The 72,089-nt window shown below is 37.2% G+C and overlaps 1 protein-coding gene and 1 non-coding gene across 4 annotated transcripts; both read right to left on the reverse strand.

Moving 5' to 3' along the window:
- Positions 1–10,135: 10,135 nt before the first annotated feature.
- On the reverse strand, positions 10,136–57,791 carry PHF6 (PHD finger protein 6). 3 transcript variants are annotated; one of them, XM_027962857.2, is made up of 11 exons: positions 57,665–57,791; positions 53,563–53,746; positions 53,220–53,321; positions 39,721–39,854; positions 39,410–39,453; positions 30,047–30,213; positions 29,754–29,897; positions 24,363–24,467; positions 21,781–21,914; positions 13,613–13,742; positions 10,136–13,280 (listed from the first exon to the last, which is right to left on the reverse strand). In XM_027962857.2, the coding sequence occupies exons 2-10, from the start codon at positions 53,698–53,700 to the stop codon at positions 13,613–13,615; spliced, it is 1,098 nt and encodes a 365-aa protein (XP_027818658.1). In that variant the 5' UTR covers positions 53,701–53,746; positions 57,665–57,791; the 3' UTR covers positions 10,136–13,280. The 3 variants fall into 3 exon arrangements, with proteins under 3 accessions (XP_027818658.1, XP_027818656.1, XP_042098430.1); XM_027962855.2 differs by having other exon boundaries at positions 30,047–30,216; XM_042242496.1 differs by having other exon boundaries at positions 10,136–13,742; positions 30,047–30,216.
- LOC114111891 (U6 spliceosomal RNA) lies at positions 39,169–39,275 on the reverse strand. Its single transcript, XR_003587620.1, has one exon. It is a non-coding gene; the product is annotated as a U6 spliceosomal RNA (small nuclear RNA).
- Positions 57,792–72,089: the final 14,298 nt, after the last annotated feature.

The following is a 72,089-nucleotide window of genomic DNA, read 5'->3' on the forward strand; positions in this document are numbered from 1 at the left end:
GCTGCTTGGACACATTGGGATAAGCTGAATCACTTAAGAACCATTCTTCCAAGGGAGGTCTGAGAAGACTATTGTGTTTGAGGATAATGCCAAAATTTCAGCTCTTTGATCTGCAAACTTTCAGACACTGCTTATCTTCTATGCTTGGTCTCTAACAGAGAACATGAGACCAGGGTCCGAAGAATTACTGCTTCCTGGTAATACTAAATCAATACTAAATATAGAACATAAGCCTATTTGGCTTAAGGATCAGGAACATTTGAAAATAAGCCTTTCTGTTAAGTTGTCTGGCTAAACTCTGAAATGAAAATAATACCAGTCTTCATTATCACTAAAGTTTCAAGTTATAAAAATGAACTCTCTAGTGTAGTTATTTAATACTAACATGATTAAAATCTTAAGTAAGTGGGTAACTGTTTCCAAGGTAGTATTAATATTTAGATTGTATTACTGATCTTTTTTTAAAAAAGCATGCAGCCATAATAGGGACTCCTAACATTTTTACCAATGGTATTGCATTTGAAATTTCTTTTAAAAAATATTTACTGTTATCACAATATGTTACAATGTTTCAGCAGTCTTTCAGTTACTTAAACTTGTATAACTGAACATATGTCTCGTTATTAGATTTAATACATATGGGGTCCATCAGAGGGTGTATTAACATATTATTGACTGGGGGATTTTCACAGAAAATAACGTGTATGGTTGGCAATGTGTTATGTAAGTGAATATTGAAACACTCTGGTCAATAACATTCAGGTAACAAAGACATCTCTGGTCAATAAGTTGCTAATGAACTCTGCCCATCATATGGTATTTTCACTGCATAACCCAGCTCAGTGGTTAAGCTGCTTTGGTAACAGTCTTTATTTCCCCTCGTCTATATCCCTTGGTTTCTTGGTCATTAGAGTTGCCTTTTGTAAACCAGTGCTTGGAGTCACCTGTTATATCACCAAGGCAGTCCTGTGAACCATGGCATGATGCTTTATAGGCCCTTGACTTGGCAACTACATGCAGGATCCCAGGCTCTGCAGGCATGATTTCTTAGTAGTAATAGGAGATTTTCACATTTCTAAGTCTCGATTGTACAAGTTGAGTTGTCACACAGTCTCTATGAGAATGTTTTCAGACTTTTACAGATTTGTAGGAAAAATGGGGTTACAGACTGAATGTGTAATCACTGCACCTGCATGTATCTTACTGATATTACAGAGCCAGGTGTGAAGTTTTGGTATTTCTACTTTAAACATGTTGAAACAGAAACCCCCCATGTCATTTCTTGAATGCTTATTCATAAAATTACTTTATTACAAATAATAAGATTCTCTGGCTAATTTTAAGAGTAATTCTATTTTGACTTAAGGAGTTCTGATCTTTGAAGGACATTAGTTGCTAAACTACAGACTTAAAGGCTCAGCTAAATGAACAACAACATTTCATTATATTCCCATTATTTTTGCATACCAGACTTAAGCTTTCATAATGAAAGTTTGAATGAGAATTTGAAAACTTGATGTGTTTTGTGCTCAGTCGCTTCAGTCGTGTCCGACTCTCTGCAGCCCCGTGGAGTGTAGCCTGCCAGGCTCCTCTGTCCGTGGAATTCTCCAGGCAGAGCTACTGGAGTGGACTGCCATGCCCTCTTCCTGACCCGGGGATTGAACCTACATCTGTGTCTCCTGCATTGCAGGCAGATTCTTTACCACTGAGCCACCAGAGAAGCCCAAAACTTGATTACTGCTAGATAATTTAGGAAATCTCAATCTGGTTTGTGCTTTAAAATAGAGTAGTTATGTTATGGCCATACCACCCTGAACACGCCTGATTGCAGCTATAATTGAGTCGTTGTTAATTGTTTTGTTTTTTAGTGACCTCTTTGAAGGGAAATTTTTTAAAAATCATTTTAATTATTTTTAAGTGTGCACTTCAGTGGCATTATTAAGTACATTCACATTGCTCTGCAATGACTAGTATCCCTCTCCGTAACCCTTTTATCGTCCCAAACTGAAATCTGTACCTATTAAATAATACCTCCCTAATCCTCCCTTCTGCTAACCTCTAGTAACCATGGTCCTATTTTCTGTCTTTAAATTTGACTATTCTCACTTTTTCTCCTGTATCGTGGAAAATAGCTGATTTTGATGACGTTTTTAAAGAGTTTTTAATTCTCTTTTTTCTACCTCAAATGTGAAACTGTCACAGTGGAACAGAAACAAATGAGGAAAATTATTGGCAACTCTAGAGGGTTTTATGTTTCTAATTACTGAAAGATGACAGTTCTTCTGAAGCAGTAAGGTAGCAAGATCTACATCCTGTATTAATTCCTGTTCTTTTTCTCATCCCACTCTGCTATTCACCCTGGGAAAACCAAAACTATAACAGCTTAGTAACTTCTTTACCTGCCTTAAGCTATTTATGTTGCCATGCCATGTGGACTTTAATTGTATTTGGAGGCTGAAGGCAAGTGGAATTTTAAGGTTTCCTGACCTTTTCATATGTCAAAGTGGGTGGATACTTAATCCTATAGTAAAAGTTAAACTTATCATTTAAGCACCTGTTTTTGAATATATCTTTTTTTAAGAGGTCATGAAAGTACTTTCTTCTCTAAAAACTAAAGACAAGCAAGAAAAACTTAATCTTTTTTTTGTTCAGTAAAACAGAATTGTGTTCTTGGGTTCATACTTCCATGCATGACTGGATTTCAGAAACTAGACCAAGCTCTTTTGCTAGTCAAATTTCAGAGGCCTGTGTCCTCTTACTACACACGTAAGTCTTGGTAGAAGGGGAACTTCATCTTGTCGGATTTCAGTGGTTCAGTAAGAGCCATTAATGTACTGTTTTTTTTCCCCCCTTAACTATTTCTCACTTTAAAAACCGTTGCCAGAAAGAAATCTGTTTATCAGGGGTGCTCTTACACGTGTTATTTTTTATTAAGTTTACTTTTGTATATGTTCTTTGGTGAGCTTGAGGCAAGAGGGCCAGAGGGATATTTTGGGGGAGGTGATGACAGGGTATTACTATTTGGAGAGTTGAATGAGTTACCTTGATGTTACATAAAATTAGGCTTGTAGACTCTCATGGTTACATTGAATGCTGCTAGGAAATGGGGTCAATCTTAGGAGGTCAGTTTGAGTTTTGATTGCCAGTCTGATATTACTAGATTCTGAACACAACATGAAATTGGGCATATCTTTTGCAATAAATGAGGGATGTTTTTTCCTTGTGTTGTGAGAGCTTATCTAATAGTTCCTCTATATATTAAATATCTTTTAACAGAGGAAATTGAAAATGTTACCACATTTAATGTGGTAAAAAATTACAGAATACAAAATTATAGCCTTCATTTTAGATCTTGAAAGAGTAGACTGATTACAGACAAAATAATTAGATGTAAAAAGCATTTACTTCTCTTGTATATGTTCACATTTTGTGAAAAACTGAAATAATTTTTTTCTAAGAGCTTAAAGGAACCCTGAGATCATCCATTCAACCCCTTCCTGACTTTGTTTTAGACTGTCTCTTATTTAATATAAAATCTTTTTGTATCATTTTACTACAGAAGGAATCTAATTATTTAGTCAAAGTAGGTTTTCTTTTACTCCCTTTGAGGATGTAAATTATATTGCTTACTGGCTCTATTTAGAGTATTACACTGATTTTACTTTACCAGTAGTAACAGAATTTTCCTTACATGTGCTTATTAGACTTTGTTAGGTTGCATTGTATTATTTTGCAGTGAGTCTTAAAATTTACTTCATTTTTTGATGGATTCATTTATGCACTTCATGTATATGTTGGTATTCAGGTGTAAGTGCATTTATGTTTACTGTCACACAGTCCATCATAGGGGTAGAACTTATGTTGTTTTTATTGTTTAGTCTCTCAGTTGTGTCTCTTTTGTGACCCCGTAGACTGTACGGGCTCCTCTGTCCGTGGGATTTCCCAGGCAAGAATACTGGAGTAAATTGCCATTTCCTTCTCCAGGGGATCATCCTGACCCTAGGGATTGAACTCAGGTCTCCTGCATTGCAGGAGATTCTTTACCGTCTTAGCTACCAGGGAAGCCCATGCATACATTCAGGTAAATACTCTAGTTAGGAAAATTGACCAAAGTAAGGAGACTAGGACTACCCTTGGTTTGTACAAGCTTCTACATTTTAGGCCTTTTGGAGGGGACCCCTGACGGTAAAGCTGACCTGTTCCGACAGTAATGGGCAAGGTTTTCTAGAGGAGTTCTTAACAGAGAGCCTGAACTTCCCTCTAACATTGAAATTTTAGACCTCTTCATCTTACAAGTTAGGTCATTGTAAATCTGAAGTTGGTAGTAGAAAAATGTTCTTTCAATGGCCGTGCACTGTTTTTTCCCTTGGACAGTCTGGCAGAAAAAAATGTGCAGCAGTTATTTTGAGAAGGTACCTCCAGTGTCTAATATAAACCCAAGTTTTCTGTTAACCTAGTCCTGAGAGAAAATATTATCTTGTATTTTCATTGTGTTCTGGACTTATAACAAGTGTGTGCTCATAGCATCTATTTGGTGACAAAGAAAATAGAGACTTAAATTAGTGGTTCTTTGAAGATTGTGTAGCTGCAAAATATGAAAGGGCTGGATAGAGTTGAGGTTGTTTACTTTTGTTCTGTTTGTTATCTCTAATACAACCTGTTTTAACTAAGCCAGTTTATCATGAAAGACTGGACTATGAACCTCAGTGTTCTAATTAACATAGTTAGATCTTAATTCATTTTAAGATAGTTTAGAGGAACCATGTCAGATTTAGAGGAACCATGTCAGACTTTCTTCTTGAATAATTCCATTCATATTGAGCTGTAATGTTTTCAGTGTTAATTTTTACAATGAGAAAGTTTCTAAAAATGGAGTAAATGTTTTTCATATGTTGTGCATACAGAAAGTCTCAGATCAAATACCCCCTTGTCAGATTTTGGACTGGACTTAAGGAAATTTAGCTTTTTAAAGATTTGTGGTTTTGGGGAATACTTGATAATGGATTTTTAGTGGCCATTTTGTGTATCAAGATTATCCTTATGCAAGTTTACGTCTCCGCTCTCCCCTCAGAGTAGTTTTCAGGTATTAATATTCCATATAGCTAAACATAGTTTGCTTTGATTTGTTTACACTTATCTCATTCCCTATAAAATTCACTAGGTTGAAGGTTATGGTTTTTCTTTGAACCTGAAGGTGTTGCTGCCCTAATAGTGTTATTAGCATTATTTCATCTAGAAGGATAGACCATACCTGTTCACACTAGAGGCTGTTATCTGATAGAATCACATGGCCAGTAATTGCCTCCTATTAGTGACTTCACTTTCACTTTTTACTTTCATGCCTTGGAGAAGGAAATGGCAACCCACTCCAGTATTCTTGCCTGGAGAATCCCAGGGACAGAGGTGCCTAGTGGGCTGCCATCTATGGGGTCACACTGAGTCGGACACGACTGAAGTGACTTAGCAATAGCAGCAGTGTAGTTATCCTGTTTGTGGCTACTCCTTAAAGACTTAACTATTTCATAAGCATATTAAAAAAGGGAAGGAAACATGACCAAAGGTCAAGTTATTGGTAATATTTAAAAAAAAATTTTGTAAAAAAAAAGATGAAAAATAAAAAAATAAAAGCTATCTGCAATATTATACGTCTGACTTAAATCTATTTAAGTAAAACAGTTGTTTGGCTAAAGTCATAAATACCCAATTAGCACAAAATGTTAAACTAATGGCATCAAGTCCTGGTTCCAAATCAGGAAAGGAGTACATCAAGGCTGTATATTGTCATACTGCTTATTTAACTTATATGCAGAGTACATCATGAGAAATGCTGGGCTGGATGAAGCACAAGCTATAATCAAGATTGCCAGGAGAAATATCAGTAACCTCAGATATGCAGATGACACCACCCTTATGCCAGAAAGCAAAGAACTAAAGAGCCTCTTGATGAAAGTCAAAGAGGAGAGAGAAAAAGTTGGCTTAAAGCTCAACACTCAGAAAACTAAGATCATGGCATCCAGTCCCATCACTTCATGGCAAATAGATGGGGAAGCAAGGAAATAGTGAGAGACTTTATTTTGGGGGGCTCCAAAATCACTGCAGATGGTGACTGCAGCCATGAAATTAAGATGCTTCTTGGAAGAAAATCTATGACCAACCTAGATAGCCTATTAAAAAGCAGAGACATTACTTTGCCAACTAAGGTCCATCTAGTCAAGGCTATGGTTTTTCCAGTAGTCATGTATGGATGTGAGAGTTGGACTATAAAGCTGAGCGCTGAAGAATTGATGCTTTTGAAATGTGGTGTTGGAGAAGACTCTTGAGAGTCCCTTGGACTGCAAGGAGATCTAACCAGTCCATCCTAAAGGAAATCAGTCCTGAATATTCATTGGAAGGACCGACGCTGAAGCTGAAACTCCAATACTTTGGCCACCTGATACAAAGAACTGACTCACTGGAAAAGACCCTGATGCTGGGAAAGATTGAAGGCGGGAGGAGAACGGGATGACAGAGGATGAGATGGTTGGATGGCATCACCAACTCAATGGACATGAGTTTGAGTAAACTCCAGGAGTTGGTGATGGACAGGAAGGCCTGGCATGCTGTAGTCCATGGGGTCGCAAAGAGTTGGACACGACTGAGTGACTGAACTGAACTGACGGAATGGCATCAATTCATTCTTGACTACATTCAATTTATTCTTTAGGAACTTTTTTGATAACCAAATATTCACGTATTTTCCCCCTAATTTATTTACTTATGGCTATGCTGGGTCTTCCTTGCTGCGCAGGTCTGTCTCTCGTTGTGGCGAGCAGGGACTCCTTTCTAGTTGTACTGTACAGGCTTCTCATCCTGTGGTTTCTCTTGTTGAAGCACAGGCTCTAGGGCACTTGGACTTTAGTAGCTGCAGCACCTGGGCTCAGTAGTTGTGGCTCCCGGGCTCTAGAGCACAAGCTCAATAGTTGTGGCTTATGAGCTTGGCTGCTCCATGGCATAGTGGGATCTTTCTGGACCAGGGATCAAACCCTTGTCTCCTGCATTCACAAGTAGATTCTCTACCACTGAGCTACCAGGGAGGCCCCTATTCACGTTATTTTTACCCTTATTTCTTATTTTATATTCAGACATGCAGGTGTTTGAAATTCTTAAGTGAAAAAAAATTCTAGCAGATAAGCTAAAAGCATGATATGTATATCAAGTCATTTTTTCTAGTTAGTCTTAGATTTTATTCATACAAGGACAAACCAACTAGTTGAAAAGGTCAAGTGATTCTACCTTATTTTTTACATAATTGAGCAGTTGTTAGACAGTGTTTGGGGAGTAGGAACCATCTCAACAGAAAAAGGTCATAGGAATTCTTCAACAAAACAGTACAAAAGCCCTTCAAGTACACTGAACTGAGTCACATCTGACCCTGGACACACAGAGAAGATCCATCTGGTGACAGTGAACAGCTATGAGCAAGCTGTTACTTTTCAGAAAGCAGAATGAAGGGAAACGATTCACCAATAATTAATATAAATAATAATACATATAAAACTGTTCATAATACATATGAAACAAAACCTTTTGATTTAATCTTTTCACAAATGAAATATAGTGTCCAGTTTTCCAAAATAATTCATATTCCACTCTGAGATATAGTCTCTTTGGTCTTTACAACAAAATCAAAACTCCACAGAATTCTCTATAGAGCATGTATGTTTTTTTAAAGGCTCCACACCTCTTTTTCATTAAAAAGCACTCCTTTGGAGTAGCAGAGCAGGGAAGCTTAGTCCCTATAGGTGGACTTTTAAATTGGTACAAATTTTTTGGATGGTGATTTTTTAAAATCAAAACTTTAAATGTACATACCCTTTACTTAGAAGTTCCACTTCTAAAATATAGCCTAAGAAATGAATTGCTTAAGAACATGAAGATATACATGAGACTGGACAGAACTCCAGTTCATCCATACACTCCAATGCCATGGCGCTGCTAAACAGAATGTGAGAAATCTAGTTGTGCTGACCCTTTATAGTGTTGTTCAAGTGAAAAAGACAAGGTGCAGAACTGGAAGTACAGCATGAGACTATTTATGCTAAGTTATATCTTAACATAAGCATTTGGCAGAATACACATCAAGTATAGGGGAATAGGCTGGTGGAAAAGGGGCATTTTAGCATTTTGCTTTATGCATCTGTATATTTTCATGTTGCACAATGACTACATTTTTTTAAACTGAGGTAAGGTTCACATAACATAAAATTCACCCTTTGAAGTATATAATTTGTGGTTTTTAGTATAGTCACAAAGTTGTATAACTATCACTACTATTTAATTTCACACATTTTCATCACCCCCAAAGAAACTCCATGCCAGTTATTTCTTACCCGCCCCCACCCCCCCACAGCTCCTGGCACCCACTGATCCGCATTCCGTCTCTATGAATTTGCCTCTTCTGGACATTTCATATAAACAGAATCCTACACTATGATGATCATAGTGTAGTAAGCTGGCTTCATCCATGTTTAGTATGAATCAGCACTTCATTTCTTTTTATGGCTATATATGACTTTAATAAATAAAAATCTGTAAATAGCTCTGATTTTAAAGCTACTCAAACAGAAAAACCCTTACCCTTTAGTATATATGACTTTATAGAAACTCAACAGCTCTAAATCCAGTGTCCATATTACAGTTTATTTCTACCTCCCTGCTCCTAACACTCCCTTGAACATTTTCTCTCTCAGGTCCCATTTAAAAGGTTGCCTCTTCAAACAGTACTTTTGTTTTCACATAAATCTATTAGACTATTATCATCACATAGCAGAATGCTTTTTGCCCAGTTGTACCTTCCCTAGCTCCCCACCACTGGTCCCACCCCCAACATAAAACACATTTGTAAGTCTATAGACGTGTATAGGCAAAGGTAGAATTTGGGAGTTTATGGATCCACTATCTTGACAAGGACCTGGGTCTGGTTGACTTCAGTACATTTACCACAGGCAGAAATGTCTGCTACAGTGTAACAAAGTAAAATGCTATCATTAACTTCCATAGTAACTTATGATTAACTTCCATAGGTATTTTATAGCTTTCATCTTCTGAATAAAAATCAAGACTATATTTTTGATTTGTCCTTCAAGTTTGGTTACCTCATTATCTGAACAAGGCAAAATTATGTAATACTGGTTGATACATAAAGCAGCACTGTCACAGGGACTGGGTTTTTCTCTTAAAAACATGGACTGGCCATAGAATTTTCCTAGGAAATTCTACCGCATTTATGCTTTGGAATGACCTCAGCAATGCTGAAAAAAGAAAACAAAAACACCCCAATCCCAAACCCCAGCTGTAAATAGTTTCAATTAGCTGAAGAAAAGCACCCAATTCTCTTCTCCATATTTTTATTGGGTAATTAAAATGAAGCTAAGTAATGGATTTTCAATGTGCGTGCACACACACACACACACACACACACTCACTCAAACATGACAGGTAACATCTGCAATAAAGCACACTATAGTTCTAGTTCCAGCATTAATCAGAAATCTCTTGCTTGATTTTTTTCCTCTTTGAGTAGGGATGCAGGCATGCAGGTTAGAAATTATATGTATGGAATGAGCATATTCTACCAACTAAAACTTTGATTTCTGCCCTCAATAGGACCACCCCAATATATGAGCACTACTGCTAGAAATAAGTTGTCCACAGTAAAGGGAGTACATTTAAATCTTTAAGGTGGAATTCCTTTATGACAAGGATATTAACCTTGCACCCTTATGAGCAAACTGATAAACTATACTAGGAGTTTGGGTTTATCTTTAAAATCACCTTCTAACTAGGTTTCAGAGGATCTGATGTAAGTCACAGGTATATGAATCCTGTAATGATAAAAGAAACAAGATGTAATGCAGTTCTATCATACTTTTGAAAGATTTGCTGTTTCTCTCGCTGATAAGGCCTTATGTGTGAAACGTCAAAATTAATTCAAATTCACATTTTTCTCTCTCTCATACTTATTTAACCACAAAGTTATTAAACAAGCTAGGCATTTCACCTTGAAATAATAGCAAGACTAAAAGGAACATAATACTATTGCAGTTACAGATAAGCTTCATCATACCCTTGCACAAAAAAGACATAAGTACAAACATGAAAGTCATAACTCATTTATTGAATGAATAGTATATGCAAGAATACCAATAAAAGGAAACTAATACTACAAACTACAATTTTGAAAATAAAGCCAATATAACAGGAACAAAATATACATAATATGAGAGGAATGTTTGATTTTGACCCATAATGCATTCCTTATCTTTACAATAACCTAAATGTCTGTTAGAACAAAACTGTATACCTTGGTCTAACTTTAGTGCTTCTTAAAAAAGCAACAACATTCTAGAACACTTTTCTTTTGCTTTGAGATATTTAAGATTCACACATTTGTTCAAGTACATAGATTCTGATTCAACAGTAGATCTACATATCTTGTTATTCTCTTAGTATCTTGAGTAACACGTACTCCTGAGCAAGTACTATCTGAAATTCTCAAACTGCTGATCCTTGAAATAAAATGTACTTCAGTTGTGGGTTTTTAATAAATTGAGATGAAAGTAAAACTCACCCTTCCCACCCCCCTCCCCCCAGGAACAAAGAGCTCATTAAAGTATAGAAACTCAAGTCTATCTTTCTACTCTAAAGAACATTTCTTACTAACATTTCTGGTAAGGCAATAAATGCTCCAGAATAATCTTCAATATATGCTTGCAAAGATTACACTGTTTAATATTGATAACAAAAACAAAACAAAAAAAAGGGAAAAAAGGAAAAAAGAAAAAATGCTTCAAAATTTTAAGCTAAAATATGCATAAAGGACAGTCATGGCAGTATTTTTGGAAATGATGTAAATGTTATATACTTATCAAATAATGTCATGCTTATTAAAACTACAGTTAAGGACTTAAGAGATGAACAGTAAATACACTGCTGAGGTCCATTTTTCTAAATATTCATACCACAATGTAATTACTACCCAAAAGATGATGATGCTACTTGGGAACATAAGTACTGTACAATTTTTACATTGTAAGGCACTTTTACTCAGCATGTGACGAAAACATGGATAGAGAATCAAAATATTGGAAGTTTACAACCAAAGGTGATTTTTCATGTGACTTCAATTTACATTTCAATTTTTAATGAAAGACTGTTTAGCCAATGACACCACAGTGAGAAAAATAGGTAGCCAGCCACTTATCTAGCCAACCAAATGGTAAAGTGCTATTCTGGTTGCTAGTGGCAGAGAAAGGGTTGAAGAAACCCATACAAAGTCATACACTTTATTACATAACAAATTTATTAACTGACAGCTATAGTATTTGAAGATCATTACATGATTATTGACTGGCCATTATTACCCCTTGGCACCTTCCATTTTTCCTAAAAATATCATTACAGTAGTTGTCCAAAAATGAAGGTGCTCTATTATTCCGTGGGTAAGTCTATGGCACACAATGTAAAAATGATCTAGACACAGTGATTCAAAGATTTAAAATAATGGGTTTCAAGCTGCTGTAAGGAAATAAAGTACAGATCCTTTGGGAAAAGTCACATAGCTTGGTAAACAAACATCTAGATCTGTCGTTGCACTTCAAGTCATGGTGAATTTTGAAAATTCATCACATACATACACAAAAAAATCCAATGGTATATTTAGAGCAAAAGGAGAACAACGTATAGGGCAATCCACTACTAAAGCTAGTTTCCTTCTAAAAATAATAAAAGATGGTTAAAATAAAGCAATCATTGAGTCCCTTGATTTAAGTAAATGTGTGAATACACACTTGACAAATGTGACTTTAAGGGACTAGCAGTTATAAAAAAAATCAGTCATTAAGCACAGTGTAATTTTCCACCTGTTACATTTTTAAGATGCTTTTCCATAAGCTGCAGAACATCTCAACGTACAGTCAAGTTAACATGTTATTTCTTGTTGGCTAATCTGCTTTAATGTGGTAGGTTAATAAACCAGAAATCAGAATCCCTACCCTTGATACTGAGGTGCTATGGTAATATTAGGCAGAACACAACTAAAGTTTTTTTTGGTTTTGCCATAAAGAAATAGATAAATGTGCTTCAGCAGGTAAATGGAAGAAAATATCACTAGCTAGAAATGCCAGTGTGAAAATCCTTTCTAAAAAGCTGGGTTCTTAGGCTTTGAGAAACAATTCTGATGATCAATAAAACAATACTGAACGTTACCAGAAGAAAAATAGGTCACAGAAGCCTATTTTATAGATAAGCAAAGCAATGAATGAAAACATTAAAAACATTAAATAAAGTTTCTAAAATAGTGGTCACAAAATTAAAAATAAATACTGTTTTATGCAAAGACTGTTGTTTTTTTTCTTCTACAGCACATGAGACCTCCTTACATACTTTGGGCCAATATATGAAGTGTTCCACAAAAACACGGCACTTGAGAGGAACAAGTTTCAGACATGGTGGCTAAAGTCCTTAGTAAGTGGTAACCCCTTAAATCTTAAAGAGGTTTCATTTGCTGTTGCCAAATGTTAGTTTAAACTTGAAAGGATCCAATCATTTTGCTAGAAGCTCTTTGTATGACATGAAAAGAGAAGAGGTTTACTGTCAAGAGAATTTTGGCATAAGCACTGGAGCTCAAAGCTTATAATCACCAGTTGCCCGAGTCCATGCTGGTCAGTGAGAACAACTTTAACAGGAACCAAATGAAAAGCTTTAGCACACTTCTTGGAAGAGATTTTTTAGCATGTGCTGTCAAAGCCAAGAGAAAAAGAAGGTTCTCTTCATTTCTAGCCTCCGTTACTTGAGCGTGGAAAAAAAATTCAAAAATTCCCATGTGTTGCCACCAGAGGCATGTTTGCACTGTAAAGTGAAATTTGCTTACGCTTTCCCTTGAGTATGAATCCACTAAACAAACTTAGACATTCTAAACAGTAGAACTTTGTTCAGTCCAGAAATATAGCTTACTTCATTTCAATGTCTGCTTTAACTGTTGACACTATACACAGGGTTAATAGTGTTTCAATTGCTTCCCAGAAACTGCAAACTACAGCTACGTAATATCAACATGTCAAATCTGCCATCTAGTGAAGGCTCATAAAACAAACAAGATGCTTTTAGGCAGTTCAATGAAGGATCTAAGAGTTGGGCAGTAAAAAGTTACAAACCCTTTTTGATTTTAGAAAACAGTGAAAAAAGAATAGTAGTTATGGATGTCTTATTCATTCCCAGTTTTCTAACTCTGTCCCATGAACCTGTTTAAAAGATGATAAAAAAATGTAAAATATGATGCTTGAAGGGAGCACAATAAATAAAATGTTATTGAGGAGCAAGAATATCTTATTGGTTTGACACTACAAACTACATTTATTGATAAAGTGGATAGCTTGTTTTTACAGTTACAAAATCAGCTAGTTAAAAGAAAAGAAAAACTATGCAAGCCTACACATCCTCAGCATTCTAGTAACATGCTTAACTAAATATAATAGCATTAAAAAAAAACCAAACTGCACATTATTAGTTCAATATATATTTATCAGTGTGTACTGTATTTTGACAACACAGCCAATATAGTTAACTTTCATACCTAGTTTCCATTAAGCTGCTGCTGAGTTAGTTGTTGCTGATCAATTTCTACTTTTCCTCGGCTTTTACTCTCTCGTTCTTCATCTTCTTCATCTCTCTCATCATTTCCACTATGATTTTTACAATATAGTCTACAATGATGAAAGATAAAAATCTCAAAATGTTTTGTCATTATTGATGAGAACATATTTACATCATTAGTGGATGAGGTTGATGCCCATTTAAAATATGGTCTCCTCATCCATGCTTAAAAACACTCCAAAATTAGGTAAAGGTTCATTTCTATTTAATAGAAAGGAAAGCACTCTATTAATGAGATACAAAACTTCATCTCAAATAAAACCTCTGGTTTAGGATGAAAGTTACCACATATGTCCAAATATAAGGCAATTCCTCACTTTGCCCAATGAGATTAAAAAGGTTTTCAGCCAACATAAAATAATATCAATTTTCAGTATATATGTGAAAGTGTCAGTTGCTCAGTTTTGTCTGACTCTTTGTGACCCCATGGACTGTAGCTCACCAGGTTCCTCTGGTCATGGAATTCTCCAGGCAAGAATACTTGAGTGGGTAGCCTTTGCCTTCTCCAGGGGATGTTCCCAACTCAGGGATCAAACTCAGGTCTCCTGCATTGGCAGGTGGATTCTTTACCATCTGAGCCACCAGGGAAGCTTTACTATTGGTGCTTTACTATATACGCACCAACATATTTTGCACAATCAATCATCTCCACCATAGTCAAAGAAGGGTGGGGGATGATCTGAGCTTAGTTTTAAGACAATTATACACTAGATGACAAGATGGAACAATGCTTAAAAAATGTTCAGTAGATGCCCTCTTGTGGGCAGTAATGGATAAAAGATGATCACATAAGAATTCATCTGCCACAGACAATGTAAGAGAGCTTTAACATGAAAGTTTCTAACAAGTGAGTAGAATAAACGGCAGAGGTGGGGTCGGGGGGGCAACAAGGATAATTGACTTCTGACATAGTTTGGCTCATCACTTTTTATTCTTAAAACATTTTCAATAATTTTCAAAGAACTATGGAGAATTTCTACTCTTCAAACACTGCACATTAGGAATCATTTTTTAAATCATGACTTCAAATATCAAGAGTGAGACTTTTTTATAGTGTACCTGTGAAGTATCTTCCTTCAAAATACAACCTGAATCTAATTAAGCCTTTGAACCAAGTTATAAATGCAAGAAATAGAGGGGTACGAAATGAGGTATATGAAACCACAAACAAGCGAATAGATAAAATCTAGGACAAGGGGCTTTTCCAGGACAACTTATCAGGGTTCTTCAATAAGCAGGAGGAAAAGGCAAGAGTGGAGTGGGGACTGCTCTTTATTGACAGAAACTTAAGAGACTTCCATTAAATGCTATATAAGGACTGTGAATGTATTGAAATGTGAACAAATCAAGGCCAAAAGAACATTTTCAAGACAACTGGGGAAAGGTGCAAGTGGACTGGGTATGAGATGATACTAAGAATTCACTGTTAATTTTAAAAAGTGTGATAATAATCGCATAGTGATACTAAAGTATATAAGGATAAAATGACAGAAGATCTGGGATTCTGCTTTAACATAGCTCAGAAAGAAAAAAAATGTAGATGAAACAATTGTGGCAATAACTTGGTACCTGCTGAGACTAGGAGTTGTATAGTTTTAGAAATTTTTATAACAGAATTTTATCTAAAAGATGAGCTCTTTGTTAGAAAAATATTAATCTTTTCTGGGATTATTTTTCACTCAAGGACTATTTCCTATAGGCCTATTACATGTCTTTCCCCAGTATGGACACCTAGGCCACAGGAGTCAACCAGTCCAAGAAGATCTCTGCTGTCACAGAACTTACTGTTTTATGGTGGGAGGCTAAAATTTTAGAAAACTACATATTTATATAGTTTAGAAATAAAATAAAACAGGATACAAAGATCACTATATAATCTTCCCTTGCTTTTTTAATATGAATATCTTCATGATCCATCGTAAAGGAAATCAGTCCTGAATATTCATTGGAAGAACTGATGCTGAAGCTGAAACTCCAATACTTTGGCCACCTGATGCAAAGAACTGACTTATTTGAAAAGACCCTGATGCTGGGAAAGATTGAAGGCGAGGAGAAGGGGACAACAGAGGATGAGATAGTTGGATGGCATCACCAACTCAATGGACATAAGTTTGAGTAAACTCTGGGAGTTGGTGATGGACAAGGAGGCCTGGAGTGCTATAGTTCCTGGGGTCGCAAAGAGTCAGACATGACTGAGCAACTGAACTGAACTGATTCATGATCCAGAGAGGACTGGTAAAGAAAGAAGGGAAGGAAGCCATTTCATACAGAAATATTCCTCCTTTCATTTCCTCCTATCTGCCCATTCTTCTCTCCCCAAACTACTTGGTTATGGACTTATTTGAACTCAATGGTCTCCATGAAAAAAGCTAGATTCCACCTTCTAGAAACAAATTTCAATGTGAAAAAATAAAAAGAACATTTCAAATCATCATAGATCCCAGTCCAAATATTTTTGTTCAGAGATGACCACTGCAACATGGTGTTCTAACAACTAAAAAAAAAAAAATCTAAACATCTAAAAGAACTGATTAAACAAGCTAAATCACACATTCAATGGAATACTAAACAACCATTAAAATGGTGATGTACTACTGTTTAACATCACAGAAAAAATGCCTCTACTAAAGATACAGGAAGTGGAAAATAGGTTATAAAATATTATATATAAGAAAGTTTGGATTTTTAAATGTATACATGTAAATAATCACATAAATGTCTAGAAGAAAATATTCCAAAAGATTGGGAACGCATGTAAGAATTAAAGATATTAAAATTTAAAAAAAAAAAAACTAAAAAAAAAGATTTAAAAGTTACCTTTGATGCTAGAATTAAAGTTGATAGTAAGTTTTATTTTTATCTATAGTTTCCATTTTCTTTCGGAAATGAAAATAGATAACTATTGCAAAAAGAATATCTAAATAAAGTTAAAATTTAAATACAATAATTCTCCATATATTTGATTTTCAATATTTTAAATGAGCTTGTTATTCTAAAATATTATTGGGGGACTCCCCGGTGGTCCAGTGGCTAAGACTCCATGCTCCCAATGCAGGGGGCTGGGGTTCAATCCCTGGTCAGGGAACTAGGTCCCATATGCCACAACTAAGACCCAGCCCAGCCAAATAAAATAAATAAGTAAATAAAATTAAAAATAAAGTATTATTGGCTACTTTAAAAAATAATGTATTGCTCATGAACTATATAAAGGAGAATATAAAATTGTCTCTTCTCCTTCCCTATGCAATGAATAAGAGGTGACAACTATTACATTTGCTGACTATACTCCTAGAAATTTTTCTATGTATAAAAACCATGCGACTTCCCCGGTGGTCCAGTGATTAAGACTCTGTGCTTCAAATGCGGGGAGCATGGATTTGGTCCCTGGTCAGGAAGTTAAGATCCTACATACTGTGCAGTGTGGCCAAAAACAATCTTATAATGTGATGGGATCTAAATATAATTTGGACAAACAGGCTTTAAAAAATCCATATATCTTGTATGCATGTATACATGTATACACATATCTTGTATGCATGTACTTTTCATATGCTAAAACAGAATTATGCAACTTTCCCCCCCTGACTGGAAATACCTCTTTCACAACTCTGCACGTGGGTCTACTTTATTCTTTAACTGCTGCATAGCATTCCACTAGATGCTTGTATGTACTAAAATTCATTTACTAAGTCTCTTGATGGAATTCTGATCTTTTTCCTTTCTTTCTTTTCTTCTTGCTATTGTAGGTGAAATGTTAATAAAAATATTTCCCCTTTCTGCATGAGAATTTCACCTTTGGTTAACTCTTTAGCTCTGTTCCCCTGGCAACTTAACAAACATTCAGTTCAATTCAGTTCAGTTCAATTGGTAGACTATATTGGGACTGAGGGCTTCCCTGATGGCTCAGCGGGTAAAGAATCTGCCTGCAATGCAGGAGACAGAGGAGACACAGGTTTGATCCCTGGGTCAGGAAGATCCCCTGGAGAAGAAAATGACAATCCACTTCAGTATTCTTGCCTGAAAGATAAATCCCATGGACAGAGGAGCCTGGCAGGCTATAATCCAAAGGGTCACAAAGAGTTGGACAAGACTGAGTGACTAAGCACATCATTGAAACATTACGACTTCTCTAAGCAGAAAGCCTCCAACTCTGTGAACATTTCCCTTTCTAAAATTAGTTTTAATGGCGTCCAAGTCCTTACTGGCAACACACACAGGTTAACCAGGAGAGGAAACTTCCTCTGTAAACTCTGCTTCCCCCCAAATAAAAGCAAAATATTTTAATTCTCTAAAGAACCACAGATATAAAATGGAGAGCAGTTTATCACTGGAGACCTAAACCTTAAACAATATATATCTTTTACTACTAGTCTGCTTGTGTGGACTGAGCAGACAACAGTGCAAAAACATGTATGTGTAAGAAGTTCCATTGCTTGTTAGTGCCAATACCCACTAAGGCATCTTCTTAGATTCTAAGATTCCAACAAAGATATGGATCTGTCTTCAGTGATCTTTATCCCTGGGCCAGTACCATATTATTTTCACTACTATACTATATGATTGGCTTTGATATATAACAGGAAGATTTCTCTTCTCAACTGCATTAAAATTTTTCTTGGCTTCATGTGATAAAGATTAGTTGGCTACTCCAACATCTATCCCTGCCCTTACCTACATAGTACTAAACCATATTTTGTTTGGGTAGCAATGTGTCCACTAAGAGTATATTTCCCAGACTCCTTTGGACATGTGACTAGATTCTGGCAAATGAGATGCTGAGTGTATGGAAATTCCAGGAAGGCTGATTAAAGCCTGACTCAGGTGGAGCAACAGCAACTTTGTCGTTTCATGTTCCTTTGCCCCTGCTTCCTCCTGCTTCCTATGGAAGGAGGAGACAATGGGAAGAAGGAAATGGGGACCAATGATTAACACTGAAAAGCTGCCTACCACTGCTTTCCCCTGGACGTCTTTCAGAAGAGAAACAAACTTCTATCTTGTTTAAGTTTCTATTTCTTTTTCCAGTTATATAAGGCAACAATCATTACTAATAGACAATATTACTACATTTACTTTTTTAGATAAAACTGTCAAAAAGTTGGGTTTCGTTAAAATTGTATTAAAATATATAACTTGGGAAGAACAGGTATCTTTCAAAGTTGAGTCTATCAAGGATCATAATATACTTGGTCATTCACTGGGGTCCTGTGTAAGATGCTATTTTTTTAAAACAAAGTTCACCTTTGGTATATATATGTGTGTGTGTGAAGAGGGGTAAGAGTTGGAGAGGGAGTGGGAGACAGTTTTCCTTTACATTTTTTAACTAGCTATTTGTTGTTTAGTTGCTAAGTCATGTCTCAATCTCTTGTAACCCTATGGACTATAGCCTGCCAGGCTACTCTGTTCATGGGATTCTCCAGGCAAGTGTACTGGAGTGTGTTGCCATGGAACTGTGGGGCTTTTTCTGTCATGGAATTGTTTTTAAAAATTCATCTCATATTCAGCAGCCTTACTGAGTGAGCTCTTATAAATTGTTAATAAATTCAGAGTTGATTTATTTGCATTTTCTTGGTAGACAATGAAATCAATGATATTGACAATTTTTTCTCCTTCACAATATTTACTATACATTTTCCTTCCTTTCCTTGTTGTACTAGCTTAACCCTCCAGAAGAACAGTGGAAGTGACTTTGGTAGTTGGCACCCTCGTCTTGTTGCTGATCTGAATGAAAGTGTATTGGTACAGTGGTTCTCAATTAGAGATGAACTTGAGAATCACTTAAGTGAAGTGAAGTCACTCAGTCGTGCCTGACTTTTTGCGACCCCATGGATAGCAGCCTGCACCAAGCTCCTCTGTCCATGGGATTTTCAAGGCAAGAGTACTAGAGTGGGTTGCCATTTCCTTCTCCAGGGAATTTTCCCAACCCAGGGATCGAACCCAGGTCTCTCACATTGTAGACAGACGCTTTACCATCTGAGCCACCAGGGAAGTCCTGGTGAGTCATAAAATACATGGTTTGGGCCCCAGCCTACTGTAAGGGTAGGGCCCAGGCATGACCATTTTTAAAGAGGGCTCCCTCTACCTTCTGGTTAAGAACCGTGGTCCATTTACTTTAACGCCAAAGCAGCTGTTTTTTTCTCTTAACACTCCAGTAAGACTCCTAGCTTACAACCAAGAGCACTTTTGCTACTTTACTTTAAAATTCAGAAATGGATGTTGAATGATATCAAACGTCTTTTCAGTTTCCATTAGAAAGCGCTAGGATTTTTCTTTAGTAATTTTAATAGGTCACATTCCTAATTTTGAATAATCTTGAAACTGTTAGACTACAGCCCTGGACTTGATTTTCTAGTATTTTATTTTGGATTTTGGTACATATATTTATAAAAGTAAGATCAGTCTCTAGTTCTTAAATTTCTGTTGTTAAATGGTATCTTTGTCAGGTTTAGTGTCACAACTATGAAAGTGTTACAGAATGAATCAAGAAGTTTTCCAATTTTTTGCTATGTGCTGGACTTTTAAAAATAACACGGGAATTATCTGTTCCTTAAAGGCTTGATGGAATTCATTTGGAAAACATGTGCCTTTATTATTAAGCAAAGTTTGGCCAAGTTTATAACACAGCATTAGCACCTCCTGCAGTTACCCAGATGGCTTGGTGACTGCTGACACAAACTGCTTTGTCCATGAAGTAGTTGACTCTGGGTCATTGGTTTATTGCACACTGGGAATGTGAGAGCAAAGAAGTCCTTTACAACTTGCAAAGACAAACCAAATAAATAAATATTCAGGGATCCCTATCAACTTATTCTCCATTTGACTAAACAATCGGAACCATTATAGATTCATATTGATACCACTAGTCCAATGCAGCACAGGTAAGGAGAAGACAATAAAAAAATGAAGGTAACATATAATCCCAAATCTCCAAACCTTACTCTTTCATCAGTCTTCCAAGAGTACCTTTAGACTTCTATCTTCACAACTACTATTCTAATCTACCAGCAATTCTCGCCTGGACTTTCAGCAGTGGTCTCCTACCATCACCCCCCCCCACCACCATTTGCACCCTGGCTTGGGTACCACCTTAGGGCCTTGCACACACTGTTCTCTGCCTAGAACACCTTCCCAACACCCACATCCATTTTGCCTTTCATATCTCAGCTCAAGCACTATTTCCTTAAGGAAATTCCTAGACACTTCTCTACTATAGACTAGGTTAGCTCCTCCTCATTATATGCTCTCACAGCACTTTGTAACAGAACTTTTACATCAGGGGTCCCAACCCCCACCAGTACCAGTCCATGGCCTGTTTAGGAACCAGGCTGCGCAGCAGGAGGTGAGCGGTGAGTGAGGAAACCAAGTTTCATCTGTATTTACAGCTGCTCCCCATTGCTTGCATTACTGCCTGAGCTCCACCTCCTGTCCGATCAGTGGCAGCACTGAATTCTCACAGAAGGGCGAACTCTACTGTGAACTGCACGTGCAAGCGATCTAGGTTGCACACTCATGAGAATCTAATGCCTGATGGTTGGAGGTGGAGTTGAGGTGGTGATGCTATTGCTGGGGAGTAGCTGCAAATAAAGATTATCATTAGCACAATAAATGTAATGGGCTTGAATCATCCTGAAACCATCCCCCCACCCCCACCCCCAAGTCCATGGGAAAACTGTCTTCTGGTTCGGAACCAGAAACCTGGTGCCAAAAAAGTTGAGGATCACTGTTTTATACCATTTATGAAGTTTGTGATTGTATATTTATTTATGTGGCCATTTGACTGATATGTTTCTCCCACTAGACTGTGAGCTTCCATGAAGACACAGTCTGTATCCATTTTGATCACTGTTGTATGCCCAGCTCCTAGCCCAATGCCAGGCACATAGGAAGCATAACAAACACTGGATAAACAAACTAATCCAGAGATGTCTAGGCACAGGAAAATGTCATTGCAGTACTCTGTACAGAGTCCTCAGTATTCTATACTTGGCTAAACATCACCTAAGAAGAGCGAGCAAGTAAACTAATGTCATCTATTTAAGGGCAGTTACTTACTGCCAAGTTTAGGAAAATGGACAATTGTTGTTCTCTTACTTGTAAATTCCTCGTGACATATTTTCAATGTATTTAGCTTTGTCTTGTACTCCACAGTGGTAATGGTAAGTCTTAACACAGGCTTTTATTTCACATCCAATAGTAGCACCGGGCTGACTGCAAAGTGTACATTTCTGTTTAAGGGAAGAGAAAGAATAATTATAAGCAGTATTTCCAAGTTTATGCAATCTTATTTTTTCTATTTTAGCCATATTTCAGCCAAACATTCCATGTTACAAAGAAAAGTTTTGCTATTAAAAGAGAGTGCACTGAACTTATAGCATATATCTTAAATAATGTTTCAATCTAAATCATACTTTGACTTTCTAATATGTAGTCACCCCTGATGTTTCCATTATTTAACTCTACTAACCATTAGCAATCTGACATTGAAACATAAAGGGAACACTCCTTAATACTGGCAAACACACATAAAAATATATTCTGTATTTTAGTGGTTAGCTTCTTCTCTTCTCTGCAATCAGTCCCTTTCTTATTATGACCGGAGGAAGAATGAGAAGATAGGAAAGCAATGCCCCCCAGAAAGGGATTGCTACCAAGTAGGCAAAAGGGCAGAAAGAGACTAAGGGGCTGAAATTCTCGTAAGACTTAAGGTGATTGTTGGCAAAAGAGTTTCATAGTCAAAGAAGTTTGAGAAATGCTAGTTTTTAAACAGATTACTTGATTGCAGAACTTTCTAACAGCCTCTCCTCCAGGAAGGAGGGTATAGTAAACAATTTCCAAGTTTATTGAATTTCAGATGCCCTTTTAATTTTGGAGCAGTGGGAGAGCATCTTGATGGAGCGATTTCCTTTGAAGCACATATGGGAAAATGCTAGGTTAGTGCTGACACTAATGGTCAACAGCGTAGAAGTAAGCAAGCTGATCAAGAGAACTGAATTGTTATCCTAGTCACCTATTTGACTTCAGATGTATGACATAACAACATTGCTCAACATAATATGATTGTTTTCCCCTTTATTTTTTTTTTAATACTCCACATTCTGTTTTAAAGGAGTTTCCTTTTTTAAAAGAATAATCAAAGTATCAAGAAACTGAACTGGATTTAAATGGAACAGGTGCTATCAATAATCTTTGCACCTTGAAAAATGCAGTTCCACAGAGAAAAAGTCATTTCTAATCAACTCAGACAAAGATCAGCAATGTCTGAAACAGATCGAAGGGGAACTTCACAATGGAGGGATTGACTCACCACCTGAATCCAAGGATCAGACATTATGACTTGTCTGATGTGATAAAATATGGACGATATAGTCCCACCTGTGAAGAGTTCTTACCCCCCAAAATGTTGAAAACTGAATCTAATCAGTTTTTTACATCTAACTTCCACTTTAAAAGAAAATCTGGTGGATAGAGGGACAAGGTAAATGGCATTGTGAAAAAGCAAACAGACAAATAAAACATGTGGGATGTTCTATAGGACAATTAATCCTTTTTCTTCAACAAGTCAATGGCATACAACAAAACAGAAACAATAAAGACAGGGAGGATGGAGTGCCCTAAATTACTTAAGGGACATGTAACAACCAAGTGTAATGTGTGAACCTCCTCTGATTCACACAAACCAACTTTAAAAAGATAGCTTTAAGACAACTGGGGAAATACAAACTAGGTATTAAATGATACTGAAGACTCATTGTTAATTTGTAAATTGTAATAACATTGTGGTTAGGTAAGAAAATGCCCAACTTTTAAGAGATACATACTGAAATATGTAGAGGTGAAATGATATGAAGTCTCAGCTCTGCTTTAAAATACTTCAAGCAACAAGAATAAAAGGCATAGATGAAACGAGTGCCGCAAATTCTTGATGAGTCAAGGTGATGGATAGACGTGTTACTAGTCTTTCTAACTTTGATGTTAGAAAACTTTCACAATAAAAATTTTTAAAATAAAGTCATTTCTAGAGACAACTGCTGTCTTAAATATTTTGTATTCCTAGAACATTTTATAATATTTATAAACTGTAAAGGAGTAAGTGATCAAATAAAGATGCCAATATTTCTTAAAGCTATTTATTAGTAATTCAGTATGTTTAAAAACACGAGACTTAGGCACATTTTAAAGGAAACTTTAAAGCTATGATAAACATATTAAAAGACAACTATGTATGTGAACTTTAAACAGAAGGCTCTGAAAAAAATCTTTTCCTTTTATTTAAAAAAAAAGAATGAATAACAACATGGGGAGGTTCTCAATACTCTATTGGGGTCATGAAATTTTTCTTGAAGAGAACTTAAACAATTTAACATTTTAAACTTAATAAGGTGTGTCACATTCACATCTTCATTTATTTTATTAAAAGACTCTCAAAATACCCTGAAATATAAATCTCTGTATAATTCTCTTAAGTAATGAAGTTACATAGAAAGAAGAATAACTTTCAGTAACATCAGCATTCTTTATTATATTACAAATGAGTCAAATATATACTTTGCTTTAACACATGAACTACTTTATATTAAAATTTTTGGTAACTGGATGAATTTAAGATATGTTCTAAATTTAAAGCACAAAGTCAGAAGAGTAACGTTGCATAGCATAAACATAAAAGCACAGACCATTCTTTTCCCTCGTTTAATCTCCTGCAGTACAGTTTTAATATCAAAATCTCCAAATTCTGCTCTTGAAGTTGTTGTGAGCTGCACGGTGCCAGAAGAAAATAACTAGAGAAGAAAAATGTAAAAACATGTAATATTCAGAATCCTTGTGAGAAAAAGATTACACAATGTGTGCACAAATGTGTTACATTATTTTAATATCCTGAGAAAGATGACTTTTCCTTAATCAAATACGACTCAAATATTTTTTTTAATCTAGTCACATGTCTGATTAAAATATAACTCAAAATAAGAACAATGGAATAAAACTAATATTGCCAGTACAGAAACAAGATTAAATGCTTCATTAAACAAAAAGAGTTCAGCAGTGTCATCCTGTCATGTCAACTATTTTACATTTCCACAAAGTTTAAAAAAATTGTTTCAAATGACAAATTACAACCACAGATACAGATCAGAATCACCTGGAGATTTCTTTTTCCAACTAGACATGTTTGGGATCTACTCCAGGGATATGCATTTTGGAAAAACCTCCCCAGGTAAATTTGATATGCATCTCTGATTAAGAACTCCTGAAATAAGTAATATAATTTTTTTAAAAATTTGGGGCCATGTCACATGACTTGTGGGATCTTCCTTCCCTGACCAGGGATTGAACCCAGGCCCTCAGCAAGGAAAGTGTAGAGTCCTAACCACTGGACCACTAGGGAATTCTATAAATAATATAATTTTTAAAAGCTAATCATCAATGGGATAAATAATTTCAATACAACCTATTTCAAAAATGCTTACATATACTATATGTCAGACCTGTATCTAAGGATGCAAAGATAAGATATAATTTTTACCCTCAAGGAATTACAGCTTATAAATGAATTATTGCAATACAGTGTAAGAAATACAATAAGAGAAATTTTTACCAGGTTATAGTGGGGTCTAAACACAGCTTCCAAGACAAGTTTATAAAGGTGATGTTTTTAGTTAGAAGACTGTTAACTATGGATTATCTGGAACATAGTAACGACAATCAGGATTACTTTAAATCCCACTAAAATCATAAACACTATATATTTTAAAATCTAGAGTTTATGAAGATTTGGGATTATAGAACATAATCTAAAAGAGATGCTCAGAGGGCTCAAACAAACCTTGTGTCCACCAGGACCCAGAGACCCCACAGAGACTGAAACAGAACTGTGTTTGAGTGTCCCTGTGGAGGTATGGGTCAGCAGTGGACTGCTGCAGGGGCAGGGGCTTTAGATGCAGCAGACCTGGGTGTAGCTGCCTTCTTGGAGGACGCCACCATTACCCCCACCGTAGAGCCGCCAGAATTTACAGAGGACTGGGGAAACAGACTCTTGGAGGGCACAAACAGAAGCGTGTGCATGCTAGGACCCAGGGGAAAGGAGCAGTGACCCACAAGAGACTGACCCAGACTTGGCCATGAGTGTCCAGGAGTCTCAGCAAAGGCATGGGTCAGCAGTGACCTGCTGCAGGGTTGGGGGCACTGAGTGTAACAGTGCCTGCATGGGACCTTTTGAAGGAGGTTGCCATTATCTGCATTGCCTCCACCATAGTTTGGCCCCAGGTAAATAACAGGGAGAAGGAAATGGCAACCCACTCCAGTATTCTTGCCTGGAGAATCCTGTGGATGGAGGAGCCTGGTGGGCTGCTGTCTGTAGGGTTGTGCAGAGTCGGACATGACTGATGCAACTTGGCATGCATAGCAGGCATGCAAATAACAGGAAGGGAACACAGCCCTACCCATCAACAGAAAACTGAATTAAAGATTTACTGAGCATGGCTCCACCCACCAGAACAAGACCCAGTTTCTCCCTCAGTCAGTCTCTCCCATCAGGAAGCTTTCATAAACCTCTTATCCTTCTCTATCAGAGGGCAGACAGACTGAAAACCAGTCACAGAGAACTAACCAATCTGATCACCTGGACCACAGCCTTGGCTAACTCAATGAAACTATGAGCCATGCCATGTAGGGCCACCCAAGACAGATGGGTCATGGTGGAGAGTTCTGACAAAACATGCTCCACTGGAGAAGGGAATGGCAAACCAAGTCAAGGTATTCTTGCCTTGAGAACACCATGAACAGCATGAAAAGGCATAAGATAGGACACTGAAAGATGAACTCCTCAGGTCGGTAGGTGCCCAAAATGCTACTGGAGATCAGTGGAGAAGTAACTCAGAAAGAATGAAGAGACAGAGCCACAGCAAAAACAAAACCCAGTTGTGGGTGTGAGTGGTGATGGAAGTAAAGACTGATGCTGTAAAGAGCAGTATTGCATGGGAACCTGGAATTTTAGGTCCATGAATCTAGGCAAAATGTAAGTGGTCAAACAGGAGATGGCAAGAGTTAACAGCGACATTTTAGGAATCAGCAAACTAAAATGGACTGGAATGGGTGAATTTAATTCAGATGACCATTATATCTACTACTGTGGGCAAGAATCCCTTAAAAGAAATGGACTAGCTATCAGTCTACAAAAGAGTCCAAAATGCAGTACTTGGATGCAATATTAAAAACGGCAGAATGATCTCTATTCATTTCCAAGGCAAACCATTCAATATCACACTAATCCAAGTCTATGCCCCGACCAGTAATGCTGAAGAAGCTGAACAGTTCTATGAAGACCTACAAGACCTTCTAGAACTAACACCCCCCAAAAATGTCCTTTTCATTATAAGGGACTGGAAAGCCAAAGTAGGAAGTCAAGAAATACCTGGAGTAACAGGCAAATTTGGCCTTGGAGTACAGAATGAAGCAGGGCAAAGGCTAATAGAGCTGTGCCAACAGAACACACTGGTCATAGCAAACACCCTCTTCCAACAACACAAGAGGAGACTCTACACATGGACATTACCAGATGGTCAACACTGAAATCAGATTGATTATATTCTTTGCAGCCAAACTTGGAGAAGCTCTATACAGTCAGCAAAAACAAGACCGGAAGCTGATGGTGGCTCAGATCATGAACTCCTTATTGACAAATTCACACATAAATTGAAGAAAGTAGGGAAAACCACTAGACCATTCAGGTATGACCTAAATCAAATCCCTTACATGGAAGGGAGAAATAGATTCAAGGGATTAGATCTGAAAGACAGAGTGCCTGATGAACTATGGATGGAGGTTCATGACATTGTACAGGAGACAGGAATCAAGACCATCCCCAAGAAAAAGAAATGCAAAAAGGCAAAATGGCTGTCTGAGGAGGCCTTACAAATAGCTGTGAAGAGAAGAGAAGCAAAAGGCAAAGGAGAAAAGGAAAGATATACCCATCTGAATGCAGAGTTCCAAAGAAAGCCTTCCTCAGTAATCAATACAAAGAAATAGAAGAAAACAACAGAATAGGAAAGACTAGAAATCTCTTCAAGAAAATCAGAGATACCAAGGGAACATTTCTTGCAAAGATGGGCACAATAAAGGACAAAAATGGTAGGGACCTAACAGAAGCAGAAGATATTAAGAAGAGGTGGCAAGAATACACAGAAGAACTATACAAAAAAGATCTCCATGACCCAGATAATCATGACGGTGTGATCATTCACCTAGAGCCAGACATCCTGGAATGCGAAGTCAAGTGGGCCTTAGGAAGCAACACTACAAACAAAGCTAGTGGAGGTGATGGAATTCCAGTTCAGCTATTTGAAATCCTAAAAGATGATTTTATGAAAGTGCTGCACTCAATATGCCAGAAAATCTGGAAAACTCAGCAGGACTGGAAAAGGTCAGTTTTCGTTCCAATCCCAAAGAAAGGCAATGCCAAACAATGCTCAAACCACCACACAATTGCACTCATCTCACACGCTAGCAAAGTAATGCCCCAAATTCTCCAAGCCAGGCTTCAACAGTAGGTGAACTGTGAATTTCCAGATGTTCAAGCTGGATTTAGAAAAGGCAGAGGAACCAGAGATCAAATTGCTGACATCTTTGGATCATCAAAAAAGCAAGTGAGTTCCAGAAACACATCTACTTCTGCTTTATTGACTATGCCAAAGGCTTTGACAGTGTGGATCACAACAAACTGGAAAATTCTGAAAGAGATGGGAATACCAGACCAGCTGACCTGAGAAATCTGGATGCAAGTCAGGAAGCAACAGTTAAAACTGGACATGGAACAAGAGACTGGTTCCAAATTGGGAAAGGAGTACGTCAAGGCTGTATGCTGTCACCCTGCTTATTTAACTTATATGCAGAGTACATCATGAGAAATGCTGGGCTGGATGAAGCACAAACTAGGATCAAGATTATGGGGAGAAATATCAATAACCTTAGATATGCAGATGACACCACCCTTATGGCAGAAAGTGAAGAGGAACTAAAGAGCCTCTTGATGAAAGTGAAAGAGGCGAGTGAAAAGTTGGCTTAAAACTCAACATTCAAAAAACTAAGATCATGGCATCCGGTCCCATCACTTCACGGCATATAGATGGGGAAGCAATGGAAATAGTGAGTAACTTTATTTGGGGGGGCTCCAAAATCACTGCAGATGGTGACTGCAGCCATGAAATTAAAAGACGCTTGCTCCTTAGAAGAAAAGTTATGACCAACCTAGACAGCATATTAAAAAGCAGAGACAAAAAAAATAAAAAATAAATAAAAAATAAAAATAAAAAGCAGAGACATTACTTTGCCAACAAAGGTCCATCTAGTGAAAGCCATGGTTTTTCCAGTAGTCATGTATGGATGTGAGAGTTGGACTATAAAGAAAGCTGAGTGCCAAAGAACTGATGCTTTTGAACTGTGGTCTTGGAGAAGACTCCTGAGAATCCCTCGGACTACAAGGAGATCCAATTAGTCCATCCAAAAGGAAATGAGGCTGAAGCTGAAATTCCAAAATTTTGGCCACCTGATGCGAAGAACTGACTCATTTCAAAAGAACCCGATGCTGGTAAAGATTGAAGACAGGAGGAGAAGAGCATGACAGAGGATGAGATGGTTGGATGGCATCACTGACTCAATGGACATGAATTGGAGTAAACTCCGGGAGTTGGGGATGGACGGGGAGGCCTGGCGTGCTGCAGTCCATGGGGTCACAAAGAGTCAGACACGACTGAGAGACTGAACTGGGGATGTAATATAGAGCATAGGAGACTTAGTCAATAATATTGTAGTAACTTTGTATGATACATGGTAACTAGTCTTATTGTGGTTATCATTTCATAATATATAAAAACATTGAATTGCTATGGTGTATGCCTGAAACATATAATATTATAAGTCAATTATACATTTTAAAAAGATTTGGGATTATAGGATATGCTATTCCTAATTCTAAAACACCAATACTGTGGAGGGAAGTTCTATATTTGGTCACTAGCTAAATGCCTTTCCAAAACTTGGATTTAAAAGCATATAAAAAGAACCGTACTTACCATGCACTTATAATGTGCAGCTGCCTTCTTGGCATTAAATATATGCAGTTTTCCTCTTGCTTGATTTTCTTCCTCCCCTACATGACAAAATCCACATTTAGGCCTGGTGTCACTAGGGCTGCTTCTATGTGGAGACCGATCTCTCTGCAATGTGAAAGAAAAAAAGAAACTTGAAAAAAATCCATCAAAAATATGCTATCAGTACCTCAAGCTTAGTTAACACTTCAAATGATTAACTTTACCTATAAACACGGGTAGCCACAAAAGTAAGAATCCAACATTTTTCTACTTACATAGGAACTACTTTCCATTTCATCCGTTCCATGAGAGGATGTAGACCTGGTATCTTCCGACAGTCCTTTAAAATTAGTTTTTCGTGGCCTTCCTTTGCGACTTTTCTTTTTACTTTTAGGCGATGAAGGCTCCAGTTCATGTTCATTAAAACTTTCATCTAAATCAGCTGCTTAAAAATAAACAAAAGGTTTATTCACATGGACCAATCTTAAAATGAGCATTAGTTCATGGGTCCTTAGAACATACGTTTTTCCTCAGAATATCACCTCAAGGTATGAAGAGAAATGGTCTGTGGTATGTTTGATGTAACAGCCTAACATTTCATATAAATGCAATGAAAATCAAATACAAAGAAAGTTTTATTATAATCATTGTAAATTAATTATTTCCATAAAATTTATAATTCTATGCAAATGAGTTTTGTGATCCCAACTGTGCACATAATTCAGTAAACATTTCCAAATACTCATAAGGGAAATTTTAGAATTAGATCTTGTTGGACTTCCTCGGTGGCGCAGTGGATAGCAATCCGCCTGTCCATGCAGGGGATACAGGTTTAATCTCTGGTCCAAGAAGATTCCACATGCCATGAAGCAAGGAAGCCCATGAGCCACAACTACTGAGCCCACAATTCAGAGCCCGTTAGCCACAAATACTGAGTCCGTGGGCCACAATTCCTGAAGCCTGCACACTCTAGAACCTGTGCTCCACAAGAGAAGCCATTACAGTGAGAAGCCCACACCACAACTAGAGTATAGTCCCCACTTGCCACAGCTAGAGAAAGCCCATGCAAGGCAACAAAGACTCGGTGTGGCCATAATAATAATAATAAAATAAACAACTTAAAAAAAAAGAATTAGATCTTGTGTTGTTGTATTTTTGGTTTTTTTTTAACCATAGGTTTCATAGTTTTCCCTCACACTATTGGTGAAATCAGAAAAATTACCCAAAATTTAAACTTACCATAACTTGGAAAACTAAATGAAAATAAAGTAGGTATAACAAGCATGTGTGCTCAGTCCCTCAGTTATGTCTGACTCCTTGTGACCCCATGGACTGTAGCCGCCAGTCTCCTCTGTCCTTGGAATTTTCCAGACAAGAATGTTGGTGTGGTCTGCCATTTCCTCCTCCAGGTAGTGGTAGTGGTTTAGTCACTAAGTCATGTCTGACTCTTGCAATCTCATGGACTGTACCCTGCCAGGCTTCTCTGTCCATGGAATTCTCTAGGCAAGAATACTGGAGTGGTTTGGTTTCCTTCTCCAGGGGATCTTCCCAACTCACGTATCAAACCTGGGTCTCCTGCATTGCAGACGAATTCTTTACTGACTGACCTACCAGGGAAGCTCAGTCACCTCCTCCAGGGGATCTTCTCAACCCAGGGATTGAACCTGTGTCTCCTGCATTGGCAGCTGGATTCTTTACCACTGTGCCACCTGGGAAGCCCATGTGTATGTGTGCTGTCCAATATAGCAGCCACTGGCAGTATGCTTTTTTAAAAATTTAAGTCATTTACAATTAAGTAAGATTAAACCATCAGTTTCTCAGTCTGACTGACCACATTTAAGTATTTATTAGTCACATGCAGTAAGCTGAGTCTCTACTGGACATCACAGATATAGAATGTTTCTATCATGGGAGAAAAGTTCTATTGGGCAGCACTGTTCTACATAGCTCTTTAAACTAACATGAAAATCAAAAGACCTAATTCAACAAAGAAGTCATCTACAAATGAGCTAACCAACTGATCAAGTTAACAAATATTAAGCCCTGGTGGCTCTCAGATGATCAAGAATCTGCTTGCAATGCAGGAGATATAGGAGACCCGGGTTCAATTCCCAGGTTGGGAAGATCCCCTGAAGAAGGAAATGGCAACCCACTCCAGTATTCTTGCCTGGAGAATTTTGTGGACAGAGGACCCTGGCAGGCTACAGTCCATGGGATCTCAAGAGTCGGACACGACTGAGCGACTAACACTTTCACTTCCTAAGTATAAAAGGAATTTCTAACGTAAGCGGTAGGAAAGCTATGTTGCAGGCTGTCTGTACATATTTTAATGGATTAAACAAAATTAATGTAGAAGTTTCAGAACTGTACTTCCCAGCAATTTGAAAAGAATTTGTACCACTAATAGAGGTGTTTCATTTGGTTATTCACTACAAATATTTTATTCATTGAGGGTGTACAGAATATAAGACAATGTATTTAGTATTCAAAAGATATAAAAACCATATATTCAGACTTAGAGTCAAACTATAGAAAGTTTTAGGTACAGTTCTAATACCCATTTTGATTTTTCTTTCACCATAAATTATTGACTATAATTCCATGGACTAATTTCTCCATGAGAAAGCATATTAACTCCTATTCTCAGATGCTGATCTTTCCTAATAAATATTTTAAGGGGTTTTTTAAAGCAATAAAAGCATATTAATTATGATAAGAAAAGGGTAATTTAAGTAGTGTACTTGCATATATAAACTCCAGGAACTGAGAGCATTAGATCATTTGCAGAACAGTTACTAAAACTTGTATCAATGTAACTTCACCTAACTATGGTAGAATCTGAGAGAAGAAAAAGGGGAGGGGGAGAGTTATACAGGCAAAAATCTGGATAACTCTCCCTGTGAAGACAGACAAGTCAATTAAAGATATATTCTAATCTTAACACTGTAGCAAATTTAACATCAGAACACACCACCTACTTTTTTAAACATTTAATCTGAGAATTCTTAAGACACAATTTCATTAAAGCTATTAGAATTACTTGTATGTACCAAAAATTAAAATGAAAAATCATAACCAAATGTTTCAATTATCCTGGCACATACTATATCATATATGTAAAATACATAATATTCTGTCATTTACAACGAAAACAAAAATCATTAGCACTATAATAATACTACATTGTTAATGTTAAATACCTATAAAGAAATTACTTGACTGATTCCATTATCAGGCCAACATGTCTAACTCTCTACATGGCATATCTGTCTGTCCTAAATATGAAATCATTCAGTATAAAATTTCAGGGGACTTTAATAGCAATAGTAAAAAAAAAAAAATCACAAAAGATTGACAAAATTTAACTATAGACTCTTAAACTTCTGAAAGTAAAAAAATAAGTGATAAATTTAAAAGGCAAACAATAAACTGGAAAAATATCTTCTGTATTTATGACAAAGGATTAGTATCTTTATGATCTGATAAGCTCATAAAAGATTAAGAATCCAACAGAAAAATATGATCAAATAATTCATAGAACATAAATAGTTAAATATACTTTGAGAAAATTTGACTTGTCTGGAGTCAAAGTGTAAATTAAGTGATATATCATTTTCACCTATCAAAATAGCAATCTTTAGTTATAAAAAGCTACAATAAATCCAACAAAAAATGTGTTAGAAATACAAACATAAAAGAAACCCCACAAATATACTGAGATAAATGATGCTTCTGGATGAACCAGATCAAGATGAGAATGGTATCAGTTCTTGCTAACCTTATTTAATGAAATGTTGAAAAGACAGAACTTAAGTTGATTTCCCAGTTTTCTGGAACAGTAAATGTATAATACTATCTTTTAAAAAAAGATATCAAAATATACCATAAAGCGAAAGTACTTAAAAAAACACTGGCATAGGAATAGACCCATATCAGCAGAAGAGAAAGCTAGGTTGAAAACAAACCCATATGGATATGGAAAATCAGAGTATGATAATGGTGGCATTTCAAATGAGTTGGGGAGAGACATAATGGCACAAATGGCTACCTATTTTCTAAAAATGGAGATTCCTATTCTCATACCATATGAAAAAATTAGAGATGGAGCCAAAAAAAATCTAGTAAAATAACAAACTATAAATGTAATAGAAGAAAATGGAAGAGAATTTTGGGATTAGGACACCTAATTAGAAGCCATTTAGTGGCAGGGAATGAATACCTATACTTTACAGAGAGCACTTAAAATCAATTTTGAAAAGATAAACCTTGAAAGAAAAACATGTAAAAGACAGAAGTGACAGTTCACAGAAATATAAATGACCAAAAAAAATGGGCAGAAGCACAACCTTATTAGTGATAATAGAAACGGAAATTAAATGAGATAATCATATGGGTAAAAGTTATAAGGCTGATAATATCCAACAAAGGTATAGGGAACTGGACACTCTCATACAATGTTGGTACATATTACAGTACTTATTTCCAATGTTAAATGCATAGACTATCACCTGCCATCCCCATTTCTAAGATTTTATCCTATAGAATCACTTGCGTAAGTACATAAGCACATATGTATACGGAAGATCAATGCAGTTTTATTTGTATGTGGAAAAAGCAGATATAGGTGAGTTTTTAAAACACTTTGTTCGTATTTATTTGGTTGCACTGGGTCTTAGTTGCAGAATGTGAGATCTAGTTCCCTCACCAGGGATCAAACCCGGGGCCCCTGCATTGGGAGCGCAGAGTTTCAACCACTGGAGCATCAGGGAAGTCCCAAGGTGATTTTTTAAAGTAGAGAAATCTATAAGTAAACTACAGTTCTATTTATTCTATGGGATATAAATAACACTATTCAAAAGAATGAGGTTGATCTGTATGCAGACAGAGAAGGGTGTCTGATATACCACAGAAAGAAAAGAACAAGCTCACAACATCACCTATATATATCCTATGATGCCATTGTATTATGAACAGCGCATAAATGGATACATATGTAAGATTGTACCTACGTAAGAAACGTTCTGAGAAGATATACAAGCCATTATTAGTAGTTACTCATAGAGTGTGATTCTGGGGTAAAGAGAGGGCTTTCTGAATTACTTCAATAGTACTATTGTACTATTTAAATTTTTAAAACAATGGGCAGTATACTACCTTTGTATTTAAAAGAATTCATAACATACAATGTGGTGAAAGGAGGGGGGTAAAGTCAGCCACTGCTGATAGGAATATAATCTAGCACAATCTTTCTAGAAAATAGCATGGCAGTGTGGATTGAGAACCTTAAAAAGATTAAACCTTTTGACCCCAGCAATATTATTTTGGGAAATGTATTCTGAAAACTATTTGCACATGAAAATGTGAGTAGGAAGCTAGTCCCAGCACCTTTGTTTAAATTTTTCATGGTTGCTTACTGGTTTTTTTCCTATTCAAAACTATGAAAATATTTTACGTTTTTTAAAGTTATCATTTTTAATAATAATTGTAAAAGAATTATCTGCATGAAAGAAGGAAAAATCTTCCTTTCCACCTTCCAATTCCAACTGCTCTGCACTCCCAGCTCTTGTCCTAATTTTCTTGCTTCCCTTTCTTCATATTTGCTCCCTCCCTTCTCAAGGTACTACTGTTAAGGCTTCTTTTCTCAATCTCAAGGGTAGAGAGCTTGGTTTTGAATCCCGGATCTATTGTCAGAGACTCTGTGTCCTTGGACCTGAGACCTACTTTAGAGGGTTCTTCAACTAAAAGAGTTAAGGCACTTAATCTGGAACAGGGCCTGGCACATAAGACACTCTCAATAAATGTCAGCTGTTATTTTCTATGCATATGCAAATCCAAGCATACTGCTCTACATCTTGCCCTTTTCCATTTAATATATAAATGCAAATACCCAAAATATAAGACCTAACATTTGAGTTTTTACTATACCAGATGTGCTATGCAGTTTACATGCATTATTTCATTTGAGTCTCGAAACAACCCCATGAGGTTGTATCAGTCATCATCCTCATCCCCCATTTTACAGATAAGAACAGTAAATTCAGAAAGTTAAAATTATTTTGCCCAAGATCACAAAGCTAGGGAAGAGCAGAGCTGGGACAGACATGTGTCAGTGAGTGACTATATGCTCTAGAAGTATTAATACCGACTATCAAGGAAATAAACATTTTTATATGCTCCTGCAAGGTAGAAAATCAATAGCTATACATATACTTATGTATGCATATTAGTGCTCTTGAAGGACACAAAAGAAACTGATCCTAGATGTTGCCTTCAGCGAAAAACTTTGGAAACTGAGAAACAAGGACAAGTATGAGAGGAAAGCTGCCTTTCCAGTACTTAGTAAATCTATTCTATGCACCTAAACTTAAAAGATTTTTAAAGACCTTGATACCACATTAAGATCTCCCTAAATTTCCATTTAATAAAAGTAATGAAGATTGGAAACTGCTATCATCCTGGGTGATTTCACTGTCCACATGGACAATCCAAGCAACACGTAGTCATTCAGTTCCTTAATCTTCACTAATGTCGTCCATCAACCACCTAATCCCTATAATCACACCCAGATACCTCATAATCACCTAAAAGGATTCTATCTCTGAAATCACTGCCTCATACCGTGGGACCACAGATGACTGCTTTCCTAAGTAGTTTCATTCTCATTGTTCTTCAATCTTACCAGGACTTCCAGTTTATTAATTCCTTTCAGTTTATTTCTCTCTAGCAAATATTCTAAACTTCCTATCCCTTTACTTTTTTGTTGAACTCACTTGGAAAAAATCCTGATTCTGAATGAACCAACTAGCCACTTTCTCTGTGCTACACCCAGGATCCTGAATTGCTAAATGAAATGTCACACACCTGACAGCATCATTTTATAAATTCAGGGTTACTAACCTCAACTGCTCCAATAAGGTCTGGAAACTTTACACTTCTTTATGTAAACTTTCTCCCCTGGTCTTCACAACTAGTATTTCAAAACTCTCTCCAACTTCCAACCCTCACCCATCCCCCTACAGTTTCCCTCACAGAGAAAACAGACCTAATAGGAACCACCTATCTTCCTTCTCTCCTATTACAGTGGAAAGGTTCTCCTTATCACAGGGCAGTTGTTCCACCTGTGCGCTCAATCCTCCTCCTTGTACCTTCCCCACAAAGGCCAACTAAGTGAAAGAAACCAATCTGAAAAGGTTACATATTGTATGATTCCAAGTATATAACATTCTGGAAAAGGCAAAAGTATAGAAGATGGTAAAGAGATTCTCAAATTTAATATTTCAAAACACAGTTCATGTTATATCAAGCTAACATAACAGACTGAATTATATAGTATTTATCACTTTAAGTATTAAAAGTAGGTACTGAGCCACAGATGGCAAATGATCAATATGCTGCCAAAGGTATCAATTCCTCTTTGCTCTATAGACTAGTGCGGTACAGTTCTCAAAGACAGTCCCTGAAATACAATCCTATAACCCCCCACCATAAATTACAATCATAAAGTAGAACATATGTTTCCCATTAGAATAATTAAATAAGTGGAAGTTCTGTTTCTGACAATGCACCCAATATCTAATAAATTCAAGCTAGATAAATGTGATAAAAGTCTAAGTTCAATAAACAGAAATTGCCATATTTTTAAATTGCAAAGTTATGCTCTCAAGTTCTACAATATGAGTATATACAGACACTACATGTCACTAATACAGAGAACCCCAATGTGCTATAAAGTATACACCGAATCCAAATTTCAAACCAATTGTATCATAAGTTTGAATTGTAGTATTCCTGCCAGTACTACTAAAAGAAAAGTCCTCTCGAAAAGTATGAATTTAGATCTTCCTCATTAAAAAGTTTCTCAAAGCAAAACGGTGGTTAAAATTATTTCACTTTCTGTAGTCTGCAGTGACTTATCTCCACCACTAGATGGTACTATCAGCTTCAGAAAGTGAGGGAATAAAAGGGGCGATGTCTATATGACTCTGTCGCCACCCTTAAATACCCTGCCCCAGTATGCTGATACACTTGCCAGATCATTAAGTCTCAATCCTTGGTTTACTACATATGCTCACTAAAATTTTGAAGAGAATCAAATAAATACATTGTTAAAATCTGAAGCAATGGAAGGTGAGAAAGCTTACATTTAACCTTTCACTAAAGGTTTTTCAACTCAATTCCAGAATTAAATGAAAAAAACTGAAGGAAAACACTATAAAGATTACCAGTTGTACTTTATCAATTTAAAAAGATTCTGTTCCTATATTTGTCCAATATCTTATCTTAATAAAAAGTTTTTGCTAAAGACAACCTTTAACCAGCACTTCTAAAGTATTTAGAGTAATCTGGTCCTAAAGGGAAAACAATACTATTTTGTATTATAAAACCAAGACCTAAGATGTCAAAAAGAGCCACATATTTTAATGTGCTAACACTGATAATTAGGTAAGTCTTTATAAAAGAGACAACTTCCTAAAACAACAGGCTCAAATCATTCTTAATTCTAAGCAACAGGCTCTCAGAAGCTTACAAAAACTTGAAAGATCTCTAATCTAAATGAAAGGATAGAACAATCTCAGATTAAATCTGAGCTTTTCATATTGCTAGAAAGAGTATCAAAACCATCTGTATGAGAAATGTGAAACAAGTCAGAATTCAGTTTCAGAACTTTCCCATACCTTTTAAAAACCAACTATACAGCTTGGCTAACTATATATAAACACGACTGTCCTGGTTTTATACAAATTTAAGTGGAAACAAACCATAAAATAACTTTAAAGGTTTGTATTTTTAAATTGATTACTTCTTATGAACATGTCTATATTAAGGGGGGGGTGAAAGTACTGCAATGTGAATAAAAATTCAACAGAAAGATTGTTTATCACAAAATGTACCAGTATTTCTAGTCCACGTTTTCTTTATCTGACAGTAGCAAGGACTCTATATAATTATTACTTTTACAATCCACTAACATAGTTACCTGAACACAGAAACCCATAACCACTAGCATCATTTCCCCCTAAAGATAAATATATTCTCCATGTACTCTTTACAGGAATTTAAGGTAAAAGTTTTCTTTAAAAATTCAGATCTTTTTCACTATTAATTTAATGTAAACTTTTCACATTAGTTTATCCAAATGCTTTTCTCTTTTTTTCCCCATTGTTCTGGTTGATTCATAACTTGAGTAATTTTTATAGTGCCTTAACTTAATTTAAAACGAACAAACATGTTCTCTATACTTAAGTATCTTCACTATAAATCTTAGTAACAGGAATAAAAATTCATTTGCAGATATAATAAAACTGCTCCTCAAAAGGCTTTGAACCTCTGTAGGAACTGGATTAAGTATTCTTAAAAAAAAAAAAAACCTGAAGTATAGTTGATTTACAATGTTGTGAAAAATATGGAATGCTTCATGAATTTGTATGTCATGACTGCACAGGGGCCATGCTAGTCTCCTCTATATTGTTCCAATTTTAGTGTATGTGCTGCTAAAGCAAGCACCCGAGTGCTTTTCTTAATTTTTCAAATAGCATTCAATTTTAAGACACCTCTTGTGCTGAAAATTAACATAGTATAATTCACTCATATTTTACTCAAATTTCCTCTTGAAATTAAAAAGTGGCTGAATGACGTACCTTCAGAATTATGTGCAGTTTTCTTGTGTTTTCGACAATAAACCCTACAAAAAATGAAAAGATTAAAAATTACCAAGTAAACAAACCAACTCATTTTTCAAATTAAGAATGGGCAGTATACTTCACCCCATTCACTAGATTCCAAAAACCTTATCATTAAACTTTCTATGCCATTTCTCGAAGCAGTCAATTCCCTACCAAAAACACCCTTTACAACAGATGATGAGATGCTTGGAATCAGGCAAAAGTTTTTTGCAAAGACCTAAAGAAAGTATGACTTTTAAAAAAGCTAAGAGAAGTTAAATAATTACATGTATATTCCTTGTGAAGGTTTCTCTCGTATTTGAGCTTTATCATGCAATGCACAGTGGTAGTGGTATGTCCTGTGACAAGTTTTCACATCACAACCAATTGTTGCTCCGGGACAATGGCACAAAGAACACATCTACAGCAAAACAATAAAATATTATTATTAGTGTATGGTTTTGCTACAGCTATGGTATCAGGTTAGAGGCATAGCAAATCTCTGTCAAGGAAAAGAAACTGGTTATTGAAAAGTTCTATAACTAATATTGTTATTTTTCTTATTTTTCTCACCTAGAAATAATTCAAATAAAATTCTACTGGGAGTATTTTTTCCCATGTTAAACAATGACAAAATTAATGGAATATTATTGATGTCTATTGTTTTATTGTGGTCAAGAGAAAATCTGAAATGTTGCAGGAATGTAAACTGTAGACCTTTTCACAATCCAGATCTTCCTGGAAATGACTAACTGGGGAAAATGGCTCATACCAGAAAAAACTGTCCTTCACATTTCCACTTATCAGTGAGAATTTTTAGAAAAGAAATCTCACATACTATTTGGGAACCTGGTAAAATCAATTTCAAGTGAGGGAGGGAAAGAAGATAAAAGAATTAGGTAGATTTTTAAATCCCTCGAGCCCTAAAAATATTCTGTGATGTCAAACTGATTGTGAAAACATGCTCATCTATTTTAATTTAAACTGTTACTTACCTCTCACAACATACTTTAATACAATTTACCTCTAACTTTACTGGATAATTCATATCGTTTAACTAGCTCATATCTAAATTTAGAAAAAAATTCTTTAAGAAAAGTACATAACGATGACTGTTAGTGGTTTTGATTAACATCATAGTATACTGTACTATGGTGGTGGTTTAGTTGCTAAGTCGTGTCCAACTCTTGCCACCCCATAGACTGTAGCCTGGCAGGCTCCTCTCTCCATGGGATTCTCCAGGCAAGAATACTGGAGTGGGTTGCCACTTCCTTCTCCAGGGGATCTTCCCCACCCAGGAATCAAACCCAGGTCTCCTGCACTGCAGGCAGGTTCTTTACCAACTGAGCTACAAGGGAAGCCCATTATGAGTGGACTTTTAATGAGGCTCTCTCCTAAGCTATAAATGCCATGCCAAAATAAATTCACAGGAAGGTAAATCTTAAAAACTGTTCACTTGTTTCTTGGTAGGGATGCCTCATTGGGAACTGTTCTCATTCCTCTTTACTTGGCCCCTAAGTAATTTTGGTGTACCAAGAGGCTAATGTAAATTCTAATAAAATACCTTCTATTTCTCTAAGCAAGTCAAACACTCAACCTTTCATTCAAGCTATCATTTAAAAAAGACTCCTATATAAGTCAGAAACAGAAACATTCTCAATACAGGTACTTCCCAGAAAACACGAGGGCCAGTGCCCATTATTAATGCTAAAGAAATACACCACTTCCTTAAATAAATACAGAAACTTCAAAGCAATACTGTAAAAAGAAACACTGTGCCAAATTATCAAGCAAGGAAACTTGTTAAATCCTTTTGGGTGGCTTATAAATTGTTAAGGACATGGAACATTCGTACTCAGCTTACTTATGAGGTTCTATTATTTTAGTAAATTATACTTCTAATTAAAAAAACATAGACTTATAGAAATTGCAGAAAACACAGAAGAGCACAAAGAAAATTAAAAAATCATTCATACCAACCAAGTGTAGACACCATTACAGTATTGCAATGCTTATGTGAAAGTATTTTTCTCTGTAATTCTATACATATTAGTCATTTGGTTTTTAACTTAATAAACTGAACATTACCACTACATTAAGAACTGTACTGCAAGTAGCTCATCTTGAAATTACATTGAAAATGGGTTTGCTCAGGTACATTTTGAAAATATCGAATGCAATGAGCAAGCAAAAATACAAGGAGAGGTATTATTAAAAATCCTGTACCAGCTCAGCACTGGCACACATAGAGTGAGATGGGCACTTTCAGATAACTGCTGGAAATTGGTATACTCTCTGGACAGCAACTTGTGTTATTTATCACAGAGCTTATTAAAAGTTTATATACCCTCTGATCCAGTAATTTTCTATTAACCTAGTCTACAAAACAAATCAGACCTAATTTATATGCAATCACATTCACTGGAGAATTAGTTAGAATAATTCCAAATGTAAACCCACCTGTGGAAAACAGCCATTGAAAAATGTTTAAATTAAGTTATAGTACAACCACATGTAGGAATGTTCTTTACTCTTTTCAAAAACATTTTAATGGCATGGGAAAAGGTTTATGCATAATATTAAGTGAAAAAACAGGACACAAAGTTCGATATGCAAATTATGACCCCAATTATGTTTATAACTTTATTCTTTGAAAATAGCTGAAAGTAAACATAGTGAAATGCTGAGTGGCTATCTCTAATTGGTTTTCTGTCTCACAATTTCCTATATTTTCTGATTTTTCTACAATGGAGAAATTACTTGTATATATGAAAAATTATTTTAAAACCATTGGGAATACTCCAGCAAATAATTTCAATCCCCATCTCTCAGTTTATTGAGAATGAGAAGGAAACCAAATACTAAAATATATCAAAATGTGTTTTGGTTGGTTATAAATTCAAATCTGCCTAAAGGATAACCAGTTAACTACAGCAACTCAGTACAAGTAAATTTTTTGAGTGAGAAAAAGCTTATTCTCATTTTTATTTTGTCAGTTTCTCTCAAGGAAGAAAGGAAAGAGGAAGATATACCAATAAAAATGTTTTCAGAGAGGAAGATTCTTCTCAAGGTTAGGAGTAGGAATTTTTCTTAATTAGAATTTATAGGAAAAAGAATTTACAAGATTTTATGCAGCATTCATATACCAGCAGATATTTCTGCTTATAAATACATTCTGGGAAGGTACAAAGAAAATACCGAAATATTATCCATAATAAAACTAAATATGAAATGTAAATCTGCTTATGTACCTGTGAATACAGAATGGGAACACTACTGTTATGTTCAAGATATCATTGCTATATTGCAACCCCTGAAATAATACTTGAACTCCTATGGGACTTAAGATAGACTATTCATTTTGGCTGTTACCATTTTACTTCTTTGTATGACTAATTACCTTTGTAAATGTACAGATTTTATCCACTGATTGCTTCTAGACCAAGTTTTTTGAAAGATACACACTGTGACTACCATGTAATACTCAATAAACATTTTGACTTTAAGCTTACTATGTTACTGAAAATTTTAATATCATATACCATATTTTTTCTCATTCATGTTTTTAACATCTGCAGACTTGACTACTTATCTTCAAGTATGTCTAAAAAGTCTGATTTGAAAAGGTAAAATGGAGAACAATCCAATTGAAGGGGCAGAGAATGAGCAGAGAGAATGAGGAAGAGATAAAAAGACAAAGACATAAAAATCCCAATTAAAGTTAAGAAACTAGATAGGTGGCTAGTATATTTTTCTTTTAAAAAATATCGTGGAAAATAAAATAAATAAAGAGGACTTCTGGAAAAAAAAAAAAAGTTGAATAATAGGAAAATAACCCCTACACAGCAAGGCACTAGCTGGTTGGACCAGAGTGATGTTATCCTGTATTCCTCTTTAAACAAAACATTTATTTGCCCTTCAATCAGTTATAGGCTTTATTGGGCCCTCATCAGAAAAGTGTTAACCTGCCATTTAACATCATGCTTGCACTGCAGTCAGAGTTCTCTCAAATGTGGAGAAATGAAAGTTAACCTGATGGGAACACATTTTTCAAGGACAATGGTGGACTACTTCCTCCTTGAAAAAAGGTCTTTTCCCACATATCAAATACACCTATCAAATATTCTGTTGAAGGCCAACTTCCTGTCTTCAGGATAGGCATAATGTCAATTCTCAGCTTATCCTGCCTAACCCTGATTTCAAGTTCTTTAAATAGAGGTGAAAATTTCTTTGTCGTTAATGATTTTTCTTTTACTTTTATCCCTCTATTCAGTTTGCTATCTAGTAGACCTAACAAATTCAACAATCTGTCTACCAAAATAGGGAGATTAGAAAACAAGACTCAACAGATGTTTGCATAACATGCTATCTTTTTATAATTTTTTAATAAAAATTACATATATTTAGGATATATAGCATGTTTTAATGTATACAGAGTGAAATAATTACTATAATTGAGCTAATTAACATACCCATCTCTCCAATATAGTTGCCATTTTTTGGTGCATTGGTATAAGCCCCAGAAGTCTACTGTCAGCAAATTTCCAGGATACCACCGAGTATCATTAACTATGGTCATCATGTTGTACAACAGATCTCTAGACTTATTCATCCTACGTAAGTGCAACTTTGAAACTTTTGACAAACATCTCCCATTTCCCTGACTCCTCCAGCCCCTGGTAACCTGGGTTCTACTCTCTGGGAAGCTATACTATATTAAGTTGGGCCATACAAGCAAAGTCTCAAGGAGCTAATCCACAAACAAGAGGAACGAAGTCAAGCATGAGAGTAGATGAACAGAACGGAAAGGACTATCTATGACTTAGCTAAAGTCCTGCGGGAGCCTGAAATTCACTCTACAGAAGGAAGAAGTCTTAAGTAATAAAAGGACAAATACTGCTTTGTTGGCAGCTATGGGGGAAACTCAGGGAAAAACTCAATTAAGACCACAGACAGAGACAAGGCAAAATAAATGAGATACCAACTTCTAGGACAGGTAGAAAGAAACGGCTCTTGAAGAAAAGTTCTACGACTTAGTTTGCCCAGCTCAATTGCTGTGTATCTACTATGTACGTCAGTAGCTGACCACAAGTGTATAGGTATAAATTCTCACAGCCAAGTACTTACTACTCTCAAGACACTTGTTCCAAGAAAACTGCTACAAATGTGCAGAGAATGCAAGAGATTTCCAAAAGAAAAGTCTGTAAGGAAAAAAAGGACCAAAAGCACTTGGAGTTGGGACTAGAGTACCTAAGATATTTTCACAGGAGAGATGAGAGAAAAAATGAAGTGAGAGCAGTTTACCTTACACTGGTGTTTGTCACTTTGTATTTTCTTAAATAACAGAAAACAATACTACTAGTTATTAGTAATAACATAATTAGGTCTAAATGGAAAGCTAGAAAGCAAAACTGAACTCTTAAAGTTGTCTAAGTCATTTAAAAAATGACTTGATAGATTAGGACCTTAAATTCTCCAAGTGCTTCTAAAAAACAGGGCCACTGAAAAGTACTTTATTAGAGTGACAGACTAAATCTAAGCAGTTACTGAATAAATAATTTCAGAAGTCTTTTAGAAATCAGAGGGCAAGGAACTAATAATAAGTAAGCCTATCAAGCTCTTACTTAACCTCGTCTCCTGACCTTGCTCTCAATATCACATACTCCAACTCCATCCAACTTTATGAATCACTATTATTAGGGGAAGCACACTGATTGAAACCGCCCACCCTGGCCAGGCACCATAGTAACCATTTGCATGAGTTGTTTTATGACAGGAGATCCTGATAAGGAACACGGAACTAATAAGCCACCACCAACAGGAAGAGTTTGGGAAAAGTCAAAAGGAGACACCACGTGTCCATCCACTTCCCAGAATCCCTCTAGCTAGCATCTATCTTGGCTGAGCAACGCGTGTGCCACCAAGGAAAGACTGCGAATTAGAACGACTGACCAAAGACCACCCGGAAACTAATCCCATCACCATAAAACCCGAGACTGCGAGACTGCGAGCCACAGAGCAGAGCAGTTCTCCTGGGTTCCTTTACCCGACTGCTCTCCACCCGGGTGCCCTTTCCCAATAAAATCTCTTACTCTGTCAGCACATGTGTCTCCTCGGACAATTCATTTCCGAGAAGAGCCCAGTTTCGGGCCCTGGAAGGGGTCCCCCTTCCTGCAACATTATGAGGAATAGAAATTCTCTTATTGGAGCTTTTGAAATTTGTTTTACTTATCTGAAAGATTCAGATTCAGAGTTTTTCGGAGCTCAGATCTTTATGTTTAAGCTCTTCTAAGATGTAGGTCTTACAGGCTGAGGGTATATACTGCTTGCTATACTTAATCTGTGAACACCAAAAATCCATGCTCAAATAAGTACCAAGACATCCCTTCCAAATCAGACATAGATTATTTTATATTATTGGTTGGGTTATCTTCCATTACCACAAGTAATTCCATAATGACATAAATTTACAGTATTCTCAACTGCAAAGAAGTAGTAAATGAAAGCAAAGGAGAAAAAAATTTGAATTTTTAAAAGATTAATTTATTCAGTAATAGCCAAAGACCTGATTCTCTCCATCATTAGACTTGAAGTTTCTCTTTGGCCTCACATTTATTCTCTTTAGTCACCTCCAAAGTAAAACAAAGTTATTTTTCTTTTTATAAATGACAGGTAAAATATCTGTACACATTTCATCTGCATGCCATAATCTGAGCTTTGAAAACAATTTACAGTTATATGAATACCTTCATGCTGCATGTACACTTAGTTACACAGATGACAATGAAGCCAGGGAAATTTTCTGGAAAAAAATTTACCTGTTTACCCCCCAAAATACTCTAAGGCAAGCCCAATTTGGCCCACCACCTGTCTTCACAAAGAAAGTTTTACTGGAACACAGTCACACTCACTCCTTTGGGTACTGTCTATAACTGCAACTAAACAATATGGCTAGCAAAACCTTAAATATTAAGTATCTAATCCTTTATACAAAGTGCGCCAACCCATCCTAAGGCAATGATCCATACCTGAGTGCTCATCAAAAATCATTTGGGAACCTTTTTCAACCCACCCACCCTTCTTTCTGATTGCTGGTTAAGTATCCCTGATCTAAGGATTTAGTAGCACCATTAAGTCCATGAGCATTCTGTGCTTCTTTGTATGTAGTAAGCAGTGGTAACATTCTATACACTTTGGGTGCTTCATTTTACCCTTACTGAATGCCAAATAAGCCACATACTCTAAATAGCACTGGAGGTTATATATGTATAATTATGGCAGATTTGCATTGTTGTATGGCAGAAACCACAACATTGTAAAGCAATTTTCTTTCAATTAAAAAATAAATTTAGAAAATAGCACTGGCATTTACTACTCTATACTTGTTAAAAGTACTTCCTCCTCCTTGAAACTCATCCCTCTTTGAGTTCTACAGTATCACTTTCCCAGTGGAACACACTTCAAACGTCACTCTCTCTGAAGTCTTCTGATTTCTCAGGTAGAATTAATTATGGTCCGCTCTCCCAGATCCCCTGTGGCATTCTTTACATTCTAAGGCTAAAGTACATTTATTCATGATCGCATACAAAGTGTCTAACATTGTGCTTGGTACAAAGTAGGTGCTCAATTAAGTATCTGATAAATTGACAGACAGATGATTTCTGGACTCTGGATAGAGGCCTTGATGAATACAATGCCTAAGGAAAACAAAAATTTAACACCCTACTGGGAGAATGAAGGTTGAAGAAACATGGAAACGTCCTTGTTTGAGGCATACACAGCTCTTCACCATCCTGAACAAATAAGCAACCTGATCTTTCTTTCTAGATTTCTCTCATTCCTCTTTAAACTGCTAGAATTGCAAACAACACTCAAACACTGATTAACCAAAACAGAGGAATTTTATGCCTATACTCTTATCTCCATGGTCAATTTACACCTAGCCCATTATTAAAGCTTCACATTATTGTCCCATTGAAGCCCTTCCCTCCTTCAAATTCAGCCAACAATTAAGGAGTGCCCACTTAATAGAGTACAATTGAGCACAAATGAGATGTCAAGCACCGTGCTAAGTGTTTTCCATGCATTTCCCCGCCCCCACCCCCACTTAATCCTATGCTGGACAAAAAGAATAGTCTCTGCTCTCCCAGAGCTCATAACACAGTGGAGAAGAAAGGCTTGCACACCTGTAACAAATACAATACAGGGTGTTAAACCCTATGTCAAAGACGAAGGTTGAGTTGGACTCAAAAACTGGAGTTCTGAGAGGCAGCTAGGAGATGAATAATGTCAGTACATGCACAGCAGTGGGGGACAAGTGGAGGATATTCAGGAAACAGCTAGAATGAGATAGAGGATGAGATAAACAATGAAAATGGTGGGTTAAGTTATGCCTTCTGAAGGGTAGATATTCTATAGGCAGAAAGGAATCAGTAAAGGTTTGGAGTCAGGGAGTGAGTGATATTAGGTTATAAAGGTAGAGATCAAGTAATTACCAGCAGTATGCTGGAAGGATGGAAAGAGAAAGACTGGATATAGGGTCGCAATAAGAAAGAAGGCTGAGACATCCCAGAAATAGAATCGATGTGAGTGATATGGAAGACGAAGGTAAAGGATTCAGAAAGAGAATCGGGTTTCAGGGCAAGGAGACGAACAGTGGAACAGACAGGTTGAGTTTAAGATGCCTGCAGGACATCTAGGTACAGCAGACAAGTATGCTGCCATTATTGTATTTCATTTTCCACAATGTGTATCACTTATCTCCTGAAAACTCCTGCTTTGCCCTTCCCTTCCCTTCCCTTCTTACCTGAGTTGAAATTCCTGTCTAACGTTTAAAGACCCTGTAATCATCCCACCTTTCTCAATTCTAATCTATTACTGCCAGTCTCAGTGGCCCATTCTCATACAGTTAACCTATTTCATGGACTCATACGTTTTTTCCCTTTTAAATCTTACCATCTCTGGGATATAGTCTTAGCTACTTAAATTGGCATGACTCCTCCCACACAAAATAAAAAGATGTATCTATAAATTGTCATACTGCAGATTCATATATGCAGATCATATCTAGATTATGATCTCTCAAAACCAGATATCCTGTTTCGCTGGGGTGCCAAGCACTCAACTGGTAGAGAGTAAATAACAAAGTCAATATGTAGAATTGGTCTTTTTATTTTCAGAGGCTACTAAAAATATCTTGCAAGTAACAGAGACTCAGAATATTCTTAGATAGTATGTAGGTAGGATTTTTGTTCTAAAAACTAACAATGCTATTAACAGACTATATTAATAGCAGCCTGATAATGTCCTAAATTCAGTATTATTTCCATCTTTATTAGAAAACTATTAAGTTTTAATTTTAAAATGTGATTTTGGGTTAGGGAGCTTAAACACAGTCTAGCATAGCCTAGTGATTAAGATTTCTGGCTTTGGAGTTAACTGGCCCTGGATTCAAATTCTAGCTCTGGCACTTACCAGCTATATGATCATAGTCAGGTTACTTCTCTGAGCCTCAGCTTCCTAATCTGTAAAGTGAAAATAAATACCTTCCTATCTCACAATATGACTGTGAGGATTAAAAAGGATCATGTATTTAAAGTACTTAGCCCAGTCCCTAGTACATACTAAATGTTCAATAAATGTTAGCTATCTCTGCTACTGAAGAAGAAAACAGGAAAAATGTTCAGAGGATTTCTCAAGACGTGAGAAAAATTTAGTTTAAAAAGGAGAAAGTTTAGGAATGATCTGAGGATAGTCATCAAGTATATGAAGGACTTTTCATTCTTAACACAAGAAAAAAAATACTTCCCTTAATGGAAAGAGACAGACCTAGAATAAATGACTCTAAATTAAATGAGATAGTTGATTTATATAGAAGGACGAATTTCTCAATTGTGAAGAGTGTTATATAATATTGGTCCTGTTTCAGCTTGCTTGGGTAGAATCACAATTTCTTAATATACTTAAACATAAGATAGACCCCCAAAAAATTTGTTATATGGCTTGTAGGTAATCTTGCCTAAGGGGAAGGAAAGTGAACTAAATGGCTTCTTAACCCCTTTCGGTCTTAAGAGTTCTTGATATATTTGACACAAGTACCAATTAAGACAGTTCATTATTTGATGTAGATATCTTTTTTTTGATGGGGGGTGGGGGGAGGATTTTAGTTCCCTGACCAGGGCTTGAATCTGGGCCCAGCAGTGAAAGTGAGTTCTGATCACTGGGCTGCCAGGGAATTCCCGCATAGATACTCTTAATGATCTCACCGCCTAGCTCCATTCATCAAGAGTATGTTCTTCAATATTTCTCCCAAGTGTCTCCTTAAACAAAACAAAAACAGCAACAATAACTCATAATTTTACTTGGAAATTTGCATTTCTTGGCTAGATAGCTGGAGAATAAGAGTAAATGGTACAGATGTTGTATCTCCACGTATGGATTCAACAGGAACTAGAAACCATTCTGGAAAAGAAAAAATTGTCTTAATTGCAAAAAGACTTTCAAATTATAAAAACCTTATATGCTGGCAAATGTCTTGATGTAAAAATGATAAACATGTTCATGCAGAATGGCTTTTCTCTCCAATTCTTGTAGCTGACGTGATCATCTTGGAAAGTGGACTATGGCAGCAAGAACACAGAAACTAGCCACCTGTACCCCCTTCTTTTTTGTGGCTTCCCATCCTCTCAAGACTCTGATGCGCCTGGCCACCTATATATTTACACCTTATACCCCAGCCTCTTCTCTTTATGGTTTCCTTTGGGGCAAGCACAAGATACAGACTAGAACCTGCCTTAAAAGCACCTATGGACCAGCACTCTTGCTTCTCATTATTTTCAATGGATATTGACCCACTTCTCACCTAGAAATCTAGATGAACAAGAGCCAGGGCAAACAGATTCACAAGACAAAATGCCTTAAAAAGTGAATTGTGCTTAGTTGCTCAGTTGTGTCCAACTCTTCGTGATCCCATGGACTGTAGTCCACCAGACTCCTCTGTCCATAGGAATTCTCCAATCAAGAATACTGGAGTGGGTTGCCATGCCTTCCTCCAGGGGATTCTGCCATATGGCAGGTGGATTCTTTACCATCTGAGCCACCAGGGAAGCCCAAAAAGTCAATTAGGGAAGCTGATTATCTAGTTTTCATACAGTTTACCTACTTAAATGAAACGCTTCACTTTTTCTCTTGCTTTCTGATTTATGCCCTTTTAATTGCTTAGATTACACAGGGAAAAGTAAAGAAGAAAACCAAAAATTCTGGTTACCTGACAATATTTCCTGTAAAAATGATATAATGGAAGAGCCAAAACTAAGGGTAAAAAGGAGACTTAAAAATTATTTCAAAATTTAACATATAAATGCTACTCTAGTCCTAGGCCCTATGTAAATTATTTAAATTTTGACATTTTAAGAGAAGGAAAGGGAGCAAAATTATACACCTGGCTCAAAAATTCTCTCCTTCTGCCACTATTACTCAAGGTTGGATGCTCACAGCCCCAAAATTTTGGCTGCAAAACACCTTTCCTAAGGAACGTCCCTGGCAGTCCAGTGGCTAAGACTCCACTATATCACTGCCAAGGGAGTGGGTTCAATCCCTGGTTGGGGAATGTCAAAAAAGAAAAGAAAAAAAAATCCTTCCCTAAGGTTAAACTCTTTACATCTTTTATAGCACGTTTTAGTTATGCAACATCACTGTATAGCAAGCAGTGATACAGCATTATCCATTTATACTGCTGGTAAAAATAAAATAAGATAATGACTTATCTAAAGTTACATAATGTATCAGTGGCAGCTATTAACAAAACAGGCCTCATGAATTCTCAACCCAGTAGGCTTTTCATTAGCCTACAACAACCCTACAGCAGGGTCTTATTATTACTTATGAACAATAACTACAACAGGGCTGCCATTTTTCAAGTCTTAACTATGTGCCAGGCACCATGCTAGGTCCTCTACAGTTTCTTTTTAATTCTCACAATATCCCTGGGAAGCAGGGACTATCGTTATCTCCTTTAGGCAGGTGAAGAAAATACGGCACAGAGGAGTAAAGAACTTGTGCAGGGTCACCCAGCTAGTCAGTGAGAGCTAGGATTCAAATCTCCGTCTGCTACTATAGCTTGTGGTCTTAACCTCCAGTTCTGTTCTACTCCCTAGATCAAGGAATAAGCTTAGTTATGCATAACTCACTAGGGCAAAAAAATTAACTCCCTACATCTTGCCATTAAAAATTAATCAAGACAATTTATAATAGTGAAATTTGTACAAAGTTCTGATGCTTTCCGCACAAAGGGGAAATTTGATCTAATTTAAATAAATTAAATCTCCACTGAATTTAGCAATACTGATAGATGTATGTTACTGCTTCTTATAAAAATAGGCATCGCATTTGTTAGTAACACAGTAACATCAGGGACCAAACTGCTCCTGTTCTGACTAGAGCAGCCACACAGAATAACAACAATGCTAACAAGTCAGGGTGTAGACACATTTTCTATGAATATTCATCATGCCAAGGAAAAAACAATGGGTGATAAGGGTTACAGTACAACTAGTTTCAAATAAATAGTACTCTTTCTTCATATCCAAATTGGTTTTTAAGGACTAGGAAATAAAAACATACTGCTCTGGTTCTCAAAACTCAGCAAGCACAGTAACATGATGAAATCTAAAACCATCAAATGATAAAAAGATCACATTTTTTTAAATGGGGCATTCTATTGTTATCTGCAGTTTTGGGGATGGGAAAGATAAACATTGTCATGGTTAAGGTCTCATTGCAACAACAACAACAAAAATGTCTGACCTCTAAATTCCCATTTCTGCCTATAGTGACTCTAGAGTTTAAGACTATTTATCCTAAGAACAAATCTCAAATGTTCTCTTTGAACTTCTTCATACTGCTTTTATTTTTAAACTATAGAAAACTGACTACTTTTCAAAATAGATTATTCCCAATATCAAAATGATAGCCCTCCTTCCCATCAAGATTCTTTATGAAGTATGAGATTACTCAGTGTCTACATGTCCTGCCAAACCCATCTATAAAATAATGAAACACTTGATAGTGAAGCTATTGAAGGTACATTTACAGATTCAATAAAGAGCTTAGAAGAGAAAAATAACCAAATAAGAAGAAATTGTTTCAATGTAAACTATAATGCATCAAATACCACCTGAGACAATACTACTTTTCCACCAGAACAATACAGTATCTTGCCAAACTGGTTACTTGGTAGTGAAGACAACTGCAGGAACATTACACTGGTGAAGTTTCGGAAAAACTGTAAAATTCACCGAAAGTTATCCAAAGTCATAAATACTGTGTTGTATAACTGAATCACAGTAAATACGGTGTTCAGGCACTGCTAACATTTTCTTGTTGAAACAGTTCTGTCATCTTCATTTGTAATGATAACAATTACTTTATCTTGGAAAGTAAAAACATTTCAGAATTTTAATTAAAAAAAACTTGAATGATGACTTTAACATAAAAAATTCAAATTAAGCAAACTGCTTGTTTCTAAGTCAACACAGCCCCCAAGAAGATTTTAATACTTTTTTTGGGGGGAAAAAAAAAAGATAAATATACATATTGATTTACTCCTTTTTTGTTCACTGGCAGACAAAACTAGCCTTGCAATTTGCTGATTTGGGGGAAAAAATAAGACTGCAATGTTTAAAAAATTACACTCAGTTAATAAGGCAATACACTTTAAAATAAGCAATTTCCTCCTTAATGAGCTTAAAATAAGTTTCATTCTCAAGAGGCAGAAATAGCAACTTACCAGCTTCGTGCCTCTTTTAATTTCCTTTTGGACATCTTCAATAGAAAATCCACCAAGACTTTCGTTATCAGAGTGTGATGATACCAAAGCGGATGAGAAGAGCTATAAATTACATTTAAAAGAAATTAAGGTTCATATAAAAAGAAATTACAGTGAAACGTAATTTATAGTGAATAAGATGCTAAATTTCAAAGGAAATAGTAAAGCAAAAATGACACAACATTAGCGAGGAAGCAGTTCTTAGCCGTTTAACTGGTTTTGGTGTTGTTTTGTTTAGTATTCAGGACTATTCATGGTTAAGATTCTCCGCTTCGGGTCTCTCGGCTGCTGCGCGCATACTTACCATACACTTATGATGTGCTGCCACCTTCTGGTTTTCAGATATTAGTAACTGTCCACATTCCTTGTCTCTATTTGACTTACAAAAGCCACACTTGCGCTGTCTTGTAGGCCCTTTTTTCTGTTCAACAGAGCTTGACATGATTTTTAAATTGCGTTTAGAATGCCACTTTATGCCTCAAGAAAAGCTACAGAGGATAAGAAGGGCAACAAAATGGTTAATTTGTTTTAAAAATCAATTTATACATTCATGTAAATTGCTTAATATTTGACCTAGGTTTTAATATGTATAATTAAAAATAGCTACTTAGTACAGACAAATGAACACTGAAACCTCTGTAATTTTACAAAGTGTACTATCTATGCATAAAGATAAATTAATGAAGTAACTGGGAAAAATCAAACTGCTCTCAAATTAAGAGACATGTGAAATAATTAGAACTACTTCTGCATGGATAAATAAAACATGAACAATGTGTGAAATTAAAATAGTCATCTGCTAAAATAGTCATCTGCTGACATAATTAATGAAAAACATTTTTCATGTATACCAAGGTGCCCCTTCAAGGAGACAAAGAATTATATATCTAAGAGCAGAGCAAAAACCACTGAGAACTACACAATGTCCAGAGTGAACAGAACTCTTTAATTGCACAATTCTGTAAAGTTCACATATTGATAATCCAACAAATGAGAAATAAATTTTATATAACCATGACTTTGGAACACTTATTTTTAAAATTTGAGTTCTTTTCAAGTTTAAAAAAATCATTTATACATCTTTACTAGTTTTTGCTACTGTATTCCTTTTGCAAGTAAAGGAAAACTTAAGTTTTACAGCAGTCTATTAAAAAAACAGACTTTAAGAACCAATCATTTATAAAAACAACTATGTTATCTGACTCTGAGATTTACTCCAAAAGTCTGCTTATTAAAGTTACAAACTGACAGTGGTGTTCTATATGCAGTAACTTTCATACTAAAATTAGTAATACTGTATAAAGGATGGGAAATTTTTCTAAATGAGCCTTCAATTTAGTCAAAATTATAATTATAGGTAGTATAGTCAAACAAAAAAAGGGAAGAAAAGTTCTAACATGAAAGGTTTCAGATTTAGATCATCAGTCTCAACATGGATTCTTCAGAAGAACAAAAACAAATGTAAAATCAGTTATTTGAATTGTGCCGTTTTCCCAAATCAAAAGAACTAAGTAGTTCAGGACCTAGGTTACCATAACACATTTCAATCAATAAAATCTCAATTTTTTATCTTAAAACTTCCTAAATTCTTTCCATTCTTTCATATATTTGAACCTTTTCATAAAATGCTGAAAACATGGACTCACTAACACTACACACTGGCTTTCTGAGGAGCGCTTGTTCACCAAGAGCAGTAGCAGCTGGATGCCAGCAAGGTGGTAGCTGCAAACCAGGCAGTGCTTCACAATATAAAAACACAAATACTGAAAAGTGAACATAAAGTCACAAAGAAACAGGTCTTCTCATCAATTTATATCTAGGTTTTTCGGTGTAACAAAACTTCACAGGCCCTGACAGTCTCGCATTGATGGGTTTAACAAACTCTTAATGCTATCAACAATTTTAAATACCTCCCTCTTTCAAATGGCATCGGATACTTTACAACAGTACTGTATTCACAGCACTGGCTATAAACTGTGAAACTGATTGAAAACAGGCAGCAAATACTTTTAGGATTAAAGAAAAAAAAAAGAACATAACAGAGAAACAAAAGAAACAAAAGGGGAAGTGTGTTTGCATTTGCTCAGGCAAATATGTGTTCAGTTGCTTTATCAAGAATATAGCTGCCAACATCTTTAGAATTAATTATGCAAAACACCAAAATTCATAAATAGCACCAGAATTTGCTACTTGGAGTTCTAAATTAGCTTTCTTTACTACTGTGCAATGAACAGTAAACACTCTGAAAGCACTGTAATGTATTCAGCATTTTTTCCGGTCATCCTTGGCTAGTTGAAAGGATGGCACCACTACGAATCCAATCTATACAGACATCTTAATGTGTAATTTCTGTACACCCCAGCATAAGCTATAAAATCAGCTTAAGATAAATTCCTAGATTAGAAAATTACTCTTTATTCTTAAAATTAATTCTGAAAATGGTGTCCCCAAAATTCCACCCATATTGAATTCTACCTCTTTCTGTTTATAAACAGATAAATGTCTCATCCTAATTTTGATATCTACTTTACTAGATATCAAAGACCCTAAAATCTAAAAGAGAAAAAAAGGTACACTTTATTTTGCATTCAAAAATATTCTAGTGTATCTTTTCTATAATCAGTTTAAATATAATCTGTTAAGTGAACAGAAACGCACACAAAAGTGCACCAAACCAATTAAAAACTTTCCCCAACGTGCAATGACTAAATGGATTTTTCCACTAAAATTCAAATAATGCATCTGTGCATATCTTACTGATTTTTTTTACAACCTCCTTGTAAAACATGAAGTGGAGAACATCATGGAAACAATGACTCCTAGCAAAAAATGTCTTTATAATAAAAATATAGATTTTTATCTAATGCTGCCACATTTGTGGTTTCTACTTAAGAAGAAAAAGGGCATTCCAAGGACCAATATTAAGTTCATAATGATCCATACAATACATGGCATTTTAGTTCTAGTCTAAAAGGTTTTTTCAGGCATGCAGAGATCAAACTTTGATGCTTTCGCCCAACAATGAAACCTTTTCCTTAAAAGAAATACAGCATTATGAATCCTGTTATAAAGCAGAAATAAATAGGCAAAGATACCAGCCTGAGAAACATCGTCTGAAAAAATAGAAAAGCCTGTTTAGTTAGGCTGAAGCAATCAGTGCATTTCTGATTTTCCAAGATGCTGTAAAACACCAAGGTGGCAATAACCTGAAACATCAAGGAGAGCCTTCAAGAACCAACTCGAGAGCTCATTCAATGTCTGGTATCTGAAAGACCATTTTCATAGAAAAACAAAACAAAAACTGCAGTTCCGGAAGATCAAACAATTCCACACGCAAGCAAGTTGAAATATACAGATCAAAATATATATAAACATGATCCAAGAAGCAGTATTTCTATCAGTTACACTGGAGAGAAATTAACGAGTAAGAGACGAACCGGAAGGGCACCTGAATTTGGTTGCACGATATTGTTACATGCTTCGCACTGTTTTTGCGGTTATTCAAAAGGAAACTGAAGGAATTTTCCAGTTGTTTCAAACCCAAGGGTAGAGAAAGAATTTGAACTGTATGAAGAAGACCTGATATTACGTAGTAAGCCGATGAAAAGAAAAGGCATTTCAAAAATAAAGGATTTTTCAACTTCCACGCAGAATATCGAAACGAAGAAATTTCAAAAGAATGCCGAGCTGCTCGTCCATATAATAAAGGATGGTACACAGAACGTACCGGATTCCTCTCCGTTATTTATTCCTCAATACAAACTAGACTCCAAGATCTCCCTCTAATCAAGCGCTAGATAAACTCGCAAAACTATCTCCCACTTAAACACTTTAGCAGGTTCCTTTCGGTCGTGAAGTCAGGGTCCCCTAATTGTCCTTTTCCAATCCTCCTGGATCCAGGAAAAGATCTCCCTACCACTTTCTTGAACCCTCCTCCCCTCAGGAGTTCGCCCTCTAATAGTCTTCGTTTCGTATCTCAGTTTCACCCCCAATTCCCCCACCCCGGAGTTTTTCCTCATTCCGAAAGGCTAACCTTCTTGTCATCCTAACAATTTTTCCTCTCACTCTTCCCAAACTGCGAGTCCCCCTCCTCCCAAAATATGTCCTAAGCGATGGGAAAGACTAAAAATTCCCTGTATTTTGTCCTCCTTAAATGTCGCGCCCCCTCCCCCGAAGTCTAGGCTTAAGCCTAACGTCTCCCTCCGCTCCTCCGAAGCACTTTTCTCAGCAGCCTCTTTGCCAAGCGCCTTCAATAAGTGGCGCTTCTGGGGTCCCTGACAATAAAGCGAGACCACCAAGAGTCCCCCTTAACAACGGGCAGGGGCGGCGGCCTGGCCACCGCCATCCTCCTTGTCTTTCCCCGCTGGGCAGAGAATGGGGGGCCCCAGGGTACCGTGGGGACTCACCGGCGGGGCCCGGAGGCGAAGGGAAGGGGAGAAGCGCCAATAAGGGGAAAGAGAAAGAAGTCGATCTCGGTTCTCCGGCAGCGCCTGGGAGCGGGGCTCTGTCGCCGGAGGTTGTTTCCTTTCATTCGAGGAGAGACGGGCTCGCGGAGCGCCCTTACGTCGCCCCCCTCGCACGCAACGACACACTGAGCGTTAATACGTCTCGAGCGCGCCGCGGGCCCTGATTGGCCGCAGAGGGGACAGCTGAAGCCGCCCAGCCAGGACGCATGTGTAGAAGCCACCCCCAGGATGGATCCGGGCAGCAGGCCCCACCTCCTGCTCGCGCGCGTACCTTCTATTCTCCGGTCCACCGCTTAGCCAAGTGTTTGGGGGCAGAATCCTAGGAGATGGAGAAAGAGATTCCAAGATAGCGTTGTGGGTTGGGCGGAGAAGGGACTGGGCTGGGACTAGAAACCGTTGACCAGGGGCCCTGGGTAACCAGTTTTCAACAGTGATTCAAGTGGGTAGGCCTTATCCCTTGCACTTGTTCACTGAGGCCTTTTCACATCCATTATTTCATTGTACTCTCGTGGCATCTCTTTCAGGTCCTCCATTCTCTCGTTTTACTGCCAGGAAAAACTGAGAAGCTGGTAGTGGAGTCAGTCTGCCTGGATTTCAGTCTGTGGGCGAATCATGTTTCACCTCTGTGCCTTAAATTTGTGTGTATCTTTAAAATGGGGATAAAAATAGTAGTTCACGGGTTTATTGTGAGGTAGAAATGAGATAATGCCAGTAAACCGTGTATTAGCGTTCCTGACGTATACCAGGCCCTGTATAAGTTATGAGATTTTCACAATCAGAAAAGATAAGTGATTTTCTTCATAATTCGCACAGGTAAACCCAACACCTAAACTGAGCAGTTTCCTCTTTAATGTATGACGCCAGACTGCGTGAGTTTGAATCTCAGCTCCCCCCACTTCTAGTTCAATGACCTTGAGCACGTTGTGTTACCTGTGTCCCTCAGTTTCGAGATATCGAAAATGGAGATCACAGCGGTGTCCATCTCATAGGGTTGTTAAGAGAAATGGATTGATATTTGTAAATCACATAGAATGATGCTTGCGCACATAGTACGCCATAAGGGTCAGCTTTTGTTATTTTTCTCCTGGGCTCACAGACTGCTAACTAGTGGTTTAAAAGAACAACAAAAAGCCCTAATAAACCGATTTAAAGATGTCCTTCAAGTAGCTATTTTTCCCGTCTAAAAAATAAAGAGGAGAGCAGTGGATTTCCATTGTTTTGATCCGCTACCATTTCAATGCTGTTTCACCATTTTTTTAATCCGACCTCAATGGCAACATTAGATTGTAATCCTCAAGAAAACAGGAACCGCGTTTGATATAACACTGTATCCCGTTTGAAAGTGTTAGTCGCCCAGTTCTGTCCGACTCTTTGGGATTGCATGGACTTACGCCTGTCAGGCTCCTCTGTCCGTGGGATTTTACAGGCAAAAACAGGACTGGGTTGCCATTTTCTTCTCCAGAGGATCTTCCTGACCCAGGAATTGAACCCGTGTTTCCTGTGTTGCAGACGGATTCTTTACTTTCTGAACATGTACCCAATAAGGGTAGACCAAGCAGGACCCTTTGCCCTTTCATCCAGGCCCTGTACCCTTGAAAGGGAGAGACTAGATTTTCATAAGATCCAGAATGTGTATTCCAAATATTTACAGTGTGTTTGAAAACAGGTTCTCCCCCACCCCAAGCCCTAGCATCATTTTCCACCAACTTCACACACTTACTGATGTGAGGATGAGACTGATGATTGTGTAAGTGACAAAATGTAGTGCCTGTGCAGTATGTCATCATTTTAGATTTCCTCACAAATCCCTATATTTTGCTCTCTTTTATTAATTCTCTCATCCATGCATTCCTTCTAACACAATTTGATTGAGTAAACATCTGCACAGCTACTAAGTTCCAAACACAAGAAGAGACATAGATCAACTCAATCCCTGACCTTGAACTCATGGTCTAAAAAGGGAGACAGACAAGCAAACAAAAATATTATGATGTGAAATATGCTATATTAGGTGTGTGCCTGGTACAGACATCCTCTATTATGTACAAAGTACTATGCTAAGGCACAACACAACTGTGAATAAGACACAGTCTTTGCCCTCAACTGTTTACAGTGTAACAAGGTTAAGATGAATAGCTGCGATAGGGGATAGACTATAGCAAGTGCCTTTACAGTGGAAAGGAAGTGCAAGGAGAGTTCAGGAGAAGACATCAGTGACCCCAGTTAGTTTCAGGTCCCAGATCTGGTAACTAGTTCCAGTTAGTCTGACTGATAGATGCAGCCTGTTACTTCAAAGGCTACAGAAAGGAGTCAGATGGTGATAACTTGCTCTTAACAATGCCTGAGGATGGAACATCGGATCTCTTCATCTCTTACTGATTCACCAGCACACTCCCACCCAATACTCTTTCTTTTCCTTTCACTTTTTCTACAGGCTCTAGGTCTGGTTTTTTGTGCCTGATTCTCAGCAAATTCTTTAACTTCCTGACTTATTTAGTGTAGGGCCATCTGAGCTACGCTACTTTTATCTTGTACACCCGTCCTCTCTGGCTTCCTTCAAGATGTAGAGAGAGAATTGTCCTTCCTTCTTTTTAAAGTTAAAGCTGTAGGTTTAATCACATTGTTTCTGTACTCTGGAGGAACTGATTCCCTACTTATTTTCTGCTTCAGCAGCATCAATTGCCCTGCTCTCATTTACCTTCACTGCCAGACTCTACCTTCACTGGTAGACTGTGTTATTTCCCTCAAATTGCTCTCCCATCACTCATTCAGCAAGCATTTGCAGATATTTTCTATATGCCAGGTATTATGCCAGACATTGCATGTTTGAAAAGGAATAAGACACAGCTCCTGCCTTCAAGGAATTCTCAATCTAATGAGAAAGACAGAATTTCTTTCTGTCTGTAGGTGAAATGCCACAGTAGAATTACATACCTCCAAGATTTATGGACTCTGTCCAGTGGAGCAGGAAATACCTCCCTGCAGAGTAAATGTTTTGAGTTGAGTCTTAAAAGACAGGTCCTGGTCTAGAAAAATCTGGATCCCATCTTCATGACTTTTCTGTCTTCATTCTTTACATCTTTGTTACATTTGACTCTTTAGGCCATTTACTTGTTCTGAAACGTTCACCTTCTTTGTCTTGTAGCAAGGACTCTGACTCTGGCTTTCTGGCTGTTATTTCAGTCTCTTTTGTAGGTTTCCCTTCTTCTCTTTTTAAATGCAGGCTTCTGCCTAGCCAGAATCCTATACCTTCCCCTGGTCTACTGTTCTATAAGCCTGTGTGTGTGCTAAGTTGCTTCAGTCATGTCCAGCTCTTTGCAACCCTGTGGACTGTAGCCCACCAGCCTTCTCTGTTCCATGAGATTCTCCAGGCAGGAATACTGGAGTGGATTGCCATTTCGTTCTCCAGGGGCTCTTTCCAACCCAGGGATTGAACCTGCGTCTTTTATGTCTCCTGTACTGGCAGGCAGGTTCTTTACCACTAGTGCCACCTGGGTTGAACCCAGATCTCCCACGTTGCAGGCAGATTCTTTACCAGCTGAGCCACAAGGGAAGCCCAAGAATACTGGCGTGTATAGCCTATCCCTTCTCCAGTGAATCTTCCCAACCCAGGAATTGAACTGGGGTCTCATGCATTGCAGGCAGATTCTTTACCATCTGAGCTATCAGGGAAACCCTGTATCAGCCCAGCCAGTCTTAAATTTTGGAGGTGAGAATTACCTAAGGAGTTTGTTAAAAATGCAGAATTTTTGACACCCCTCCTCTGAGGATTCTGAAGGTTTGGGTCCAGGAATCTGTGTTCTTAAACTGGCCAGATAGTCTGATGTGGATATGCTCGGGATCACACAGTAAGAAACTTCTCTGTGTTCATTTTTTGTAGAACAGATACAATCTCTTGACTTTCACTAACTTGTAAACAACCATTTAGCAACTGTGCTTGCTCTGCTTAGATCAGCCCTGTCCTTGAGCTTAAATCACTAAGTCCAATATAAGCAAATTCATCCTCTCCAGCAACTACAAAGTACTTTTTCTTCCATCTTCAGTGTTTTTGTGTAAGATACCACTAGCATTTCTGCTCCTGCCTAAACCAAAGGCTAAATTCGCCTAGTGCCATGACCTCCCTTCTAGCTGTAATCAACACCAGTGGATTATGCATTCATTCATTAAGTACCTATTGATTACCTACTACATTGTTAGATAAATATGGACATGGTCCATTTGGGTCGAGTGGGGGAGACAGACAGTAATCAATTAATCACATAAACCAGTGTAAAATTATAATTATGACAAATTTTGCACAACTTGTTCCAAAAAAACAAATGTCCCTTATATGAAACTGAAGTCTATTTGCATTTTGTATATTGGATACATATTTTTTTATTCTTTATTTTTAAAAGTGGATGGATTAAGCATTTGAAATGTTTCTGTGAAAAAAATACAATGCTATGTATTTGTGTGAGATGCTGCATGAGAGTCAGAAGACCTGAGTTTGAATTGCTGGCCTGCCACTAACTAGCAGAGTTACCTCAGGTTATTCATTTGGCTTTGTTTACACATCAGTCAGATGAGATTACTGTTACTTGAAAAACTGATTGCAGGTTACTTGCAAGATTGCTGTTAACTTGCAAGGACAGATAATGAGGTACAGGAATGTTCTTGCCCAATAAATATGAAGGACAATTTTGTATCCCTGAACTGCCGTATCATCTGCTTGACCTACCTGCTAATGTAGGCTCCCAGCATTTGGCCACTATACTTTTCTACTTAGTTTTTGTTGTTTTCAACTTCCACTTAGTCTGTTGATGAGTCTTTATAATATTGTTAACTCTCTCCACCCTATGGAGCTATTCTGGTACCTAAGTGAGGAGATGGGGGCCTTGAGGGAATTTGTATAGATCTCTTTCCCTAGTTTAGCAATTTGAAGCTGAATGTGGAGAATGGGCAATGGAAAAGAGAGTAGAAAATGGAGAATGGAAAAGAGACTGTAATGAAGAATGGGAAGAAGGGAAATTGGAATGGGATGACATCATCTCAAGAGTTTGTTAATAATACAGCAGTCCAAGCCCCTACCCCAATAATTCTGGCATAGGTATGAAATGAGGCTAGCAACTATATTTTTAGCAAGCTCCCCAGGTAAAAAACTGTGATAGATACAAAAGTTTGAGAACAACTGACCTATAGCCATCAGGCTGAAAGCAAGAAAAAAAAAAAAACATCACTTGGGCAATTCATCAGTTTCACCTGACTGCCTAAGATATTTCATTCTGATAAATATCATTCTTAGACATAGATGTTAGTGAGGACACGTGCTTATAACTGGCTTTGCCATTGGGTCCCAGGTGATCTTAAACATCGTGGTTCTGTGGCCGGCCCTATTTTGGCTGTTGGCTAAATAGCATGATCAGACAAGTCTACACTAATCTCACATATTATAATAATGTTTTAAAACAAGAAGATTGCATATGAATAAGATTTGTGGGGAGCTAATATTCACAATGAGATATAGTCTGAGCCAGGAGACAAAAAACAAATGGTCTGGACAAAAATCCTGGTTTCAGGTTAACTTTTCAGTGCCTTAGTTTCTTCATCTGTACACTGAAGATGATGGAAGTGCCTGTCTCAAAGATTTTTTTTTTTAGGATGGCTGGAGATAATCCACATATAGCATCTGGCACAGTTCCTGGCCCACAGAACTCAATAAACATTAGAGCTAGCTTTATGGGCAGCAGTATGGAGTATTCCACTTAATGAGCAGCTGTAGTTGTCTTCAGTTTTTCTGATAAGTGGAATGGAGAGACAAAAGGCTTTTGTTTCTTTCTTTCTGCTGTGTTTGCTTCCTACAACTCCTTTGACAGCTTTCTTGGTCTTGCTAGGACCTAACAGCCTTCAAACTCTGGTTCAGTTGTCAGCCCTTAGCTTCCCGAAGCTTTAATTAGCCTTCCACTGGGTTAAGCTCCCATCCTCTGTTTCCACAGCATCCTGGCCAGAACTTGATCTCGTCATTTTCCACCTTGTATTGGAGTTATTCGTACTTCTGTCTCTCCCACTAGACAGTGAGCTCTTTGGGAGAACAGGCCATGTCCTATTCATTTTTCTACCCTTTGCACCTAGCACAGTGCTTGCCCTGTAAATGTTTACTGAACTTTCTCAGAGGAACATGCTAGGGAGCCAATGGTTACTACTTTTGGAAGACTTTTTCCTGTCTGAGATTGCTGTCTTTATTGTTTATTTGACTGCACTGGGTCTTAGTTGGGGCATGCAGATCTTTAGTTGTGACGTGGAATCTAGCTCCCTGACCAGGGATTGAATCCAGGCCCCCAGCATTGGGCGCACAGTCTTAGCCGCCAGACCTCCAGAGAAGTCTCTGAGACTGCTATCTTGTACTCTGGGCCTTGGCTCCTACACCCTTCTGTTGTGCTGAGAATCATTCAATGCAATTTAGCAATTAATTATATACTGTATACACTATAGTATTTTAATTGCTTCATATGTTAATCTACCGCTTATTTCCTCTTCCCTCAGGCATTAAGAGAAGACAGGAAGTGGATAATCTAGCTGGAAGCCACACCCAGTTGTCAGTCAAGCCTGCTTATTGAATGCCCAGGATACCGAGAATGATACTATCAATCACCAGAGGTGAATGCAAATGAAAAAGTAGCATAATTTACCACAAGTGCCTAGAACACTTAGGCACTCAGTATTTGTTAAATGAACGAGCAATTTTGTGAAAAACAACAGTGTACTTGATTAGACTAGAAATCAGGAGCCCTGGCTTCCAAACTTCATTTTGAACTTGAAAAGTCACTTCATCTTCCTGAGACACCTTTTCTTGTTCTAAAAAAAATATGAAATCAGACTAGATTATCTTTAAGATCTCTTCTAGTTTTAACATGAAGTTCTGCCCAATAGTTAGGCTCCTCAAGGGTAAACCTGGTAGATATTACCTCTTATCTTCTCCATAGCACCTAGCACCGTGGTGAGCACACAGGAGGACTTGAGAAATAGTCAAAGTCAGAAACTTCACCAAGATATATTTTCTTACCAAGATATTTTTTTAAAAAGCACAACCGATGGACTCCAAGTGTGCCATGAAACATGCCTCATCTCTAAAAATGGGACCTTAAAAAAGTAGGAGAAAACCTGGAAACCTGAATTGTTGCATTGTGAAATCATTAAAATATTTAGGATTTGAAATCCTAACTTCAGCTCCAGTTGACAATCCAGTGATTTCCTTTCCTTAATCCTAGTGAAAACTTGAGTTCGTGTGGGGTACAATTACAGCTTGATCTTAGACTCTGTTCTCTCTCTTACTTGGTAATCATCCACCCCCACCACTTTATTTACCACCCACTGGGATTGACAGCACACTCATTTAGCTCTCTAGCCAAAACATCTCTCCTCTGAATTCTAGGGCCATATATCCAACTGCCTATTTGAAATTGCCTAGTCACCTCAAAAGCATCTCAGACTCAGTATGTCTGAAACAGAACTCGTTATCTTCTGCCTATAACCTTGGTACTGGTCCACTGTTTGCTAACTCACTGACTGGTACCTCTGTCCACCAGTTCTGCAGGCCAGATATCAAGAAGTCATCCTTGACCCCTCCCTCTATTTCACTCCCCACACTCACCTCTAGTCTATCAATAATCATGGTAATTTTGACTCCTAATGATCTCTAAAATCAGCCTAGTCTTTGTTATCTCTACTGCCTCTACCATTTCCAACGTGGACCACTCCACCAGTTTACTGACTTGGCTATCTGATTTAATTTTTTCTCTTCCAATTTATCTCCAACACTCCTGCAAGTGTCATTAATTCATTTATTTACCAAAAAATATTTATTAATAAAAGAAAAAGAAAAAAATATTTATTGAGTACCTACAAATGATGTGCCAAGCACTCAGGATATAGCAGTGTACAAAACAAGCAAAAATCCTTATTTTCATGGAGTTTGCATTTTAGCAAAAGAGACACACACTAAAAATAATATGTAGGGACTTCCCTGGCAGTCCAGTGGTTGAGACTTCGCCTTCCAGTGCAGGGGTTACAGGTTCGATCCCTGGTCAGGGAATGAAGATCCCACATGCCTCGTGGCCAAAAAAGCCAAAATATAAAACAGAAAGAACATTGTAACGATTCAATAAAAGATTTTTAAAAATAAAAATAATATGGAGAATACATAGTATGGGGAATTTACTTCCAGCATGATGAATTAAGAAAGTTAATAACTCTTCTCCACCCAAAGCAACTATGAAGCTTTACAAAACTATCAAAAACAGCCCTTTCAGTGCTCTGGAAAGCTGCCAAAGACATAACAGGGTGACTAATTATCCTGGTCTTCTTCATTCTGTCCCAGTTTCAGCACTGAAAGTCCTGCATCCCAGGAAACTCATTCCCAGTATGCAAAATCAGTTTTCTGCAATGGCTGCCCAGGTTTGAGGGAAAGGTACCAAACTCATACTATGGCTCCAAATACAGGGGCTGAAAGCAATGCTATTTTCAGTGTCCAATGAATATGGTATCAATTATCTACCCTAGTCACTGTTGCTGTTTTTAATCCTGACCACTGATATTGGCAGCCATGATTCACTGTTCACAATATCCCATCATTCATTGTTGTAATAGTCAGAGAGACGCAACTTTAAGTTTGCAGCTTATATACATTGTAGTCATGATTTGTGACATTCTGTCTTTGATTTTGCCTGTGGATTAACTGTTGTGATTTGGATGGAGATAGTGGCACTGTAATTTTTTTTTTAATTTATTTTTTGTTGGGGTATAGACAATGTTGCGATAGTCTCAAGTGAACAGTGAAGGGACTCAGCCATATATATACATGTATCAATTCTCCCCAAAATGGGCTTCCCTCATAGCTTAGTTGGTAAAGAATCCACCTGCAATGCGGGAGACCCCAGTTTGATTCCTGGGTCAGGAAGATCTGCTGGAGAAGGAATAGGCTACCCACTCTAGTATTCTTGGGCTTCCCTTGTGGCTCAGCTGGTAAAGAATCTGCATGCAATGAGGGAGACCTGGGTTCAATCGCTGGGTTGGGAAGATCCTCTGGAGAAGGGAAAGGCTACCCACTCCAGTATTCTGGCCTGGAGAAAGTCACAGAGTTGGACATGACTGAGCGACTCTTGCTCACTGTTCCTCCCCAAACTCCCCTCCCATCCAGGCTGCCACATAACATTGAGCAGAGTTCTGTGTGCTATTCAGTAGGTCCTTCTTGGTTATCCATTTTAAAATAGCAGTGTAGTGGTACTTTAATTTTAAACTTTATGAACATTGTGTTCTAAGTGTTCAGATAAAGAAAATGAGAACAATTGCAATACCAACTGCAGCTTGACCTAGGAATTGCCGAAAAGGAAAACTAAATAGATGACTATGTTATTTTGATGACAGATGGAAGGACACATACAAATGGATTAGGGAGGTAAACAATGAAAACAACATACTGGATAATAAACTGAAAAGAATTTGGAACTGAGCGTGGCAGAGAAGGAAATGTGTGAGCACATATGGAGACTGAATCTCACAGGTGAAGAGTAAGACAGATAAGTGCTTATAAAGCAGTCAAAGGCTGTTGGTCTTCCAAAAGGACACTAATGTTTGGTTGAAACTGGTGGCCACTAATTTACCTTAGGCATATCATAACAATTATGTGTTATTCTATCATTCCTATCATTGCCCTTTGAATAAAGTTACATTTCCTAGTTCTAAGACAGCAACTAAAATGTCCTGTGGGTGAAAAAAAGGGGAAATTATGGTATAAGATGTTTGGCTCCTAGCAGTCTGGAGTTGATTTTGCCGAGGATCTTACCGAGGATCATGCTTTGTACAGTAAATCAAACGATGTGTCAAATCATGGCAACTGAAAACTGTTCCTCCTAGCTTTTAGGTACTTTGATTTGAAAAGGAGGATTTCAAATCATCTTCTTAACTTCTTTGAAGATCATAATGAAGCTTCAAAAAATAATAAGAATAAAAGATTGTTGATATCTATCTTTGATCATTGTTCTGCATATTCAGTAGACAGTGCCAATGTAAATTTTGGAAAGCAGATGGTTTTAGAACTCAAAATAAAATGTCACCCAGTAAAGGGCAGTCAAGTTAAACAGTGCTTCCTCAATTTGTTATGAACTGGAATCCAATTTTGATTTCACAATTTCAAATTTCCTCTGTACTTTTTTTGCCCTGAGAACAAGGGTTAACTTATGAGTAAAAATTATAGACATTTTAGGCATGGATAAGCCCATACAATGAATTTATAGATACAAAGGACCTGATTGGCAAACAGCTAGTCTAACAAAAGTAGCTTAAAGATACAAAATGAATGAATGTACATTTTTGGAGAGTTGGAAAATAATTCCTACAAGTCTAGCAACCTGTTTCCATTTAGTAAAATCTATGTATTCTGTGCTCAACACTTTTGTTGAGATTATTTTAGCTCTTACAGTTAAGTCTTTGATCAATTTTTGGTTAATGTTTGCATATGGTGGGAGGTAGGGTTCCAACTTGACTCTTTTGCATGTGGATATACTGTTGTCCCACCACCATTTGTTGGAAACGCCATTCTTTCTGCACTGAATGGTCTTGGCACCCTTGTTGGAAATCAATTGACCATAAATGTTAGAGTTTATTTCTGGACTCTCAATGCTCTTCCATTGATCAATATGTTTATTCTTTTGTTAGTACCTCACTGTCTTGATTATTAGAGCTTTGGAGAAAGTTTTGAAATTAGGAAATGTGAATCCTCCAACTTTGTTCTTCTTTTGCAAGGTTGTTTTGGCTATTCTGGGTCCTTTGATTTACAGATGAATTTTAGGATCATCTTATCAAATTCTGCAACAAAACCAGCTGTATTCTTAATAAAGTGAAGTGAAGTTGCTCAGTCGTGACCAACTCTTTGTGACTCCATGGACTGTAGCCTACCAGGCTTCTTTGTTCGTGGAATTTTCCAGGCAAGAATACTGGAGTGGGTTGCCATTTCCTTCTCCTTAATAAAAGATTGTGCTAAATCTGTAAATCAATTTGGGAGGTATTTCTATCTTTGCAATATTTAAGTCTTCTGATCTATGAGCATGTGGCCATTTTTAATATTTTAGGTTTTTTAATTTCTTTTTTAATCCAATTTATTTTATTTTTTTACCATTTTTAAAATTTTAATTGGAGGCTAATTACAATATTGTGGTCATTTTTGCCATACATTCACATGAATCAGCCATGGGTGTACATGTGTTCCCCATCCTGAACCCCCCTCCCACCTCCCTCCCCATCCCATCCCTCAGGGTCATCCCAGTGCACTGGCCCTGAGCACCCTGTCTCATGCATCAAACCACAGTTTTCGGTGTACAAGTCGACACATCTATTGTTAAATTTATTCCTAGGTATTTTATTCTTTTTGATGCCATTGTGGATAGAATCATTTTATTTTTTTAATTGAAGTATAGTTGATTTACAGTATTGTGTTAATTTCAACTGTACAGCAAAGTGGTTCCATTACGCATATATATACATTCTTTTTTATATTATTTTCCATTATGGTTTATCATAAGATATTGAATATAGTTCCCTTGCTATACAGTAGGACCTTGTTTTTATCCATTCTATATATAATACTTTGCATCCTATGGAATTGTTTTCTTAATTTCACTTTCTATTTGATCATTGGTAATATATAGAAATACATGTGATTTTTGTATTTTGGTTCTATGTCCATGACTTTGCTGAAATCATTTATTATTTCTAGTAGGTTTTTAATGTGTTTGTTACAATATGCTATATATAAGATCAGTTCAGTTCAGTCACTCAGTCGTGTCCAACTCTTTGCAACCCCATGGACTGCAGCACACCAGGCCTCCCTGTCCATCACCACTCCCGGAATTTACTCAAACTCATGTCCAAATGAGTAGGTGATGCCATCCAACCATGTCATCTTCTGTCATCCCTTTCTCCTCCCGCCTTCAATCTTTCCCCAGCATCAGGGTTTTTTCAAATGAGTGAGTTCTTCGCATCAGGTGGTCAAAGTATTGGAGTTGCAGCTTCAACATCAGTCCTTTCAATGGATATTCAGTACTGATTTCCTTTAGCATGGGCTGGTTGGATCTCCTTGCAGTCCGAGGGACTCACAAGAGTCTTCCTCAACACCACAGTTCAAAAGCATCAATTCTTCAGCACTCAGCTTTCTTTACAGTCCAGCTCTCACGTCCATACATGACTATTGGAAAATCATAGCTTTGACTAGACAGACCTTTGATGGCAAAGTAATGTCTCTGCTTCTTAATATGCTATCTAGGTTGGTCATAACTTTCCTTCCAAGGAGTAAGCGTCTTTTAATTTCATGGCTGCAGTCACCATCTGAAGTGATTTTGGAGCCCCCCAAAATAAAGTCTGACACTGTTTCCCCATCTATTTCCCATGAAGTGATGGGACCAGATGCCATGATCTTTGTTTTCTGAATGTTGAGCTTTAAGCCAACTTTTTCACTCTCTTTCACTTTCATCAAGAGGCTCTTTAGTTCATCTTTGCTTTCTGCCATAAGGATGGTGTCATCTGAGGTTATTGATATTTCTCCCGGCAATCTTGATTCCAGCTTGTGCTTCATCCAACCCAGCGATTCTCATGATGTATTCTGCATATAAGTTGAACAAGCAGGGTGACAATATACAGCCTTGACATATTCCTTTTCCTATTTGGAACCAGTCTGTTGTTCCATGTCCAGTTCTAACTGTTGCTTCCTGACCTGCATACAGGTTTCTCAAGAGGCAGGTCAGATGGTCTGGTATTCCCATCTCTTGAAGAATTGTCCACAGTTTGTTGTGATCCACACAGTCAAAGGCTTTGGCATGGTCAAAGCAGAAGTAGATGTTTTTCTGGAACTCCCTTGCTTTTTCCATGATCCAGCAGATGTTGGCAATTTGATCTCTGGTTCCTGTGCCTTTTCTAAAACCAGCTTGAACATCTGGAAGTTCACGATTCATGTATTGCTGAAGCCTGGCTTGGAGAATTTCAGGCATTACTTTACTAGTGTGTGAGATGAGCATTCTTTGGCATTGCCTTTCTTTGGGATTGGAATGAAAACTGACCTTTTCCAGTCCTGTGGCCACTTCTGCATTTTCCAAATTTGCTGGCATATTGAGTACAGCACTTGCACAAAATCTTCTTTTAGGATTTGAAATAGCTAAACTGAAATTCGATCACCTCCTCTAACTTTGTTCATAGTGATGCTTCCTAAGGCCCACTTGACTTCACATTCCAGGATGTCTGGCTCTAGGTGAGTGATCACACCATCATGATTATCTGGGTCATGAAGATCTTTTTGGTATAGTTTTTCTGTGTATTCTTGCCACCTCTTCTTAATATCTTCTGCTTCCGTTAGGTCCATATCATTTCTGTCCTTTATCGAGCCCATCTTTGCATGAAATGTTCCCTTGGTATCTCTAATTTTCTTGAAGAGATTTCTAGTCTTTCCCATTCTGTTCCTTTCCTCTATTTCTTTGCACTGATCACTGAGGAGAAGGCTTTCTTATCTCTCCTTGCTATTCTTTGGAACTCTGCATTCAAATGGGTATATCTTTCTTTTTCTCCTTTGCTTTTCACATCTCTTTTCAAAGCTATTTGTAAGGCCTCCTATGACAGCCATTTTGCTTTTTTGCATGTCTGTTTCTTGGGGATGATGTTGCTCCCTGTCTCCTGTACAGTGTCACGAACCTCTGTCCATAGTTCATCAGGCACTCTGTCTATCAGATCTTGTCCCTTAAATCTATTTCCCACTTCCACTGTATAATCATAAGGGATTTGATTTTGGTCATACCTGAATGGTCTATTGGTTTTCCCTTCTTTCTTCAATTTATGTGTGAATTTGGCAATAAGGAATTCATGATCTGAGCCACAGCCAGCTCCTGGTCTTGTTTTTGCTGACTATATAGAGCTTCTCCAAGTTTGGCTGCAAAGCATATAATCAATCTGATTTCACTGTTGACCATCTGGTGATGTCCATGTGTAGAGTCTCCTCTTGTGTTGTTGGAAGAGGGTGTTTGCTATGACCATTGAGTTCTCTTGGCAAAATTCTATTTTTAGCCTTTGCCCTGCTTCATTCTGCACTCCAAGGCCAAATTTGCCTGTTACTCTAGGTGTTTCTTGACTTCCTACTTTTGCATTCCAGTCCCCTATAATGAAAAGGACATCTTTTGGGGGTGTTAGTTCTAGAAGGTCTTGTAGGTCTTCATAGAACTGTTCAACTCCAGCTTCTTCAGCATTACTGGTTGGGGCATAGACTTGGATTACTGTGATATTGAATGATTTGCCTTGGAAACCAACAGAGATCATTCTGTCATTTTTGATATTGCATCCAATTATTGCATTT

Source organism: Ovis aries, chromosome X (assembly GCF_016772045.2).
Source record: "Ovis aries strain OAR_USU_Benz2616 breed Rambouillet chromosome X, ARS-UI_Ramb_v3.0, whole genome shotgun sequence".
Lineage (NCBI taxonomy): Eukaryota > Metazoa > Chordata > Mammalia > Artiodactyla > Bovidae > Ovis > Ovis aries.

Bases quoted from the DNA above. Each gene is read 5' to 3' on its own strand.
- PHF6 (XM_027962855.2), bottom strand. From the start codon at position 53,700: ATGTCAAGCTCTGTTGAACAGAAAAAAGGGCCTACAAGACAGCGCAAG. The intron at 39,454-39,720 runs GTAATTATTTAA...CATTTTTTGTAG, and splicing joins CCTTCACAAGGAATATACAT to GGTTTATTGTCGAAAACACA. The intron at 30,217-39,409 runs GTACGTCATTCA...TTTATTTTTAAG, and splicing joins AACTGCACATAATTCTGAAG to CAGCTGATTTAGATGAAAGT.